Source organism: Salvia hispanica, chromosome 2 (genome assembly GCF_023119035.1).
Source record: "Salvia hispanica cultivar TCC Black 2014 chromosome 2, UniMelb_Shisp_WGS_1.0, whole genome shotgun sequence".
NCBI lineage: Eukaryota > Viridiplantae > Streptophyta > Magnoliopsida > Lamiales > Lamiaceae > Salvia > Salvia hispanica.
In genome coordinates, this window is record NC_062966.1 from 4,363,026 (window position 1) to 4,427,289 (window position 64,264).

The window sequence follows — 64,264 nt, forward strand, 5'->3', positions numbered from 1 at the left end:
GGTTCTTATAAACGGAGCCCCCTCGGGTTTCTTCAAATCAACACGGGGGCTTAGACAAGGCGATCCTATATCCTCGGCCTTGTTTGTGATTGCGGCGGAATACTTGTCAAAAGCACTAGACAAGCTCATCCTGGGCAAGAGGGAGATGACATTCACGGTGGCTCGAAGTGGCTTAAAAATCGGCCACCTTGCTTATGCCGATGATATCATTATCTTCACGTAGGCGGCCACACCCTCTCTTCGCCAACTCAGGGCCTGCCTCAACGAGTATGAGGCGGTCTCCAGGCAGTAGATCAGCCTTGCCAAGAGCAACTTCTACATCGCGGAGGCTCATGTGGGCTGGACTAACTCCATTCAGACCGAGGGAGGCTTCTCTCCGGGTACTTTCCCCTTCCTTTATTTGGGAGTCCCTATCTACCGTGGAGCGAAGCGATCAGAGATGTTCATGTTCCTCCGGGAAAATATTGCCAATAGGATTTCAGGTTGGGCCCACCGCCACCTTTCTTTTGGAGGTAGGCTCACGCTCATTAAGAGCACCCTCGAAGCGGTCACGATCCACATTTTCCAAGCCATCGAGTCGACAGCTAGCGCACTCAACCAACTGGATCAGCTCATGGCTCGGTTCTTTTGGGGTTCGACTAATGAGAGGAAAAGGACACACTGGATCAGTTGGGATCAGGTCTGCCGTCCAACTGCCGAAGGGGGGCTCGGCATTCGAAATTTCAAAGAGGTACTCCGAGCCTTTACTATTAAATTATGGTGGCGTTTCCGGGAGCAAAATTCTCTGTGGGCTAGATGCATGATGGCCAAATATGGTTCTAATTCGTCACCACTCGAGCAAAGAGCTCCGGGTCGTGCTAGCCCAACATGGAGAAGGCTATTGCGAGCTCGACCCTTCACACAACCGAACATTCGGTGGCTAGTTGGGGAGGGAAACATCTATTTTTGGGATGACATTTGGATTGGCAACTCCACCATTAGAGAGCATTGCCTTGATGATAGAGGAAATCCCCGGACCCTCGTCTCGGAATTTATACGGAATGGAGCATGGGACGTGCCCAAACTCCAGTAGCTACATGATCAGGCCGGCCTCCCACAACGCCTCATGGAGAAGATCCGAGACACCCCAATCATCACGGGAGAGCCGGACATTCCTAGATGGACATTATCTAGGCTAGGCGACTTCTTGGTGACCTCGACCTGGGACAACATCCGGACACAAAGGCCAATTATCCCGGCCCTTGAAGACATTTGGAAGGCCGGTCTTACTACATCTATTGCCATATTTGCATGGAGGCTTCTCTCGAACCGAATTCCGGTCGACACTAAGCTCCAGTGGCGCAAGATAGAGTTGGCGTCTAAATGCCTTTGTTGTCCACATAGGCCTGGTACGGAATCCCTCCAACATCTATTCATCCAAGGCATGGGGGCTTCCAGAGTGTGGAGAGAGTTTGATGGTTGGTTCGAAGGCTCTTCCCCACCACTCCGCATCAATGACACAATCCCGGATAGACTTGAAGTTTGGCCCCAAAGATCTCGGCAAACAAGTAAAAAACATCTTAGTCATTCCATGCCCTACCTCATCATGTGGTTTCTGTGGGCTGAACGGAATAGGAGCTGCCACCAAGAGATACAGTTCAAGCCGTTCAATGTCATTTGGCAAGTCCAAATGTATGTCCGAAATAGCATTGCCAATGGGAGTATCAAGCCGAAGCATTGGAAGGACGTTAAGCTTGGCGTGTGCAGCCCAAGCCATGCGGAAGGGAGGCGCCCTATACCGTGTGCCATGGCGGTGAAGTGGAACCCCCCGGACCACCCGGGGCTCAAACTCAATACGGATGGTGCCTTTTCAGAGATAACAGGGAGGGCCGGAGGTGGAGGCATCTTGCGAGATCACTCGGGCAGATTGCTCGTTGCTTTCACCACATCCACCACGGCTTGACTTTGGCTAGGGAGTTTGCCCAGCCACTCTGGGTCGAATCGGATGCTGCCCAAGCAATCAGCTTAGCCAAGGGCTTAAGTTGGGGACCAGCTCACTCACGCCGAGCCATGGCCCACCTGACCTTGCACAGGAGAAATGGGAACTTCCGCATTACCTTCACCCCCGGGAAGGTAACAAAGCTGCGGATTTCCTTGCCAAAATGGGCTTGGAGATAGAGGAACACACCTGCTTCAATGCCCAAACAGCCCCAAGGATGCTTAGAGCCATCGTTCGGATGGAGGAAATAGGAATACCCAACATTCGGGTATGTGATGAAGACCCCGGCTAGGCCGGTCTACCACGGGGAAGACACTCGGCCGGTGTCCCGCTTTGGTCACCTTAGAGTAGGTAGGTGTCGAGTCCTTTGGCGCGTCCTCTCCATACTCTTATGGTGTTATTGCCCTTGTAATCTCTTGCTTGTATAGTTTTGCTTCCCCTAGAGCTGGGCTGATAGGGCCGTTTGTATTGTACCTTCCGGCACGTCACTTTTGGGCGTGGCCAAGTATTGTACCTCCTTTGGTTTATGATATATAGGGATGAGGGACCCACGAAGTCCTAACATCCCCTGTGAGGAATGAGTGACTGAGTGAACCCAGTGTTTGGCCTAGGATTGGGTGATCCTGACAAGCAGATATACTGACTAGGGAAGAAAAGGGGGGCTGCGGAAGTTCAAGGTTGGTTAAGGCCGGATTGCACCTGATCTCTAAGGAAAGGGTGGTTGAAAATATAGCCTATTCTATGTGTTTAAAGTTAACTATATGTTTTATGTGTTTATGTCGTTGGTTGTTTTCTTTTCCTTTGCGTCAGAGTCTTGAGTCTAGTTAGGTAGAGTCGGTCAGGGGGAGTAACCAGTTTGATAAGTCATATTCTGAGTCTTGGTTACTGGTCAAGTATGTCGTCAAATGCATGTATTATCTGCAAAACAGTTGCTCAAGTGTGCAGGATTAAAGGATCCAAGTCAATAGGAGATGATTCAGGTGACGCAAGAGAAAAGGGCGCTAGAAGGGTGCAATACTGACCAGGATGCATGCCAGAGAAAAGGCTCGAGATGGAGAAGAAGGATAGCTGGGATGATCATTAACAAGGGCATAAAGGTCAAAACATGAAAGAAGTCTATCCTAAAAGCAAGGGCAAGCCTCCCTATAAAAAAAGCCACTTGGAAAAAGAGAAAGAGTTCGCTCTTAGAATTTGGCCTTTGGTTCTCGGTTCCTCGCCACAACCATGGTCACTTGACGTCCAAGAATCTGCCGGAGAAATCATCGATCCACCGTTCCAGCCAGTTGCCGTAGTAGTATAAGCAGTATCATCGCCCGGAGTGGCCAAACAATCGTTATTTGCTTTCTAGTTTAATCTTTACTTGTTTTCGTCGTTGTTTTTGTTGCAAACACTCATCGCTGTTGCCTTTTGAAGTACCTTGTGAAGTTCCAACGTTTTAATTATGAAGTTTCTATTTCGTATGTCGCTTTGGTTCGAGTTTGCTTCATTCTGCATAGGAAAGTTAGATCTAGTTGTTGCCTTTAATTTCTAAGTGCTTTCTTACCTGGAGTTGTCGATTTGAAGTTGTAGTTATGTTTAATCAAATTTTCGTGCATGAGTTTCTGTTCTGCGCCGTGATCACACCTTGCATGTCAGTCAGTAGAAGTAAAATTGCAGTTTCATCGTTTATTTTAATTTTGAGCATTTAATCAATGGATCTTGAGTTTGAGGTTATGAATCTGAAGTTCAGTTATGGTGTTTGTGTTTATCTAATTTTTGTTAATGCTTGGTGAAGAAGAAAACGTCAAAATCAACTTTAGTTTGGACCACTTTTACTTTTAAGTTACTTTTGCTTTTGTTCCCTACTTTTCAATTGTACCGTCCAGACCTGTCAGAGAGCCACCCAGCCACCAGATATACCTTGTTGTCTAGATTTCCTTTTTTAGTAACTGTCTACTTTTCATATGCTTCTGAGACACCTTGTCCCCTATTTTCACGAACACCACCACATGCCTGTTATTTTCACGCCCACTAGTCAATAGAGTACCACCTTTATTTCTTGCCTAGGTAAAATCTCAACCCAAGCGTGGTAGCTAACCAAAACACCCAGGAAAGTCACCGCAGTTATCAAAACGTGTCCATCCTCGTGGGATTCGACCCTTAACTCCATTATACTAGCCAGTAGAAGTGGGTTGAGGAAACTTGTTTGAAGCCAGGTCCCGGTTGTCGTACCAACGACTCAGCTGGGTCGGGAATCTCTTCCTGAAGAGTTGGATACACTCCAAATTACATACGAGAACCTTAGGAAAAGAACCAAGACCTTCACATACAAAATATCTAAGTGATGATTACAACAAGTGCGTTGTATACGGTCTCCATCGGTTGGACTGCCAAATTTTGTGAAGCTGATTTTCTAATATATCGCCACCTACAAAGTAGGGACAATAATCCTACGAAAAAAGTAAGTTCATAAGGGCGGACTTCTCACATAATAAATAGAATGGACTAGAAAGTGGTTCCCAATATTATTGCCACCTGCAAAGTGGGGACAATAATCCTAAGGAACTGCGAGTTTCAGGGTTCAATCAGAATTTATGAGATAGCTTGGTTTTGTTATCAGCACATGAACATTGTTATGGGAGAGTGTTGTAGAAAAAAAATACTGTAATGCTAAATCTGATGGTCGTGCTTAGGCAGCATTAGGCGTGTTTACAACAGTAGATCCATTTCCGTACGAATCAGAAAGTGAGGAAATGAAGAGTGGAATTCGTCAGGAGGAGAGGACCCGAAGCAGAGGAGGAGGCAGACGTAGATATGGCACACTTGGTGGACCCTGATCCGGAGATCGGTTCACTCACCGCGCATCTGGATGGTGAGCCCGCCCATGCCATAGTCTCGAATCAGCAACCGAGGTCAATCGATATTAAGACAAACGTGTTGGGCGTTTTACCTACATTTTCGGGAAAGAGAAATGAATGTCCTTATGAATTTCTAAACGAGTTTAGTAAGCTATGCAACATCCAGAAAAGGCCCAATGATGCCACTGAGGAGGACTACCGCTTGCGCGCAGTCCCATTTGCCTTAAAAGGGGAGGCCAACACATGGCTGCTGAGGCTTCCACCCGACTCGATCAACACCTGGAAGGCTTTCAAACTGGAGTTCCTGGACTACTTCTTCCCGTCAAACAAAACTAACGCCCTCAAGCAGGACTACGATGAGTCCTTGAGACAATATTGGTCTCGGTTTAAGGGACTGCTCGACGCTTGTCCTAATCATAGGATGATGTAGGCTGAGACTTTTTACTTGTTCTATGAAGGAGCTAATCCTGAGTCTAAGGACTTAATGAATTCCTTGAGCGGGGGGAATTTTACTAAGAATAAAGCAAGTGAAGCACGTGAGATTTTGGGAAGGCTGATCGATGCAAAGAACATGTACGATAACCCACGTACTATCATGAGGAGAAATTCGGCTAATGCAGTAAAGGAACAAGAACGAGAAGGAGTTGGGGACATGATAGATCGGTTGGAGAAGACACTTCTAAGTGCAATTGAAAAGAAGAATTCCCCTACCTCGCAGGAGAAAGAGAAACCGCCAGGTCCAGAGGAAAATCAACTCCAACTCTATTATGGTCCACCGCCCGATGGAGAATTCCAAGCCCAGGTGAATGCAGTGGGGAATTGGAATCAGAATAATCACAATACAAGCTGGAATCAATGAAAGATTAGGAGGCCCCATGGAGAGACAACCCCTGTTTCAGGTGGGCTGATGGGAACCAACAACTCCAACTACAGTACCCAGGTCCAGCAGAAGCCCAGCAGAAATGGCCTAACCATAGTCAAGAAGGACCACAACACAACTCGAACTGGTCAGGGAAGAATCATGAAGGGCCAAACAACTGGAGTTATCGCAATCAAGGGGGTCAGCCCAATTGGAACAATAGGAACCAGAGTAATCGAGGAAATTCTTATGTGCCACCACACCAGAGGAACGCCACGGGAAACAATCAGAATTTCTAGCATACCCACCAAGGAAATCAAGGATCAGGGAGTCAGTTCAGCAACAATCAGGGAGGTCAAGAGAACTATCGCCCAAATCAGGAGAGTGGACCGGGACATAATCAAGGGTCGAGTTCCAATCAGCCGAACTATAAGCCTTAGAGGAATCTGGATGATATGGTACACGACCTAGTCAGCTCTCAACAACATATGCAGAACAATATGCAGGCAAACAATGATGTGGTACACAAAATTGAAGATGCACAACAAGTGCAGAAGTCTGCCATGGATATGTTGGCCAAGCAAATGTCTCAATTGGCCACTTCGTTGAATAAGATGAGTCGACACGAGGGAAGGATACCAGCTTCGGTGAAACCACCTGACCAGGCAAACATCAGTCAGATTACTCTAAGGTCAGGACGGGGCTATGAGGGTCCAGTGGTGAAGGATGATGAGAGTGTACCTCCTATGACAAGCAAGGAAGATGAAAAACTAACCACTGACCAAGGGGATACCAAGATAAGGAACACCAGGGTAGAAGATGGCCTACAAAAAGATGATTTGGAGAAGCCACTACCTCGTATGGCTGATCCATTTTTCTTAGACCCAGAGCCTGAAGTGGAGATTAAGGAAGTAAGGAAAGAGATCGGAGAATCTTCAGTCGGGGGTTCAGCAGGAACGTTGAGGCGCATGGAGCCATTTCCTCACCGAGGGTAGGCTAAAAGGAAGAAGTATGACACTGAAGACTTCATGGAGATTTTCGGCAAATTGGAAATCAACTTATTGTTCCTGCAGGCTCTGAACCTGCCTACTTTCAGCAAATTCATCAAGGAGTTCATAGCTGGAAAAACCAAACCCGATGGGAAGATAGTCGTTGGAGAAAATGTGTCAGTTGTGATACAGAAGAGGAGAATGCCGTCAAAATGCACAAACCCAGGTATGTTCACTTTGCCCATTTCTTTGGGTGACATAAAAATTGAGCATGCTATGTGTGATCTAGGAGCCTCGATAAATGTGTTACCACTTTCGATATATAAGAAGTTGATAGGGGTAAGTCTGGTTGATACGAAAGTAGTAATTCAGTTAGCCGATAGAACATGCATTTCACTCGAGGGTGTGCTGGAGAATGTGATAGTTAAAGTGCATGATTTCCTGTACCCAGCTGATTTCCATGTGATAAAAATGAGTGAGAATGAATCTGCTGAGTCTAGCGGGGTGCTTTTAGGAAGACCGTTTTTACGCACCACGAAGACTATAATTGATGTGTTTGACGGAACCATATGCCTGGACTATCATGTGGAGAAATACACCTTTAGCATTGATGAAGCTATGAAAAAACCATTGGATGTTGAAAATTTGCATGTTGTTGATGTTATTAACCCCCTGGTCCAGGAATATCTTGAGACTGAATTAATGCAAGAACAATTCGGAGTTGAGTCAGTCTGTTGACAAGGAGGTAGCAGGGTGGTGTGAAACCCTATTGACTCGGGACTTGACAGACAAGCAGATCAATGAAGCGATCATGACATTCTGCCACCAACCACTGTCATTCGAGTCGACGGGGTCTGTTCAAATGAAAAGCCTAGACGAGGCAACTGACTTGGGAGAAATGACAACTAAGAACTTGGAAAAGAACCCCCTGCCCCAGGAAGCCATCACACCCAAGAAGGAGTTGAAGAAATTGCTCGAGAGCCTAAAGTATGCCTACCTTGGGGAAGATGAAACCTTCCCGGTGATAATCAACAGTCATCTAACAGCGGAAAAGGAGGATAAGCTACTGGAAGTAATCAGAAGAAACAAGAAGGCCATAGGATTGACTCTCTCAGACCTGGTAGGAATCAACCCTGACCTTTGTATGCATCACATCAGACTGGAAGAAGGGGCGAAGGCTCATAGAGACCCGCAGCGTAAGCTGAACCCGAACATGAGAGAGGAAGTTCTGAAGGAAGTCCTGAAGTTGCTATCTTTGGGTATTATTTACTCCATTCCAGACAGTGAATGGGTCAGCCCAGTTCACATGGTACCAAAGAAGTCAGGGATACAAGTGATAGAGAACGATAAGAATGAGTTGGTACCTACTCGATTGGCGACTGGATGGAGGATGTGCATTGACTACCGGAAGCTTAATGAAGCCACCAGGAAGGACCATTTTCCTTTACCCTTCATTGACCAGATGTTGGAAAGATTGGCTGGAAAGCAATACTTTTGCTTCCTAGACGGATACAGTGGATACTTCCAGATATATGTGGATCCTAAAGACTAGGAGAAGACAACCTTTACATGTCCGTTCGACACTTATGCATACAGAAGAATGACGTTTGGTCTATGCAATGCACCGGGCACATTCCAACGTTGTATGATGAGTATCTTCTTAAATTTGCTGGAAGTGTGTATTGAGATTTTTATGGATGATTTCACGGTGTATGAAAATTCTTTTGATTCGTGCTTGGCCAATTTAGATCTGGTACTGAGAAGATGTCAGGAGAAGAATCTGGTCCTAAATTTTGAGAAATGACATTTCATGGTGCCAGAAGGAATAATCCTAGGTCATGTGGTCTCTAAGAGAGGTATTCAAGTGGATAAGGCCAAAGTGGATGCGATCTCGAAGCTACCCTACCCTACGAATCAGAAGGAAGTTAGAGGATTCTTGGGGCATGCGGGATTCTATAGAAGATTCATCAGAGACTTCGCAAGAATTGCACAACCGCTCACTCATCTCTTGCACAATGCGTGGAGTTCATCTTTAATGAAGACTGCAAGAAGGCATTTCAAATGCTGAAGGATAAGCTCGTCTCTGCACCAATAATTAGAGCACCAGATTGGAATCACCCTTTTGAGGTAATGTGCGATGCAAGTGATATTGCGATAGGAGCGGTCCTGGGTCAGAAGATCGACGGGAAAAGTTATGTCATTTTCTATGCCTCGAAGACCCTCAACCAGGCTCAGAAGAACTATGATACAACAGAGAAGGATATGTTGGCCGTGGTATACTCAGTTAAGAAATTTCGACCGTACTTACTAGGGTCGAAGGTCATATTCTACACTGATCACGCAGCCATTAAGTATCTCCTGGCCAAGAGAGAGTCCAAACCAAGGTTGATTAGGTGGGTGCTATTACTGCAAGAATTCGACTGGGAGATAAAGGATAAAAAGAGAACGGAAAACAAGGTTGCAGATCATTTGAGTCGAATATTTTCAAGGGGACACGGGCGAAGCTATACCTGATGCCTTCCCCGAGGAAAATCTTTATTATCTATGGAAATCTGCTAGACCTATTAACTGGGAAGTAATGTTGGCGGTAATAGGTCCAGGAACATCAGACAAAGGGAAGCATCTGTTGAATATAGAGCCATGGTTCGCTGATTTGGCTAATTACTTAGTCACAGGAGAAATGCCAGGTTCCAAGAAATTTCCCCGGCCCAGAAGATGAAGCTGAGGAGTGAGGCTAGATATTATTTTTGGGACAATCCTTATCTCTGGAATATGTGCTCGGACCAAGTAATTCGACGATGCATTCCAGAATGGGAACAGAGGGACGTGCTCAACCATTGCCACGCCCTGGCATGTGGAGGTCATTTTGAACCCAGGAAAACTGCCAGAAAGGTCTTTGACAGCGGATTCTATTGGCCAACCCTGAACAAGGATTCTTTCGAATTCTGTCAAGTTTGCGAGAGATGTCAACAGACAGGAGGTATTTCAAGGAGAGATGAGATGCCTCAAGTTCCAATAATAGTTTGCGAAATTTTTGACGTTTAAGGAATGGATTTTATGGGACCGTTCCCATCTTCTCATGGTAACACTTACATCTTGGTTGCGGTGGAGTATGTGTCAAAATGGATAGAGGCGAAGGCTACACCCACCTGTGAGTCGAAGGAAGTAGCTAAGTTTCTGAAGGTGAACATTTCAACCTGTATGGGGTAACCAGAGCTATTATCTCAGACCAGGGAACACATTTCTGCAACCGCACCATAGAGGCGTTGATGAGGAAATACGATGTGCATCATAGGCTGTCTACAACATATCACCCCCAGTCAAATGGTCAAGCTGAAGTCTCGAATAGGGAAATCAAAAGCATTCTGGAAAAAACGGTGAATACTACGAGGAAAGATTGGAGTAAGTGCTCTATGGGCATACAGGACCGCTTACAAAACACCAATCGGGATGTCACCTTATAGGTTGGTGTTTGGAAAAATGTGCCATCTGCCCGTGGAAGTGGAACATAAGGCATATTGGGCCATAAAGGAGATGAATATGAAGGCGCCGGCCTGTGAAGAAGAAAGAAAGCTGCAACTACAAGAAATGGAGGAGCTAAGGCTAGAATCATTTGACTCAACAATATGGTATAAGGAAAGAACGAAGCTTTGGCATGACAAGAACCTTTGGGTCAAGGAACTCCTAGTAGGACAGAAAGTACTTCTTTTTCAATCTCGGCTCAAGCTGATGCCTGGGAAGTTGAAATCCAAATGGATAGGACCATACACCATCGTTGGCCTTCGAGCAAATGGAGCAGTGGAATCCAAGGAGGCGCCCCAAATTCTGTTCTCTTCCTAGTCAATGGACATCGGGTGAAGGTATATAGGGATAATACGGATCTGCATGTAGTGGAAGAAGTGCCACTGCATGTATCCGTTATTATTTCCTAATTGGTCAGGAAAATGACTATTCTCAATGAACTCCTAGGTCAGGTAAAATGGGGAATAAAAGTTTATCTGTACACTGACCTAGGGAATCTTGAGAATACTCGTTTGCAAGTGTAAATAGTTGAATTGCTTTCTAATCTAAAAAATCCAAACAAAGAAAAAAAAATTAATCTTCCAAAAATATTTTCGAAGCACCAAACTCCTCGACCCCAGAATTTGGTGTTTCACATTTGTTTTTTTTATGGAATTGTGAGTTGCTAGGGGGAGGAAGAATTTTCATAGTAAGAAATTTTTAAAACACCTAACGGTGGAGGGTTCGTGGGTCCCTCATCCCTATATATCACAACGTAAAGTGGTACAATACTTGGACACGCCCAAAAGTGACGTACCGAGAGATACAAGACGATTAGCCGAAAGGCTACACATCACAAACCAAAATCTACAAAAATAAAAGACAGGGGCATTACCACCACAAGAGTATACGGGGGACGAGTCAAATGAGGCTCGACACCTACCTACTCTAAGGCGGTCGCAAAAGAACAACAGCCGAGTGTCAATCATCAAGGCCTCGATTCCCCGCCGGGATCCTCGTCGCACACTCGAATATTTGGAACTCCCATCTCTTCCATTCTCACAATAGCTTTGAGAAATCTTGGGGCTGTTTGGTTGTCAAATCGTGTCTGTTCCTCGATTTCCAAGCCCATTTTGGCTAGAAGGTCAGCAGCTTTGTTCCCTTCCCGGTGGATGAAGGAAATGCGGTAATCTCCATGTCTTCTATACAAGGCCAAGTGTGCCATGGCTCGGCGTGAATGGGCTGGCCCCTAGCCTGAACCCTTGGCAAGGCTGATTGCTTGGGCAGCATCCGATTCAACCCAAATTGGTTGGGCGAACTCCCTAGCCAATAACAACACATGATGAATGGCCAAGAGTTCGGCCTCCAAGGCTGATTGAGCGCCGAGCGGGATGGTGAAAGTTGCGATCAATCTCCCCGAGTGGTCTCGAATAATCCCTCCACCCCCGGCTCTCCCCGTGGATTCCGAAAAGGCGCCATCCGTATTAAGTTTGAGCCACGGTTGGTCCGGGGGGTACCATTTCACAGCCATAGCCCGCGGTATGGGCCGCCTTTCCTCAGCGAGGCTTGGCCGACACACCCCAAGCTTGACATGCGACCAGTGCTTCGCTTTAAGGTGTCCATTAGCGATGCTATTTCGGACATACATTTGCACTTGCCAGATCACATTGGACGCCTTAAACTGTGTCTCATGATGCCGGCTCCTATTTCGTTCTGCCCAAATGAACCAAAAAATGAGGTATGGCATGAGACGGCTAAGGTGTTTCTTATTTGCTTCCTGCGTTCTGAGGGGCCACACTTTAAGCCTATTTGGGATAGTGTCATTGACACGGAGCGGTGGGGAGAGGCCCTCAAACCAGCCATCGAACTCTCTCCAAACTCTAGAGGCCCCGAAGCCTTGGATAAAGAGATGTTGAAGGGACTTTGTGCCGGGCCTAAGTGGGCAGCAAAGGCACTTAGATGCCAACTCGATCTTGCGCCATTGGAGCTTGGTATCAACTGGGATACGGTTCGATAGAAGTCTCCAAACAAAAATGGAGATGGAAGAGGTGAGTCCAACCTTCCAAATATCGTCAAGGCTAGGAATGATCGGCCTCTGTGAGCGGATAGTATCCCAGGTGGAGGAAATCGAGAAATCACCGAGCCGAGATAGCGACCATCTTGGGATGTCTGGCTCCCCCGTGATGATTGGGGTATCCCGTATCTTTGCAATGATATGTTGAGGAAGACCAGCCTGTTCATTGAGCTGCTGAAGTTTGGTCACATCCCAACCTCCTTCACTCCTAATAAACTCCGATACAAGAGTCCAAGGGCTACCCCTCTCATCAAGGCATAGTTCTCTCAAGGTAGTGTTGCAAATCCAAATATCATCCCAAAAATAGACATTACCTTTCCCAACAAGCCAACGGATGTGCGGTTGCGCATAGGGTCGGGCTCTAAGTATTCTCCTCCATGTTGGGCTAGCACGGCTCGAGGCTCCGAGCATGACAGGCAACAAATTATGGCAATATTTGGCCAGCATGTATTTAGCCCAAAGGGAGTTTTGTTCTCGAAATCTCTACCACAGTTTGATAGTAAAGGCTCGAAGTACCTCTTTGAACTTTCGTGGACCAAGCCCTCCCTCAGCAGTTGGAAGGCAGATTTGATCCCAGCTAATCCAATGAGTCCTTTTCATGTCATTTGTTGAACCCCAAAAGAAGCGAGCCATGAGCTGGTCGAGTTGATTGAGAGCGCTGACCGTTGGCTCGATAGCTTGAAAGATGTGGATCGGGACCGCTTCGAGGGTGCTCTTGATGAGCGTGAGCCTTCCCCCAAAGGAAAGGTGTCGGTGGGCCCAACCAGAAATCCTATTGGCAATTTTTTCTCAGAGGAACATGAACATCTCTGTGCGCTTAGCCCCGCGGTAGATAGGGACGCCCAAGTAGAGGAAGGGAAAGGAGCCCGGTGAGAATCCGCCTCCAAGCTGAATAGTTAGTCCAGCCCGCGTGCTCCTCCGCGATGAAGAAATTACTCTTGGCAAGGCTAATCTGCTGACCGGAGACCGCCTCATAGTTGGCAAGGCAAGGCAATTTTCATAGTAAGAATTTGGAGGGAAGACGGTTACTATTCGAATTTCAAAATCCGCTTTTCTAGGGGGCGTACGGTTGCTTACATCACCATGCAACAGTTCGCCTGCCTACCCTGAAAAGCCCATTACCTTTATTCTTTCCTTTTAAATCAAAATTCAACCGACTTTTCTCTCTCTACTCTCAAAATTCTCTCTCTCTAATTTCTCCCAATTTTACCCTAGTTTTTGCGAGTTTTGTGCAGGAAGAAACCATGGAGAAGGCACAAGATTCTGCTGCGAGGAAAGAAAACCCCGCCACCGAGCCACCATCCGACGATTTGTCCAAACAGCCGCCGGTTCTGACGACTTTTCCAGTCCTCGATATACGCTCGGAGTGGCACCCGACTTCCGTTCCAGAACCCCCTACTGTCGGAAATCCTGAGGAGGAGGCATTCTTGAAGGAGTTGGAGGAGAAATTTGGCAGTAAAGAGGAGGCCATGAGACTCTTTTCCCGCTTTTCGGCATTCCTCCAACAACCGCAGATTATTCCTGACAAATCGATAGCCCAACTGCCTAATCCACATTCAGAGGGAGCCCAAACCCTAGATCGAGCACATGTAGAGACTGGGCCGAGCCCAAACATCGGAGAACAAGAAAAGGGTGGCGGACTTGAGGAGGAACATGAGGGCGTTAGCGGTTTTGCGGACGAGATTGATAGAATGGCGGTGGACGACTCTGGGAATGAGGCCACGAGGGAAGGTAATACATCTGTAGTACAGTCTGATGAGGGGGAAACCCCTATTTTAAAGTCTGTTGAGGGGGGAACCCCTATATTGAAGTCTGTGGAGGGGGAAACCCCAAGTCTGTATATTGAGGGAGGGACCACATTTGAATCTGAGAGGGCTACCCCGACCATGTTTGCTGAGGGAGAGATCCCTGAAAAATCTGAGGGGGAAACCCCGAAAAACACTAAAGAGGAGACTCCGAAACTATCTAAGGGGAAAACCCCGACCATGTTTGCTGAGGGAGAAATCCCTAAAAGGTCTGGAGGGGATAAAGTCCCCATTATTGATGAAGAACAAGGGCCTACGGACAACGGGCCATTAGAAATTGTGGATCTGGACGATGTGCCAGAGGAATCACCGGTGAAACCAGGGGCGTCGAGAAGAATGGCACGGAGGAGCGCGCTGGATGAGGTGGACGATGAGAACAGTCCAGGGGATCAAAATTCCTTGCCCCGATGACAGGGAGTGTGCAGGAGGGAGAGACACCTGGGTCGGAAAGAGAGATAGACGTTACCGAGGAGCGTCGAGTGGCTATGGAACGCAAGAGCAAGGGCAAGAAGGTAGCCACTCCTCAGACTAGGAAGTCACAGAGAACCTCCTCCGTCAGGGAATCTCCTCGTACACTACCCAAATATTCTGGACCTGGTAATGCTGAGAGCGAGTAAGAGGATGAGTCCGAGGAAGAAGAGGAAGTCCCCATTTTCGAGCGAGAAGAAATCTGGATTACCAAGAAACTCCTAGGATCTATGGCTAAATTTAATGACTCCAGGCGGGCACAGACACACAAGGACCGGAGTGCAGTGGGGAAGCTGGCCAAGTCTGGGAAGCGATATGACCCAGATTCTCTGAAGCAGATAGAGTCGGAGGAGGAGTTCCTCGACCACATCAGGGATATCGGTTTCGAGTGGCTACTAAAACACAACGAGCAGGAGGTGCCAGTAGATGCAGCACGAGAGTTCTTCTCCACTTTTCACTTCAAGTAAACCACCGACCCAGACGCAAACTCAATCTCCTTCCGCCTCTTTAACATTGAGCACACAATGAGTGTCAGAGAATGGTCCCGCAAAATGGGACTGTTTACAAACGCTGAAGACGAAGAGGGCATTTGGGATGACGGAGTGTACGGCACACCAAGGAACACGCCGGGATTCACACCACAAACAACATGGGAGTTGATAACACACGCTAGGAGTGGAACCTTCAAGACCAGTGTGTTGAAAGTAATCCATATCACTGATCACCTCCTCCGGTTTGCACAGGAATTCATTGGCTACAACCTGATGGGCACTGCCAGTTCCAGCCTCACCATCACTGAGCTCTATTTCACATGGTGTATGTCAAAGCGCATCAAAGTCTACCTCGGCTATTGGTTGGCCCAAGCTTGCCACCAGATGACAGCCAATCCCTCCCGCCACATGTATACTTGCCATCTCCTGGGCGCCTACATAGAACGCAACTTTGTGATGAAAATCGGAAAGGCGGAGCCCAGCGTGACGATGTGCGAGCCCCCAGAGCTGTTTAGCGTGGAATATTTTTTCAACAAGGGGCTCCTATACATAGAGGGACAAGAGTTGTGCTTCTACAATGTGGGAGCGAATGTGGATAAGGTAAAGAAAGAGACGGAAGAAGAGGTGGCGAATGCCGATGTGGAGGAGCTAAGGAAAGAGGTCGCTGCGATGAGAGAGGAATTGGGCGGGGCCAGAGGGGAGTTGCGGGCCATTAAGGAAAGCATGGATGTCTTGGCTAACAGATCATCGGCTCAGACCGAGAGAATGACTGATGCGGTCAAATTAATGAAGAAAATGGCAGAATGGCAGAATGCCTCTTAGACCCGGCACTGCGGTCAGGCAGCCCGGTCAGGGAAGCTCATCACACCAGCAACTCCCGCCCAAGTCTAAGCCTTTAGTAGCCCCACTTCCATCACCGTCCCTTGTGTTTGTATCTGCGAAGAAGCCCCTGTCTAAAACCCATGTGATATCTGAGGAGGAAGCGCCGGCGTCACCGGCAAAGAAGAAGTTGAAAGTGAACCGCCCCAACGTACCACCCAGGTCAAGGGGGCCAGACTCAGAATTGAAATTCCCTCATTGACCAAGTAAATTTTATTTTTTAGTCATTTTATTTTATTTTTCTTTTATATGTTTGTGTTTTATCTGTGCTGAGCATGTGTGGTTGTTGTTATGTGTGTTCTCCCACTTAGCCCAATCCTTGGTCTAAGTGTGAGAAGTTTTTTGTTTAAGTAAGCATGTTGTTTATCTGTTATAATTTTCTCCCACTTAGCCCAATTCTTGGTCTAAGTGTGAGAAGTTTATATGTATCATCAGCATGTTATTTTCTTGTTTTTTATCTTTGTCTACTCCCACTTAGGCCGTTGCCCGGTCTAAGTGTGGGAAGTTTTCTGGTGTTTTTGAGTATGTTGTTTTTTCTGTGTTTTATTTTGATTGTGCGCACCAACTCCCTTATTTCCCCTCTTCACTAGGGTAGCTTGGAGACAAGCTGGAGTGAAGTGGGAGGGGGTAGGAGAGTTAGTGCAGTTTGTGCTCAGCATGTGTAAAAGTCAGTAGGTCTAGGAGTTAGTTTTTTTTAGGATTTATGTGTTTAGCATGAACTGGTGATAATAATAAGGCAAGATTCCCTTAGTAAGAGTAATTGAGAATAGGATGCACTACAACTTTGAGACCTCTTTCTTTTAAAAAAACTGAAATCGGTTTGGAAGAAGCAAGAACGATAGAAAGTGCCTTAGTTGACCTAGTTGTGAAGCCCCACTACATAAGTGAGTTATAAGCCTTAACATTGAGTGCTAACATGTTAAAAAGGGGATGCCACCTAATGCTTAGGGAGAAGAATTTAGAAAGGAGATAAATAGGGGAAGGAAAAAGAAAAATAATTATTAAACATCTGGAGGTATAAGCTGGACGAAGTCCAGAGCAAAAAAAAAAAAAGAAGAAGAAAAAAATAGGATAAGAGGATAGAAGGAGAAATTCTCATAACCCGAGGCATCAGTGGCAGGAAATAACTGAGAGTGATCGATCCCAACATCCCTGGTGAGGAATGAATGATCGAGCGAATCCAACAGTTAGTAAGCTATAGGCCATCTGGACGAGCTGAAAAACCGACTAGGTAGATAAAGGGAAGGGGAGGATTTGGAGTGTGTACACTATTTGATTGACCTTAAGCTTGTGGGGGCGACTACTTAAAAGTTTGAACTAGTTCATGCCTATATGTTTTATTTTCCTAAATGTTTTTTTTTTTTAATTTCCTTTTCTTTTGTATGTCAGTAGGGTGTCTAAGGTCTAGGAGTCATTAGGAGTCGGTCATGGAATAACCATGCATTGAAATTCGCCTTATTTCTTTTTCTTGTCTTTATACTTGAGGACAAGTATGGTTTAAGTGTGAGCAGTTTGATAAGGCTAATTTCATGCATTGGTTATGGGATAAACTCTGTGATTTCCTGGGTCTAACAAGGTTTTATAAGCCAGGTGTGTAGAGAAACCAAAAGAGAGGATCACCTGGAGAAAGAAGCTGGTGGAGAAAGTGAGCAGAAAAGGGAAGAGTTTACTAGACGAAAGAGCATCCAAAAGAAGGGTAAAATGGGAAGCACAAGGAAGTTTCTAGAAGCTCCGTCCCTTATAAATAAGAGCACGCATCCAACATGAAATTAGTTCTCTCCTTTTGCATCTTCAGCTCTTAGCTCAGCTTTTCTCATTCTCTACACACACTTTAGGGGAATCATTTTAGGGGTTCACGTTTCAAATCAGTCGTTGTGTAACACCGTCTCCACGGGAGGCGAAGATACAATCCTTTTATTTGTTTTTTGTTTATGTTTTGGATTCCCCGAGTTTTCATTGTTCGAAGCTCGGTCGTGTTTTGTTACGCTCTCGTTGGATATTGTGCTATTTTGCTATGGAATTTGCTACTTTGGTTTCGGTTATGTTATTGTTGCATTTTCTGTTTGCTTTTGGTGGGTATTGTTGATTGATCTGAGGTGGAGTTTAAATTGCATGGAGATTTGAAGTTGATCGGTTGAATCTAGTTGAATCTGTGACGATCGGAGATGGAAATTGTGTTGATTTGTTGTGGATGGCTTGGATCCGGAGTGGATGAAGCATCCAGCGTGTAGATTTATTCATGCTTGCATGGTTGTGATATTTAAATTCTGTTTACTTGTTTACCCCGTCTAGTAATCGTAGATCTGCTTTAGTTTCGGTAGTTAATTGCATTAGTCGGTTTAATTTCGTTTGCCCTGTTTTGATCCTTGCTTTGCTTCATTTTTCTTCTGAAATTTCGTGATAAAAGTTAGAGAAGATGATGTCGTTGTTAGTTAGTCCTTTAGTTGGTTAATCTGCAGTTTTTCCGCCGTACTATACTGTTTAGGGAAATGGTCCCCACATGATGTTCGTTCATGTGTCTTGGTTAGTTTAGGACGTCGTTTACCCGATCTAGCAGTAATTTCAAGCATGTTTGGTCATTATTATGCATGTTCTGTTATCCCTGCCTAGATCTAGTTGTTAGGATAGAGCATTTCATTTCCCGAGTCTAGGAATTAAATCTCAACCCCGAGAAAATTGCGTGGCAGCAGCCAAAAATAGTTTCCAAGTCTTTTAGCATGTTTACTTATGCATCTGTCTCTGTGGATTCGATCCCTGCTTCCCTGTACTAATCTTTTTAGCATAGCGGGTTGAGGGTTTTGAAAAGAGAAGGAAGTGATTGTGTGCCCAACGACAGGTAACCCGAGGATTCGCCGAGTTCCTAGACCTAGTGTCTAGTGGATTCTCTGGATCGGGGAAGTTCCATTTTATACAACAATACACACACTAAGCTCCCCCTTCGCTCTTCAGTAGATGATTTCATTTTCCCTGCTGATTTTATTGTTCTTGACATGAAACTAGATAAGAATGTCCCTCTAATCTTATGCAGAGATTTTCTAGCCACTTGTAAAGCTTTGATTGATGTAGGACGAGGCGAGATCACCATTCGTGACAACTACAGTCGCTTCACTTACAAGATCGAAAGTGAGATGCTTAAGTTTGAGGAGGCAAAACAGGCTAAGATGGAACAGCAATGCAGGGCGGTCATGATGACCGATTTGACTAAACCTCATGATCCATTTGAAGTGGAGGATCCTTCTACCTCCACTATCTTTATTGTCAACATGGTAAGATGTTCTCCTAAGAAGAACGGACCTAATTCCTCTACTCCTAATTTGCAGAAAAAGGAGAAGAACAAGAGGAAAAAGAGGAAGAATCCACCCAAGGAAGACCCCGAGATTTATGTGGACAAAACTGCAAAGGGCAAGTACAAATGGTGGAAAAAGATAGGAACTAAGATTATCCAAATGCTGATTCAGAACTAGGGTCGTTGATCTGCCCAATTAATGGGCCACTTCAAGTCGAGCCAACGACTTAAAACAAAGGCGCTTATTGGGAGGCAACCCTATTTTTGTATTTTTCTTTATTTTCTGTTGTTTTCTTTTTTCTTTAAAAAAAATCTAGAGCATGGTTAATACATGCTTAATCTATTCTTTCATCATTTGAGGCAATTACGACGTCTAGTCCTTGTGCATTCCGTGCGTCTATATTTTGTGTCTTTATTGTTTTGTCCGTAGACAAACAAAAATGAGTTGATAGGCTCGGATTTTGCACTGTTTTTAGGCCATTATTTGGTCTGTTTTTAATGTCAAAATCACATTACATATCTATCTATTATTTGTATATTTTATACATTTTGGTATTTTTGACGTGTTTTGTGAGAAATGTGCATATTTGAGCAGAAAAAGAGAGTCAAAACGTAAAGTCTGGAAATCTGGAGTTCAGACGTCGACCGGCGACTGCCGCAACGTGTACGGTGCCCGGCGGCCAGTAGCTTGTTACGGCCCGCCTCGGAAAATCTGTGCTTGAAAAGGAGTCTCGCCGGAGGACGTGTGGCGGCCCGCCACCAAGGAGGTAGAGATTCTAGACTAAATTGTGGCAACCGCCGAAGGATGTGCGGCGGCCCGCCACGAAAAGCGGCGAATCAGATTTGACCTGATTTCTCTCCAAGATTTACCATATTTTGAAGATCTTTTCCTTCCAGGATGAGGAGTGACTTTCCCCTATAAATAAGCTCTCAAGCTTCATCAAATCAAAGCCTCTTTTTGCAACATAATTTCCAGAGATTAAACGCTAGAGTACTTCATTGTGCAAGGAGTTGAAGAAGGATTCAAGAACATCAAGAACGACAAGTATTCAACCTACGGGTTTTATTTTCTTTAGTTTTATGTTCCAATTGTTTTCCCTTCAATCTATGTGTTTAGATTAATACGCATGTGTAATGGATTCTAGGGATGTGTTAGTAACGACTTTGGTTATACAATTTCTATTTTCTACTCCCTCCTCCACGATTAAGAGTCCCATTTCTAAATTTTGCGGGTTTTAAGAAATGTTAAGAAAAGTGGGTGGAAGAAAGTTAGTGGAATAGGGGTCCCACGTGTATATATTAGTTTTAAATGATATGTGAGTGGAATGAGTTAGTGGAATGTGGGGTCTCTTATTCGTGGACGGACAAAAATAGAAAAACGGGACTCTTATTCGTGGACGGGGGGAGTATTTAATATTCATTTTGTTTTTACTTTGTTTCTTCCCTAAGTTATTCTTGACGCTTCACATTTGAGTGACACATCCTGTGTTTTTTTTTTTTTTTAAATAAACTCCTATACGAAGGAGGAAATTACAAATAAACTCCTAACAAAGGAGGAAACTCCTATCAAGAGGGTTCGAACTCGGTACCTCATACATTGATGTCTAAGCCCCTTGCCACTAGGACAAAGGCTGTGGACAGTGACACATCCTGTGTTGATCCAATATAACTTGCTTTATAACTGTGAGAGAGTTCTAGCGAGTTAGGTCGCACTTAGTAGAAACTACAATTAGCTTCCTTTAAAACGGCACTGTTAATTGAGAGTGGGGACTTTTCAAGGGTCTTAGGAGTTTTTGGAGTTACGTGTTAGGATTGACAACCCTAATGTTAGTAATCAACGTTTGCATCGCATGAGCATAAGCTATGTGACTCGTCCTATCAAAGTAATAATTGTGCTAGGATATTGTAGTTAGGAATTTGTATAACCATTACTGTAAACGCACATCCCTGGAATTCCCGTATCTCTATATGTTATCTCTGTGATTTATCTGAAACTAGTTGTTTATTGCCATCAACGGTTTTCAGTTTTCAATAGTTTTCAAAACTCTTTCGGTTTTCCAAATAGTAATTGAGTTCTTGTAGAAGATAGATAGTCCGTGTTTGTTTTTCCCATGTTCGATATCCCGGTACTGACCTTTAGCTATACTGTTGCTACTCTGTATACTCGCAGGTATTAATAGTCCTAAAAAATAGTGCATCACTAATATATACAAGTGGGACCCTTATTCCACTAACTTTTTTCCAGCCACTTTTCTTAACATTTCTTAAACTCGTGCCGCTTATAAATGAGACTCCCGTGTTAGAGTTTGTATACTAGAAATCACCTTTCGAGAGATTGAATACTGTTAAAACTCTTATTTTATTTTCCAAAGGAATAAACATATTATTTTTGTCATAATGTTGTTATGTTTTACATTTAATGGATGTTAATTACATGTTTAAATGTATGAGTAACTTAACAAAGTCTAAGTCTTTGTTTTAGTAGACCGGTTGTGGGCGTCGTTCACTTTAAGGTAACACGGTCAGTTCTAAACAAAGAAAAAGAAGAATTTCACAACCTAGATAGGCTTAGACTACCTATCGTGAAAGGTTGCAATGTCAGTCCGATTATTTCTAAGCCTTACTGAAATAAGATGACGTTGGTGTGGTATAGCACTGAATGGATCTAACAGCGAGACATGTCTTTATGCTATCTACTGAAAGACGAGGTCTTGTAAATTGTTATTTCTTAATCAATTTACGTTAGCATTGAGCATACGGTATTGATTATGCACTACTTTGACTTACCAAATGGTGCGGGTTTTTCGCAACCCAATAAGCCTGGTATATTGGGTAGTGATGATTAATATCTAGCGGTGCTAGGATTGCTATTATGTTGAATCGTGCGCGAGGTGAGTCTCATTTGATAACATCCTCAAGAGAAGTTTGAAATAAGGTTTTATTATTCGGAACCTAGCTAGTTGGAGTTTAATTACTCTATGAATAATAAATAAGATTTTCTTGCTGAGTCCTCTCTTGGAATAAATAAGATATTAATTAATTAGGTCCATAGCAGGCAATAATTAATTAATGGATGTTTCTATCTTAAGCGCGGGAAATAATTATTAAATAATGGAAACCCGAAGTACTTATAATTTCGGATTTGGATGGGGAGTGCAATATTACTTCTGTAGTGGTTGCTCATAATATATACCAATTATAAGCTTATATTAAATTGGGTTTAATTTAATTAGTAAAAACCTAATTGGAGAAGCCCATATCCAAAGCCTTCCATAGATCCCTGTCTGGGCCCAATATGTGACTTATTATAAATAGGAGAACAAAGGAGACAGAAATATACATACTTATTTTCTCTTCAAAAAATTTTGCCCCTCCCCCCTCTACATAGACAAGGGGCGATTTTCTCTCCTCCGAGGGAAAGGATTTCCGTCTTCTTTATTTAAGTCCTAGTACACTGGTGAGATCAGCCCACCCTGATATCGTTTACAGTCCGGGAACCAGACAGAAGATCTCGTGGTTTTGTAATAAAGATCTTCACGTGGAGAAGGCGCTAGCTATCTTCGATTCTTTGGAGAATCATCAAGGTATAATGGCTAAACCGTAGAAAAGCATGTTTTAGGTTTCAATTAATTTAAAGCATGTTTTATTTGAGTTATGAGCATGATACATGTGATAATTACGCGAATAGATTTTGTCTAAATAATCTGCTAAATAGATCAGAATTATTATGTAATTGATTTATGTGAGCGCTTCCGCTGCCAGTTCCTTCAATTGGTATCAGAGCCAGTCTTTGGCTCTAATTATTTGTATGCATGCGAAATTCATGTATGCATGCGTTTTTGTTTTCGAAATATGTTCTTGTTTTTAGTTGTTATAATTTTATGCATGATGAACTCAAGAACAATCGAAACAAAGAACTCAAATATTTGGATCACGCGACATGCGATCCAATTAGGGTTGTCTAGCGAGTGGGAGTACGGATGGCGATCGACCGGCGACGCGCGAACGAGGGAGGACTCGTGCGCGCCGCCGGTGTGACCACCGGAACCGGTGATCCTCGAGAAATTGCGCCGATTGAGTGGGAGTATGGTTGCGATCACGCGGTGACGTGAATACGAGCATGGGCTCGTCCACGCCGCCGGCAAGACCGTGGCGGCCTTCTCCCCAGATCAGACGGCGGTCAACGGCGGTGGAATGAGGCAGAGCTCGCTGCTCGTCCGAGAGCAGCGGCTGTCTTCTCTGTCGCGTAAAACCCTAACCCTAGCCTAAACCCTAACCCTGGCAGAACCTAACCCTAGCAACGCTAGACCGAGAACAGCAACGCCCTTGACGTTCGCTGTTGGTCGCGCTAAGATCGCCGGGGCGGAAGGAAGCTCGCCGGAGTAGCGCGGCAGTCGTCACGCGACGACGACGCCGGATGGGAATCTCGTCGCGTTTGCAACGGAGTGGGAGAAAGGAAGCAGCCGCGCCGTCGCGCAAGCTGCCGGAGACTGCTGGACGGCGAATCTGTCATTCCGGCGAGAAGTCCCGGTGGAATTTTTGTTGTCGTTGATCGTGCCAACCTCGATCACGAGATAACGATGAAATATTATTTTAATGATTATTTGATTCCATAATTAAAAGATTTCCCTAGATTTTAGGAATATTTAGATTATTGACTATATCTATGGAAATAAATATATTTATTTCATTCCTAGATGATATGGACAAGAATAATTTAATAGTTTCCTAATTATATTATATATCTAGAATCCTAATAAGGATAAGATATGTAGGATCTCATTAAATAATAAAATAAATTTTTCTCTTCTCAATCTTAATAAGGAATTAATTTAAGTTTATTTATTCATGTCAGTCAAAGATATAAATAATTAATTATTTTAGATAAATCTTATAGAAGACATGAATATGGATTAAACTTTAATAATTAATATATTATCCTTTAATAAGATGTTTAAAAGATTATAAAAGATTTAATTATCCAGTCAATTAAATACCAACAGAATTTAATTAAGCCTTTAATCTGCACTAAGGCTAAGGATAATTAATGAAAAACCATAACTTAAATATCTAAGCGATAATTACGAACTATGTTTGTATATGGTCTCCATCGATTGGTCCACAACTTATGAAGCTAATTTCTGAATCTTATCGTCACCCATGCTGTGGGGACAATAATCCTAAGAAATAGCGAGTTCATATAGGTGGACTTCTCATATGTAAATAGTATGGACTAGAAAGTAGTTTCCAATATTATCGCCACCCATGCTGTGGGGACAATAATCCTAAGAAATTACAAGTTTCAGAAGTTCAAACAGAATTTACGAGATAGCTTGGTCTTGTTATCAACGCATGAGCATTGTTATGGGAGTGTGTTGTAGAAACGAGATTCTGTAATGCTAAATCTGATGGTCGTGCTTAGGCAACATTTGGCGGCCATGTCGTGTTGCGGTCTCTGGACTATTCGTCGGTGTTGTGACCAGTAAAAATGTTAAAATTTTAATGCGTATTGACCTCTGCTTGAGGGTACAAAATTTTAATTTTACAGTTGTGAGAATTTGAAAAGTTTTATGGTTAATCTACTCAATTTCATCACATAAGTTTATGACAAATAGTAAATATTATGTTTTGCAGTGCAAACTAAATCGTCAACATGTCACTCAATCCTCTTTCTGCAATTCTTAAAGAAAACAAACTCGAGGGCCAAAATTACATAGAATGGAAACAAAATTTGGACATCGTTCTCACGGCTGATGAGTACAAATTTGTGCTCACTACTCCACGGCCCCCAGTGCCGGCGGCTAACGCCGCGCAGGCAGTGCGAGATGCGCATAGACGGTGGCATAAGGTGAATGAGATGGCTAAGTGTTATATGTTGGCCTCCATGTCAACGGTGCTTAGACATCAGCATGCCGCCATGGCTACTGCCGCCGATATTATGCAAAATCTCACAAATCTCTTTGGTACTCAGAATCGAACGGCTAAGTCTCAAGCCTTTCGGAGTATCATGTGCAAGACTATGAAGGAAGGCTCGTCTGTGCGGGACCATGTCCTCGAGATGATGAGCCACCTCAATCAAATTGAGGTTTTGGGAGGTGTCATTGATGCCGAGTCCCAAGTTACTATCATCCTTCAGAGTCTGCCCCCTAGCTTTCAGCAGTTCAAGCTCAACTTTGAGATGAACAAGAGAAATTACACCTTGGCTGAGTTGTTGACTGAACTTCAGTCGGCAGAGGATCTCATGAACCAAGCTAAGGCTGCGATGGTTAGTTCGTCACATCGTTCCTCTGGCCCTAGGCCTGGCGCAGGAAAGAAGAAAGTGACGAACCAGGTCGCACCTAAGGAAGCTAAGGGAAAGAGAAAGAGGAGGTCGGGAAAGAAGCAAACAGGAAAGTGTTTCAGGTGTGGAGAGAAGGGGCATTGGAAGCCAGACTGCCCTAAAAAGGGCAAGGCTACAGGTATGCACCAAGCTCTAGTTGTCGAGTCATGTTTGGCTTCGACTTCATCTCATACTTGGGTTATAGACACTGGAGCTACTGATCATATTTGTTTTGATCCTGACTTAATGCAGGTGACAAGACGGCTATATGATGGAGAGATCGAAGTCCAGCTGGGCGACGCTACTAAAGTGGCGGCCGTTGCAGTGGGAGACGTTTATTTGCATTTTAGTAGTGATAGATTTTTGGTTATGAAGAATGTTTTGTTGATACCTTCTTTTAGAAGAAATTTAATTTCAGTTTCTAAATTGGTTTTTTATGGATATTCGATTTCTTTTAATGACAGTTGTGTTATTAAGAAAGATGGTTCTTATATCTGTTGTGGTATCATGGAAAACAATCTGTACACAATCATATCTACACAATTTAATAATCGCAAATTAGAACTCAATAATGCATCAAAAATTTCAAAGAAAAGAAAGGAACCTTCAAGTTCAATAAACGAAACGTACTTATGGCACCTTAGACTTGGTCATGCCAACCAAAGGAGGATTCAAACTCTCGTGGATCAAAACCTTCTTAAAGGGCTAGATACTGAATCATTTTCCACGTGTGAAAAGGCAAGATGACTAAGAGACATTTTAGGGTGAAAGGAAATAGAGCCAAGGAAGTACTAGAACTCGTTCATACTGATGTGTGTGGACAAATGTCAACCGAGGCAAGAGGCGGCTTTCGCTATTTCACCACTTTTATTAATGATTACTCGAAAGTTGGATATGTTTATTTGATGCGCTTTAAGTCTGAAGCTTTTGACAAGTTCAAGGAGTTTAAGGCTTATGCTGAGACGCATCATGGAAAACGTATCAAAAGCCTGCGATCTGATCGCGGAGGCGAATACCTCAATGCCGAGTTTTTGGACTACTTATCGGTAGAGGGAATTGAATCCCAACTGACTGCACCGGGCACACCCCAGCAGAATGGCGTAGCTGAAAGAAGGAACATGACCTTGTTAAACATGGTCCGATCGATGATGAGTTATGCACGACTGCCTATTTCGTTTTGGGGACATGCCTTGCTTTCCGCGAGCCATATTTTAGACAATTTACCGTCAAAATCTGTTCCTGCCACTCCATATGAGTTGTGGAATGGGCGCAAGCCCAATCTAGAGCATCTCAAGATATGGGGGTGTCCAGCTCATGTTTTGGAAAAGGATCCAACTAAGCTGGACTCAAGGACAGAGGTATGTTTGTTTATAGGATACCCCAAAGGATCGAAAGCTTATGAATTCTATAGTCTCCGAGACAAGAAAGTCATTGTGAGTACTCACGCGACATTCTTAGAGGAAGACTTTGTTATGAATCATAAACCCAGCAGTGAGGTGGCTCTTGAAGAGCTCACTTCAGTCACAAGTTCCATTAACCAAGAACAAGTACCTATAGTACAACCAATTCCCGAACCTTCAACTTCTACACCTAATGTTGTAGTGCCGCGCCGTAGTGGGAGGGTCTCTCATGAGCCCGAAAGGTACATTGGTTTGGGAGAATCTATGGATCACTCCTCGGACAGCAATGTACTAGATCCCTGGAATTTTGCAGAGGCGCAGGCGGATGTCGATCATTGCCAATGGGTAAGTGCAATGGATTCGGAACTACAATCTATGATAGACAAAGACGTCTACGATTTATCTATCCTACCCGAAGGCTGTACTGCCATTGGGAGTAAATGGATATACAAACGTAAACGTGGACCCGATGGACGAGTTAAAGTCTTTAAGGCAAGACTAGTGGCTAAGGGGTATACCCAAAAGGAAGGTGTCGATTACGACGAGACCTTCTCCCCGGTGGCCATGCTCAAATCGATCTGGATTCTATTGTCTATAGCAGCTTACATGGATTGGGATGTGTGGCAGATGGACGTTAAGACTGCGTTCTTGAACGGTAGTCTTGAGGAGACCATCTACATGGAACAACCCGAGGGTTATGCCGTCAAGGGCAAAGAGCACATGGTTTGGAAGCTTAAGAAGGCCATTTATGGTCTCTAGATCATGGAATCAGTGTTTCGATCAGACTGTTCACAAGTTTGGATTCAAAAAATGCCCTAACGAGAGCTGCGTGTACAAGAAGGTTGAGAAGGGGAATGTGGTGTTCTTAGTTTTATATATAGATGACATTCTTCTAATTGGAAACAATAAAAAGATGTTGTCATCAGTACGAACGTGGTTGTCAAACCAGTTCGAGATGAAGGATATGGGAGACGCGGGACACATTCTAGGTATCAAGGTCCTACGGGACCGTGAGAAAAGGATGTTGTGCTTATTTCAAGAACCCTACATCGACATTGTACTTAGTCGTTTTAGCATGCAAGATGCCAAGAAAGGTTTCTTACCTTTTAGACATGGCATCCATTTATCTCAAGAGATGTGTCCTAAGACAGCATCTGAGATAGCAGAGATGAGAAGGATACCATACGCTTCGGCAGTTGGTAGTCTCATGTATGTTATGCTTTGTACAAGGCCTGATATTTGCTTTGTTGTTGGCATGGTAGCAAGATATCAGTCAAATCCGGGCCAAGGACATTGGACTGCAGTAAAGAACATACTCAAGTACCTTAAACGGACTAAGGACTATGTTCTAGTTTACAAAGCAGGCGAGCTCTGTGTTAGAGTTTGTATACTAGAAATCACCTTTCGAGTGATTGAATACTGTTAAAACTCTCATTTTATTTTCCAAATGAATAAACAGATTATTTTTGTCATAATGTTGTTATATTTTACATTTAATGGATGTTAATTGCATATTTAAATGTATAAGTAATTTAACAAAGTCTAAGTCTTTGTTTTAGTAGACCGGTTGTGGGCGTCGTCCACTTTAAGGTAACACGGTCAGTTCTAAACAAAGAAAAAGAATAATTTCACAACCTAGATAGGCTTAGACTACCTATCGTGAAAGGTTGCAATGTCAGTCCGATTATTTCTAAGCCTTACTGAAATAAGATGACGTTGGTGTGGTATAGCACTGAATGGATCTAACAGCGAGACAGTCTTTATGCTATCTACTGAAAGACGAGGTCTCGTAAATTATTTCTCAATCAATGTACGTTAGCATTGAGCATACGGTATTGATTATGCACTACTTTGACTTACCAAATGGTGCGGGTTTTTCGCAACCCAATAAGCCTGGTATATTGGGTAGTGGTGATTAATATCTAGCGGTGCTAGGATTGCTATTATGTTGAATCGTGCGCGAGGTGAGTCTCGTTTGATAACGTCCTCAAGAGAAGCTTGAAATAAGGTTTTATTATTCGGAACCTAGCTAGTTGGAGTTTAATTACTCTATGAATAATAAATAAGATTTTCTTGCTGAGTCCTCTCTTGGAATAAATAAGATATTAATTAATTAAGTCCATAGCAGACAATAATTAATTAATGGATGTTTCTATCTTAAGCGCGGGAAATAAATATAAAGTATTGGAAACCCGAAGTACTTGTAATTTCGGATTTGGATGGGGAGTGCAATATTACTTCTGTAGTGGTTGCTCGTAATATTCCAATTTTAAGCTTATATTAAATTGGGTTTAATTTAATTAGTAAAAAGCTAATTGGAGGAGCCCATATCCAAAGCCTTCCATAGATCCCTATCTGGGCCCAATATGTGACTTATTATAAATAGGAGAATAAAGGAGACAGAAAATACACTAATTATTTTCTCAAAATTTTCGGCCCCTACTCCTAGTAGTAGTCGAAATTTTCTCTCCTCCGAGGGAAAGGATTTATGTCTTCTCTATTTAAGTCCTAGTGCGCTGGTGAGATCAGCCCACCCTGATATCAGTTCACAGTCCGGGAACCAGTCAGAAGATCCGTGGTTTTGTACTGAAGATCTTCACGTGGAGAAGGCGCTAGCTATCTTCGATTCTTTGGAGAATCATCAAGGTATAATGGCTAAACCTTAGAACAGCATGTTTTAGGTTTCATTTAATTTAAAGCATGTTATTATTTGAGTTATCAGCATGATACGTGAGATAATTACGCGAATAGAATTTGTCTAAATAATCCGCTAAATAGATCTGATTATTATGTAATTGATTTATGCATGCGCTTCCGCTGCCAACCCCTTCACTCTGTCCTTTGGGATATACTGATTCAGACTTTCAAGCTGATCAAGACTCGAGGAAATCTACTTCTGGTTATGTGTTTACCTTAGGAGGTGGAGCCGTAATTTGGAAGAGTGTAAAGTAGAAATGCATTGCAGACTCTACCATGGAAGCCGAATATGTGGCCGCTTCGGAGGCTGCAAAGGAGGCTGTATGGCTCAAGAACTTTCTTATGGACTTAGGTGTGGTTACGAATCTGCCCAAGAGCATCACCATTTATTGTGACAATTCTGGTGCTGTGGCTAATTCGAAGGAACCAAGAGCTCACAAAGCGAGCAAACACATTGAGAGGAAGTATCATATCATTAGAGATATAGTGCAGAGAGGAGAGATACAAGTGGTCAAGATTGCGTCAGAGAACAACCTGGAAGATCCTTTTAGTAAGGCATTGGCGGTCAAACCGTTCGAGCGTCATGTGGAAGGGATGGGAGTTCAACTCGCTCGAGACCCCAACTCGCTTCAGTATAAGTGGGAGAATTAGACTTAATGCACATTTTTTTGTATACTCGAAAGCTGTTTGAGTTTTAAGTGGGAGATTGTTAGAGTTTGTATACTAGAAATCACCTTTCGAGTGATTGAATACTGTTAAAACTCTAATTTTATTTTCCAAAGGAATAAACAGATTATTTTTTTCATAATGTTGTTATGTTTTACATTTAATGGATGTTAATTACATGTTTAAATGTATAACTAACTTAACAAAGTCTAAGTCTTCGTTTTAGTAGACCGGTTGTGGGCGTCGTTCACTTTAAGGTAACACGGTCAGTTCTAAACAAAGAAAAAGAAGAATTTCACAACCTAGATAGGCTTAGACTACCTATCGTGAAAGGTTGCAATGTCGGTCCGATTATTTCTAAGCCTTACTGAAATAAGATGACGTTGGTGTGGTATAGCACTGAATGGATCTAACAGCGAGACAGTCTTTATGCTATCTATTGAAAGACAAGGTCTTGTAAATTGTTATTTCTTAATCAATGTACGTTAGTATTGAGCATACGGTATTGATTATGCACTACTTTGACTTACCAAATGGTGCGGGTTTTTCGCAACCCAATAAGCCTGGTATATTAGGGAGTGGTGATTAATATCTAGCGGTGCTAGGATTGCTATTATGTTGAATCGTGCGCGAGGTGAGTCTCGTTTGATAACATCCTCAAGAGAAGCTTGAAATAAGGTTATAATCCCTAAAACCCTCTCAGCAGCCTCTCTACCTCACCGCCATGGCATCGGAGAAGAAGCTGTCGAACCTAATGAGGGAAATCAAAGTACAGAAACTCGTCCTCAACATCTCCATCGGTGAGAGCGGAGATCGTCTCACCAGAGCCGCTAAGGTCTGGGAACAGCTTAGCGGCTAAACCCCTGTTTTCTCCAAGGCAAGGTACACTGTGCGTTCCTTTGGCATCAGGCGTAATGAAAAAATTGCATGCTACGTGACAGTTCGTGGTGATAAGGCAATGCAGCTCCTTGAAAGTGGTCTGAAGGTCGAGTATGAACTGTTGAGAAGAAACTTTAGTGAAACTGGTTGCTTTGGCTTTGGTATTCAGGAGCATATTGATCTTGGAATCAAGTATGACCCTTCAACCGGTATTTATGGTATGGACTTCTACGTTGTCCTTGAGCGCCCTGGTTACAGTGTTGGTCGCCGCCGTAGGTACAAGTCTCGTGTTGGCATCCAACACAGAGTTACAAAGGAGGATTCAATAAAGTGGTTCCAAGTAAAATACGAAGGTGTTATCCTCAATAAGGCCTCCAACATTGGTGTTATCCTCATTAGGCATAGAACTTGTCATATTTGCCTTTCTTCCAACCACATTTCACTACTTTTGAGTTTTGACTTAAAAATTATTTTCTTTTCTGATAAGGATCTTCATGTTACATTGCACTTCTGCCAGCAAGATCACATTGATTGGTACTTGGGATTTTACCCTAAATTATCTTCTCATTGTTTTTGGAAAAAAAAAAAAAAGCTTGAAATAAGGTTTTATTATTCGGAACCTAGCTAGTTGGAGTTTAGTTACTCTATGAATAATAAATAAGATTTTCCTGCTGAGTCCTCTCTTGGAATAAATAAGATATTAATTAACTAAGTCCATAGCAGACAATAATTAATTAATGGATGTTTCTATCTTAAGCGCGGGAAATAAATATTAAATAATGGAAACCCGAAGTACTTATAATTTCGGATTTGGATGGGGAGTACAATATTACTTATGTAGTGGCTGCTCTTAATATTCCAATTATAAGCTTATATTAAATTGGGTTTAGTTTAATTAGTAAAAAACCAATTGGAGGAGCTCATATCCAAAGCCTTCCATAGATCCCTGTCTGAGCCCAATATGTGACTTATTATAAATAGGAGAATAAAGGAAACAGAAATATACATACTTATTTTCTCTTCAAAAAAATTCCCCCCCCCCTCTCCCCCCCCCCGTCTTTACATAGACAATGGGCGATTTTCTCTCCTATGAGGGAAAGGATTTCCGTCTTCTTTATTCAAGTGGGTACACTGGTGAGATCAGCCCACCACGATATCGTTTACAGTCCGGGAACCAGATAGAAGATCTGTGGTTTTGTAATAAAGATCTTCACGTGGAGAAGGCGTTAGCTATCTTCGATTCTTTGGAGAATCATCAAGGTATAATGGCTAAATCGTAGAAAAGCATGTTTTAGGTTTCAATTAATTTAAAGCATGTTTTATTTGAGTTATGAGCATGATACATGTTAAAATTACGCGAATAGATTTTGTCTAAATAATCTGCTAAATAGATCAGAATTATTATGTAATTGATTTATGTGAGCACTTCCGCTGCCAGTTCCTTCACTCCTAATGGCGGACAGAGGGAGTATTGATTACAAAAAGTAAAGTGCAAAAGTGGCTGAAAAGTAAAAATGGTCCCCAATTCAGATGTTGATGTTGTCTTCTCCAACAAATATGCACAAAATTCAAGTGAACACAGATTCCATGAATAACAATTCAGATCAGTGAATTCTACAACTAAGATTCACGATTAAAAGCGAGAAATTAAGGATTAACTACCGATAAACTTAGACCTAGACATACTGACTAACATGCAAGGTGGCGACAGTCACGTAATTACAGAATTCATGCATTAAACTATAAATCAAACGGTGAAACCTTGGAATTCTAACTAACAAACTCAGATCTAGCTTACTCTAACGAAATCAGACTTCAACACTTAGAAAATAAACATAAACAGCTGAATCTAACTAACCTAGACAGAATGAAACATAACCACGAATAAAAGATGAAATAAAAACAACTTCCATATCAAACGTTTGGATCGCAACAAAAGACTTCAAAAGCAATAGAAATTAAGTTCTAACAAGATCCAACGAGATAAAACGAAGTACGAAATTAAACTAAGAAAGCAAATGAAGATTGTTTTTGCCACTTGGTCGATGAAACAGTTTCTGGCAACTAAAACGGCTTGAAGAGTAGACGGCGGATGAACTCCGGTGGAACTTAGACGGCTTCAAGTGATCATGACTGGTGGCGAGGAACGAGAGTTGTGGAGCTAGCCACCGCCTCGGAGATAAGACTTCCGAGAGCGGTTTCTAAGTATGTTCTTTTTAGAGTGAGCTTCTTGTGTGAGTGAGTCGATACTTCTTTCTTCATGTGACCTTCTATTTATAGGGAGGCTTGCCCTAAAAAGTAGGGTTGTTCTTCCTTGCAAATTTTCACTTTTGCCCCCATTAAATAGTTGGCCGTCTGCTAGCAATCCTCTCCTCTCCATCTCGAGCCTTTGGGCATGCATCCTGGTCAGTATTGCACCCTTCTGGCGTCCTTTTTCACTTGAACTTCCCAATTCTTTTCCTGCTGACTTGTACCCTTTTCCTGCACACTTACGCATTTTTCTTGCAAAATATGCACGTTAAGCTCATAATACTGACCAGTAACCAAGGCCTAGAATACGACTTATCACCCGTCATCACGAGTGTGCCACTCAACATTCGCCAGTGTCCGACTCCTTTCAGTTTCGCTTCTGTCGCAATACCTTCGTCCGGGTATGTCGATTTCTAGTGTTTTGGTGTTCGATCTTTTTGCAGTGAATATGTATTTGGTGTTGATGTTTGAATTTGGGTCCGATTTGAACTAATTAGTTTATGCATCTGTAGCTTACAAATTTGCACGGTCAAATTGCATTTTTTGGAAGGGCGATCTATTGGTTTATGTTTTGAATATGGATTTAATGTTGCATTCATTCTACATTTGTGCCAATTTTGCGAACATGTCTTCGATAAGTCTGGGTTGCAGAGTTCATATCGTCCTGCATCCTCTATTGTTACTCATTTTGGGATAGATTATTGTGCATCTACCAAAAGCTAGTTTGTACTTCTAAGTTGTTGTTCCTTGTTGTCATATTAGTTCGAATTTGAGGTTTTTTGGATTGCGATCTGTTGGTTTAAGATCTGAATTAAGGAATTGGTCTGGTTGTTTTCTTGCAATCATTCTGTTTTTTAGCAAAGTTTGTAAAGATGCATCTTCGATGACTTTGTCTTGCATAATTGATTTGGTCGAGCCACAAAAAATGTCACTCAATTGTGAGGAGATTCTTGTGCATCTACAAGAAGCTAGTTTGTGCTTCTATGTTGTTGTTCCTTAATGGCCTAATAGTTCGAACTTGGAGTTGTGAATTGACTATTTCCATATTGATTAATGTGGTTGTTATTCGGTTATTTAAGAATTCCATCTACACTAGTGTCCCTCGTTCTAGCAACCTAGTCGCTCTATGATATAGCTCTCTTTATTAGCTTTTTGTTGTAGTCGAGTATGATCCTGATTGCATGTTCTTGTCCCTTGAAGATTAACTTTCCGTCTGTCCATTTTCAGAATAGAAGACCCAAGGCAGAGAAAGTGTAAGGAGGCCGAGGCCGCAGTAGTCATGATCGAGGACATTATCTGTGACCATCAACATAACTACTTGACTATTTTAAATATGGTTAGCAGCTTGGTATACAATTCGAACAACACCCGGGATGAGGAAACACATGTTGATTTGAGCCAAAATATGAACACCACCTTTGATTCAGCTGCTAAAGATGCTCGCCGGTTCGGTTATGCTCGACGAGGCGTTATGCTTGCCCATGATACAATGCTGGTCACTATAATCCATCATTAAAGTGACCTATTTATGCTGCCAAATGAAGTTTCAGAGTGATTTGGCGGGAATCAATCTAGGTTTACCGCCTAATTTGGCTAAAAATTTGGGGTGAACGACGCTAATTAGTTGCCCAGACATGAGGGGGTAATTTAGTCAGATGGCATTTTGTTTCCTTCACTCCCTTGTTGAACCAAACGCTTGAATAAGCTCAATCATCCTATATGGACTGAATTAAACAACCTACTATCCCATCCACCAATTAAGGAAAGCCCATTAACCATGGAAACATGTTAAAAATTGTGGTGGCTACCAGACGCACCCTAATTTTATAATAGAATATAAGCGTAATGAGTTAGTGGAAAGTGAGGTCTATCTAACATTTATAAGAGCATCTCTAAGGAAAAGGGTAAATGGAGAGGTAAAGATAAATAACTACCACATTTACTCTTCTTCATAAAATTTTATGCTCCAATGGAAATAGTATTTGAGGAGGTATTAAACCTTCTTTCATTTTGAGAAGGTATCTACCTCTTCTTGATATAAAAGGTACAAAAATTATTCCCTCTGTCCCATTAAAAATGAAACGTTTTCCTTTTTAGGCTGTCCCATTAAAAATGAAACGTTTTCTAAAATAGAAATAACATTATCTCTACTTTTCCATCTCTCTTACTTTACTCTCTCTTCTTTAACTCACAAAATAACACTGCATAAAATCTCGTGCCGAAAAGCAAATTTTCATATTTATTGGGACGGAGGGAGTAGTTATTTTTGTTTGCCTTTTTAATTTACCTTCTTTCCTTGAGTCCATTATTTTTTAAGAATGTATAATAACCTTTTTGAGAAGGTAAATGAGAAATATACCTTCTCAATACACATTTTCCTCTTGGAGATGCTCTAATAAAAGTGAACCAAGACTTTTAATGGCAAACAAACTAAAATGGTAAAGCGGGACTTCTAATAACGGACTGCTGGAGAATATAGAATAGCAACTATAGTTCACTATTAATATTATACTATTAATTATATTGATAGAAAAAAAGATTAGTTTTAATATAAATTAAAATATAAAAGAAATAGGGTAATAAAATGATTAAAGGTATTCTTGATAAAGATAGATCATCTCGTTAGAGACAAAATTTATCAAAAATTAAAGGAGATTAATGTGTATAGATAATTTAAAATGTAAAAAAAAAAAATTTATTAGTCCCTCTACTTGAATCGTGGCAAACTTTCTTTATAAAGATTGACATGACGTATGACCGCTTAAATTGAGGGAGAAAATGGATTGTACGAAAAATTATGTAGATGAGCTAAATTAATTATACGAGTCCCTCTAATTAAATCCTGGCCGAAATAGCTAGACCACACCATGTTTTGCACAAAATTAATATCCATCAATTGGCACAAAATAATCAATTCTCTGATTTATTCAAGCACATGTATTTTTATTTTTATTTTGAGACATAGTGTCACTATATTCTTCAATCACATGGTTGAAACAGAAGACTCGCAATCCGTTGATGTAGTTTAGAGTGGTTGCCATCTCCGTCGAGATACATAAACTGTGCCGCTCTTCCAAAATTAGCTGCTGCCTCAACAAAATCATCCCTAACCGGACAACCACCGGCCGTGTTCATTTCCTTCCACGCTTCCCTTATCAGAAACCTCACGTGTTCCTCCGCCTCTTCCATGCTAACGTTTCGCTCCTTCATGTAGCATTGGATTGATTTCGCCACGTCCCCTCTCTTCATCTCAAACTATTCAAAGAGAAAATTAATATCCAATGCAAGTAACTCGTATCCGTTATTGAGACGTGTCAAACATCTATTCTTTTGGTAAAATTAATCGTCTCTTTTACTTTATAGTACCTTTTTTTCTTTTCATCTGCTATGCACTTAATTATCTCCTTAGATACAATTTTCTTTTTTCTTATAGACAATAGAAATTATTACTGAGTATCACAAAACTTGATACGAAGAAAGTATATAAAGAAGATAAGATGTGTTGAGAGTAATTTTGTACACATACCGCCAATGTTCCTAGATCGTCAGGAAGCCGTACAAGCATCCCCGAAAGACGAATTATATGGTTGTATTTATACAGCTTGTCTTTGGATGTAAGAAAAACTTGAGCTAATACAGTAGGAGCTCCTATCGAAATGATGGAATTATTGAGATATTCTTCCATGCTTGGTGTGTATCCACTATAGTACCACTTTGCCTCTTGTAAATATGCTTCAACCAAATCCACCCACTACCAATAATTCATATTTAGACATGTTACAACCTCTCATTCTATTAGAGGAAATCAATTAAGAAGATATTTATATATATTAATTACCGGTTTCTGTAGATATGGGAGATTGATGACACCCTCTTCTTTAAGAATGTCGTGTGCTAGCTCGAAAACAAAGTTGTGGATTACCAAATAAAACAATTGCAAGTAATAAGGATGTCGATTGATTGCTTCTGTATCCCATCTGAAATTTAATATTTCAATTTAAATTTGTTGATATGAAGATTAGAGTTGTAGATATATAGTATATGAATTATTATAAAAACAAAAACTTGATATTAATGTCAAACTGCATAACTAAAACACATAATGTCATTATTCAAATCGTTTTAGTTCATTTTAAAAAATTTGAATTTGTAAAACATGGGGTTCTTTATTAGATGCTTTCTTTGTTTTTAAAATCAGAATTTTTTAAATATAACTAAAAACGGTCTAAAAATGACATCCTTCTTATCTGAAAATTACTTTTGTATTTGATTAGGGAGTTTGAAATTAAGACTGAACTCAAGACGAACCTCTGTAGGGTGAGTGTGAACAATTCAAGTTCGTCTAGTGTACCGTAGATGTCGTAAACATCATCAAGAGATGTTATTAGAGTTATTATCTTGGCAGCCGTTTTTCTCTCATAGCGAGTTTCAAAGACTCCAATTGCCCAAAAGTAGCTTTCCACCAGCCTGTCCCTCACAAACGGTAGTTTCTCAGACAGACATGAATTATTCCACCATCTGGACAACATATGTGTTCGAAGGTTAAACAAAATAAAGCAAGTCCTTATAACTTTGTAAATAGGAGAAATAACAGTATAAATTACGAAATTTAGTCAAATTTTAATCAGTGTCATAAGTTGAAAACAAAATACTAAATCACGAAATTTCGATTTGTTTATAATGATCTCATCTGTGTAGAAATAGTCTTCCAGTCAATTATGTTAAAAAAATGACATTATTTATAAAAAAAGAAAAAGAAAATATGTATTTAATGAAATGGCCTTGTTTTGAGCATGATCACCGAAAGAATTTAACTAAATTTCATTATTTAAATGGCTATTATTCCTAATAAATAAATAAATAGTCCTAGCTAGTTCACCTTGAGATATCTTTGAGTTCCTCTATTTGTGTTGCTTGAACAATGTTGAAGTTTAGTTTGGCGAGCTCAAGAATCGTTGGATTGAAGTCAGGTCTCCTCGAGTAAGCATCTATCATCCATTTTGCCTCAAGATTTGGTGTCCTCCAATGAAGAGGGATCTCCAAAGAATGTTGAATCCACAATGATAGATTTTTGTCAATTTCATCACCACTTTCATCAAGAGTTTTCTGCAGATTTTCTGTTGCAAATTGTCTTGCTAGCTCAAGTGTATCCTCACCTTCTCTCAAAAGGAAAGATGCTTCGTAGAGTTGTAACATTCCTTTCGTATCTCGACCAACGCTTGCCATGAAATCGCTACCCTTCTCGTTCTTGAAACAATCAAACACCTCTGTTATCAATACATAAAATTGGATTCATCTTTATATATAACTCTAATTAAGTAGAGAAATCAAAAATGTGTAAAGCATAACCTTGGGAAACATTATAACCATGTTGTCTGAGGAGTCTAAATCCAAGAGATGTGAGATACAAATCACTTCCATCCACTACCTTATCATGGAAATATCTATGTATAAGACCCAAAATCTCCTTAATCTCATCATGAAAAAAATAAGAAAGTCCAAGATATTTCAAGTCATCAATCAACTCCAACTGTTGTACAAATTCCAATTTTTCCTTTAGCAAGATTTTCACTTGCACAATCAGCTCTGCTTCTCTATTCAAGTGCCACTCCTCCTATAGAAATTACAATTTACAATACATACATATACTATCAAAGGAAGAAAATTAATTAGGTATAATTAATTAGCAGCAACAAATTAATGAAACCTTATAAGGAGTGTTGAGAGATTGAATGTAATTGAAATCCCAAAGGGAAGGCTGGTAGTTTCCGGAGCGTCGGAGTTGATGAGCTTCTTCTCGTTGTGAGGAGCAAGAAGCGCGAAGGCGAGCAGTGGGCAGAATACAAGAGACCGGCCATGATTTTGAAGATCTCCTCTTCGAGCTGTGGAAAGAATTTAGTGGCTTGCTAAGGATCGATACATGCATGCTAATGGTACACATTTTTTTTCTTAGTTTGGGTTTCTCTTTTAAATATATAGGTAGTTTTTATAACCAAGTTGTTTTGATAGGGAATTATTTCAAATACTAATATTTTTTTATCAACAATCAGACAGTTAGCATGTCCCACCAACCGACTTGTACTACTTTTAAAGAAAATTTCCCCAAAACCCACTTCGCGGATATCAAAGACGTTAAATCATATCCAATGATACACTAAAATATAAAATGAGATAGATAATTAGTTTCAATAGTACTCTAAAATCAATCTCATTTTTTATTTTTAGAGAAAAAATGCCTACTTTTAGGTTACACTAAACTCAAACCCAACTTTTTTCAAATTTTATGAGTAAAAAGTGCATAATATAAAGAATATTTTTTAAAATTTGAGTTTAGTGTAAATGGTTGAAGTAAAATTATATTTGATGTGACATTTACACTAAAATGAGTTTGAGTTTAGTGTAAATGATTAGAGATGCTCTTTTTTTTATGCATTAAACAATAAAAGGCGAGCAAAGGTCCGACGTACATAGGAGAATCAAAAAACAAGCAAAAACAACAGAATAACAACTACTACAAGAAGGCCTACAAACCACAAACGAGAACCAAAGCAAAGCAGCAACACTCCCAAGACACAGCCAAAAAGAAAAGAAGAGATATATAAGACAAACTCCGAGCTTCACTAAGCAACAAATTACAAACCTGCTTAGCAAAAGCCAATTGGGCTACTCATCCTGCACTGGCGCCCCTCAAATCTACAATAGCAAGAGATGAAACCAGGAATTTAAATAATCCGTACATGTTGATTTTTTATAATTATTACTTCTGGAATATTCAACTTTATATATAACGTCTTTACAAAAGTTGAAATGAAACAGTATTTTCTCGTGCAGAACATATCCCAAATATTTTATATAGTTTAATTTTGTGTTGTCAAGTGAAGAGAATAAAGAGAGAGAGACAACAAAGAAGAGATAAAGATCTTTCTATTTTTAATAATGTGGACAAACCAAATAGGTAAGTGTGTCATTTTTGGTGGGACTGCAAGAATATATAAAAGTATGACTCACATTTCACTAATTTTTTCAACTCACTTTTCATTAAATTTCTTAAAATCCATATCCAGTCAAAATTGACAAAATTTAAGGGACAGAGTGAGTATTTTCAAAGATTGCATTCTACATATATAATATTCCCTCCGCCCACTAATAAATTTTCTATTTTTACATTTTTGTCTGTCCACCAATAAATTTCATATGTTTTTTTTACTACTTTTGTAATGGACCCCATATTCCACTAACTTTATCTTATGTTTTTTTATAAAAATAGGATCCACCTTTTACTAAGTTATCCAACCCACTTTTCTACTATATTTCTTAAAAATAGGACCCCATATATACTCTTATATTAGTGGATGGAGGGAGTACTATATACCAGCACTCATTAGCAATTAATTTTAAAAACAAAAAAAAAAAAAAGAAAAATTAGTCTCCCTTTGTCTCACTCTAAGTGGAACATTTTCTATTCTAGAACGAAATTTTATATAGTGTTTTTTCGTATGTTAAGTGAAGAGAATAAAGTAAGAGATGTGGGGTGGAAAAAGTAGAGAGCCCTTCATTTTTTAGAAATGTATTATTTAGAGTGTAACATCTCTAAAAGGAAAATGATTCACTTAGAGTGTGACCGATGAAATATGATAAAGAATAAATAAAACAAAACTAAATAGTTAAGATAAAACATACGATTATACTCCTTCCGTTTGTGAAAAAATGTTTCATTTTGCCATTTTGGATTGTCTACGATTTAAAGTCTCATTTACTTTTTTTCATTCTAAACAAGTGGACCCCATCATTCACCTAAATCATTATGCTCACATTTTATTATAAAATCAATATATAAAAGTGATATTTATATTCCACTAACTCATTTCTCCATTTTTCTTCAGGAAGTCAAACAATCTCTTAAAATCCGTGCGAATTCAAAATGGGACTATAAATGGCAAACAGAGGGAGTATGAATTTTTAAATTTATATTCATAACACATTAATACATACTCGCTCCACCCGCTAATTAAAGATACATTTTGACTGAGTTTTAAGATATTGTTTGACTTTATAAAGGAAATGAATAATAAAAGTTAGTATAGCATGAATTCCATTTTTATATATTACTCCCTCCATCCCGTAAAAATATATGCACTTTCTATTATCATCCGTTCCATAAAAATACGGGCATTTCATTTATGGAAAGTTATCCCAATTGATTACTCTTATAAATCAAGTAATTTACAACTTATACCACCATTAAAACACTAATAATAATGTGGATCACACTATCCAGTAACACTACTTTAACTACCATTTCCCTCTCCTCTCTTACTTTACCAATTTTTTCTTAATTCTCGTGCCATATGATATGCTCATATTTTTATAGGACGGAGGGAGCAATTTTTTGGTAGAATGTGAGTGCAATGACTAAGCGGAGTGTAGAGTCCACTTCATAAAAGTGACAAAAGGTAAATGTGTCTTTAAATGACGAACAACCCAATATGGCAAAATGTACCAGATTTTGGCGGAGGGAGTAATACATAATATACTCCACGTCCATCTGTAGCTGAGTCGTATTCTTTTTTTGATGTCTCATTATAAATTTGTAGTTGAATAATTTCTTCTTTAGCAAAAAAAAGTAATATAGGAGTATATAATTTCTCTTACTTTATTTTATATCGTACTTCGTTCTCTCTATATCTCTATTTTATTATAGTTTTTATTTTATTTTATTTCTATTTAACTCATTTAACATAATTATTTTAAAGTTCCACGCCCAAAATAAATTATCTAAACTATAATAGGAGGGAGTACTATAATGAGAGTAGTAAATACATGTATTGAAATTAGGAAAATATATACATTTGTAGGCAAATTTATGGAAAAATGAGGTGAATACATAGTTTAAAGTTGAGAATTAATAGCCCGGTGATATTATTGGATTTAAAGTTTACATGGCATTTAATAAACGGTAATTCAAAGAGTATTACATATGACAGTGACTTTCTCTTTGACTTTACTGGAGATGTGGCTTTTTCTTATGGATTTCTTAAAAGTTTAGGTACGTGCGAAAGTGAAAGATCAGGTACCATTTATGGAGTTCACTCTAAAAATATTTTGGTTTATAATTTTTTAGAAAAAAAAATAACAGTTTACTGCATTTTGACTTGATAAATGAGTTACATATGAATCAAAACATATTTTTTATAACTAAAAGTTGACCCATTTAAAATGTGTAGGACCAAATAGGTTTTTGGCATAAATATATGAAACTAATTTTAAACTTTTAAAACACTATTAATTGTTATTTTTTTACAAAATTATTAAATATCGATCAAAACATATTGTTTAAAATCAAAAATTTATACACTAATTTTATAGGATTAAAAAGGTTATTCAATCAAATACATGAGATCAATTTTGTACTACATGATTCTATTCCATCAACTGCATTATATATGAATAGTTGTCTTCCACAATCAACCCGGTCCCATATTATTGTGGATTGCCACTAGCCACCTCAAATGGCATTAAAAATGTGGAAATATTGTCCCCCTAAATCAAAACATGTGTTCATCACAAATCTTCTCCGTCACTAAAACTTTGAAAACACACAGTTTGAAGGGTCATTTTCACCTTTTCTTGACAAATCATTTTCTGATTCGAGTTGTACCAACAAGGATGCGACTTTTCGCTCTCATAAAGTCACTACGAAATTTGCACAAGGATCACACTTTTGTTAATTCACTCAATTTGATTTGGTTTTCATTTAGCCACGTCATGTGTAAAGATTTTCTCAAAAAAAAAAGCTGTGTAAAGATTATAGTAGTACTATATGACATGCTCCATCCGTCCCACTTAAAATGAAACAATGGGAATCAACACGAGATTTTATATAGTGTTGTTTTGTGAGTTAATGAAGAGAGAGTAAAGTAAGAAAGATGAAAAAGTAGAGATAGAGTTATTTCCATTTTAGGAAATATTTCATTTTTAATGGGACAACCAAAAAAGAAAAACGATTCATTTTTAATGGGACAGGGGAAGTATTTTTAAGCCGATATGGAATTTTCGGAATTGGTAATTCATATAGTTAATGGGAAAGAAAAAGAGTGGGTGTAAGTATTAAATGGAGAGAGAGAGAAAGAGAGTTGAATATTTAATTAAAAAAAAGAAAAAAGTCGTTGGATATATTAATTGAGGAGAATTAGTTACCAAAAATATAAATGTGTCATCTTTGTTGGAACAAACTAAAAAGGAAATTGTGTCATCTTAGTTGAGACGGAGGGAGTTTGTCATTAAAATATACTCCCTCCTCGGGTTGTTAACATAAATTTACTCCATCCGTTCTCATCTTAGTTGGAACATTTTTTCGGCACGAAGAATAAAAAATAAATGGTTAGAAATTAAATGAAGACAATAAAATAGGAAATAAAATAAAATAAAAATTTCAAAAACAAATATGATAAAATTACCGTGAGACAGAAAAAGTAAGTGTTTAAAAAATTGGTGATTATAAGTCACACGTTCATGTATTACTTAAAACTAGTATTATCAACCGTGCTATGCATACTTAACAAGAAAATGTACTTCTTGCGTCCCACTTTGAGTGAAGCATTTCCAATTCGGCATAAAATATTATACATTTTTTATTTATAAATTGAGTGGAGAATAATAAAAGTAAGACAAAATAAAGTGAAAACAACGTTATATGTTAATTAGAATAAGATATAAAAAAAATGTGCGCTTACACAAGGACGGAGGGAACATATACTATCACTTTATTAGATATATACATATATAATCATGTTTCAAAAATTTATAAAAACAATAATACAAATGCTAATTATAGTATTTTTCAAATTTCAAATGAAAACAAAATATTCATACTTTAACATGTATATTTAATATAAAAAAATATTAATATTTCTATTAAATAGTTAATCAAAACAATTTCAATAAACACATAGTAGTAGTTCATAAATTTTAATCACCAAAAACATACATATTTAGAAATAGAAACATAACTTAAAATGGTAACAACGAATCAGCAGTTCATAGTTTTGAAAAACTTATTTGTAAATGATATTAACAATGGTCACTGTCAACATCATGTTAGAGTTTGGTATACTATAAATCACCTTTCGAGTGATTGGATATTGTCATAATTGTGTTATGTTTACATTGAATGGTTGTTTTACGTGTTTAAATATATAAGAAACATAACAAGTCTAAGTCTTTGTTTTAGTAGACCGATTGTAAGCGTCGTCCACTTTAAGGTAACACAGTCAGTTTTAAACAAAAGAAAAACAAATATTCACAACCCAAATAGGCTTTGAACTACCTATCGTGAAAGGATGCAATGCCAGTCTGTATATTTCTAAGTCTTACTGAAATAAAATGACATTGGTGTGGTATAACACTAAATGAATCTAACAGCAAGAAGTGTCGTCCACAAATGAGACTATTTTTCATGGTTGGATGGAGTATAATTTATGTCATATATCAAATTAAATAAATGAGTTTAAATTTAAATTAATTTTATTTACATATTTTTTATTAAATAAATATAACTAATCTTATTTGTAACACCAACACTTTACAAAAATTATATGTGATCATATCTTCTTGATAACTGAAGTGAGAATCATTTGTTATTTGATACTCCCTCCGTCTCGGAGTATTAGACTCACTTCTTTTGGGCACATGATTTAAGGAATTGATATTTAAATAGTTATAGTGGAGAGAGTAAAGTATGAGAGAGGGAAAAAGTAGGGGAGAGAAGAGAGAAAAAAATAGGTGGAGAATAAAATAAGATAGATGCTTTTTGCTAAAAAAGGAAATGAGTCTAATATGTTGGGACATCCCAAAAAGGAAAGTTGGTCTAATACCTTGGGACGGAGGGAGTATGTCTAATATGCACCCTCATGGGTGGTCTGATTATCTGTCTGCACCTTCAATGAGTAGTATGTGGAGTCCACTCGTGGGCTAAAACTGCGTCTGTGTCTGTTTTTGATCTGGTCTGCGCACCCTAAATTGTCACTAAGCACTTAAAGGGAGCTATATGTATTTGAATATGTGAAATTGTTGGTGATCTTCGTTTGTGTGTTGGTGATTGGATAAGGTTGTTAGAGTTTAGTATACTAAAAGCATCTTTCGAATGCTTGTATATGTAACAACTCTTTTATCCATTTTTACCATTTAATGAGAAAGAATATTTTGTTACAATGAACTTTGCTTATGGGTTGCTTATGTATTTATGAGATGTTGAAATATGTTTTCCATTTAAATACATAGTTTAAGTAAAATGAATCTAAGTCTTCTGCACAGTAGACAAGTTGTGAGCGGCGTTCACAGTATGTAACTTGTCGGTTCTTGCAGAAAGAAAATTGTTTCACAACCTAGATAGGCTTTGACAACCTATCTCGAAAGGTTGTGACGTCAGTACGAAAGTTTCCTTACCTAAGGAAATGAATGACGTCGATGTGGTATAGCACTAAAAGGATCAAACAGTGATATAAGTCTTTCTTGGCTATTTACTGAAAGACGAGGTCTCGGTGATTGTCATTTCTTAATCATTGTTGACATAACATTGAGCATACGATATTAATTGAAAACTACTTTTACTTATCAAATGGTGAGGATATTTCGTTGCCCAAGAATACTGATAGATTGGGTAGTGATCATTAATGTCTAAGTGGTGCTAGTATTGTTATTGCAATGAATCGTGTGCTGGGAGAGTTCAGTCTGATAATATCCTCAAGAGGTGTTTAGAAAAAGGTTTTATTATTCAGAAAACTGGCCAGTTGGAATTCCATGAATAATAAATAATGTTTCTAAACTAGACCACTCTTGGAAAAAGAAATTAATTAATAAAAGTCAGATAGCAGACTTGGTATTAATTAATGGATATTTCTTAAAAACGGGAAATGATTTAATTAAAGAGGAAGTCCCGGAATACTCGTAATTTCGGTTTGGACGGACAGTCAATATTATATCTATAGTGGATGATAATAATATTTAAGTTTGGGCTTGAATTAAATTAGTTTTAATTTAATTAGTGAAAGCCTGAACTGTGGCCCAATCCAATCCTCCACAGATCCCTGGTCTGGCCCAAAATAATTAACTTAATATAAAGGAAAAAGAAGAGAACACAGAAATTAATTCCACCGATATTATTTTCGTTCTCTATAGAGAGAGTGAAGAATTGGTATTTAGAGTTCTTCAACCTACAGTTTTATGTCTTCAATTCTTCTCCGGCTTTTGAGGATTTGACAAGCTTTGCCCACACAAAGGTCAACAAAGGTCAATTCCGAGTTAAAGGGAACAGATCAGAAGATCCGTGGTTGAGATAAATTGAAGAAGGTGATTGAATTCAACTCTTGAATTCCTACGGTATGTTTTATTTAATTGCATATATTCAGTACAATCTGTGATTATATGCTTGTTTGAACATGATTCTAAGTTTGCAATCTGAAAAAACATGTTTAGATGTAAATCTTTCAATCAATCTAAATAGATTTCCGCTGCAAAACCATCAAAGGTCGTCATATATTCTTTGTGTTTCACTTGATAATTGGCAATATGGAATTTATTTTGTATTCTATCATATATATTTCATGATTTAATATGTAATTATGACTCTGATAAATTTGATTATATCAAATATTAATGACATAAATGTAAGATTATATTACGGTTTGCTTCTAGTATTAAATATATGCATGTTGATAGGATCATGTTGGTTCTGGAGTGTTTTCATACTACCTCCGTCCACAAAAAAATAGACTAGTTTTACCATTTTGGACCGTCCACTAAAATTAGATCAATTTTTAAATATGGAAAATTTTAAACATTAGAATACGACTAATAGTGTGGACCCCATCCACTAATACTACTCCTCCTTACTTTTTCCTCCTTTCTCTTACTTTACCAATTGTACATTAAAAATCGTGTCATACACAACTATATCTATTTTTTTTTGGACGGATATAGTAATTAATATAATGAAAATGTATAAGTTTCCTAACGTTTACTTAACTCTGGAAATTAGGCTCTAATGTTGAGTATATTGCTGAGCTTGTCAAAGCTCAGTCCTTTCCTTTCCCCCTGCGATTTAGGTGATTAGACTAGCCCTTTTGCTCTTTTGTATAGTTGCTCAAGTTGGGTCACTAACTAAGCTTTTGTGTTTGGGTAATACTTTTGGATTTTCTAGTTGTAGCATGTACAGGAAGTGTAATATTATTGGTACTTTTTAGTTATTTCATACACTTTTGTTAAACATTCATATCATACAAATAGTTATCCCGGTTGTATAAATATATATAGACGTTACATTTTTTTCTGTTTTCCAAGTAAAGGAAATTAATCATCTTTTTACATGAAAAGATTATAGAATAAATGATTTTATACTAATATGAAATTTATTACAAAATGTGACATCACTTATTCAGTTATTAAATTCATCGAGTAAAGAGTGTTACGCTCAAAATATACATTGAAACATTTTTATATGACTGAACTATATTTTCTTTAAGCTTATTAAATATGATATTTAAACATTAAAAATATTGCTATAGATTTTAATTTAATATCAATGATGGAAGTGTTGCATTTTCGGATTTTTTCTTATCCAAAATACCCTCCAATCTTAAAGGGTCATTTTAGTCTATTTGTCACAATAAACTTTTACCATTTCTTTTCTAAATGTGCAGAGAAATAAAATAAAATTTATATACAATAAATCAATCTACATAGAATAATTTAACTTATTTGAATTTTATTTATAGGTTTCAGAATATTTGCAAATAAAAAATTTATTTATATTTTTATCACCACAATAGACTAAATTGCCCATTAAATTTTATTTAAAGGTTTCAAAATATTTGCAAATAAAAAATTTATTTATATTCCTATCAACACAAAAGACTAAATTTCCCATTAAAGGCTGGAATGTATTTTGGTAGAAAAAAGTTTAAAAACTGCAAAAATCCATTTATCAATATTAAACCAAACTCTATACACATGTATATAAAAATAGGACTCACATTCGACTAACTTTTTCCACCTATCATTTCTTCAATTTCTTAAAACTCACGCTAAGTCAAAAGTAAACAATATTTGGTGGACAGAGTATATTCAAAGAGGGGATTCTCGAGTATCATATATATATATAGAGAGAGAGAGAGTTGTGATATAGGGCAAGTATTCTTAAGTATATAACTAGAGAACAAATTTCAACCACAAGATTAAGAAATCAAGGGCTGAAATTCAGCTTAGGATTTCAAAATTGATCCAGAAAATTACTTCACTATAAACAAGAATTGGTTCACTAAAAGTAGGCGGGGTAAAATAGTCATTTAACAAACAAAGCTGGGTAAAACATGAATTTCTCTCATTTATATAATTTTTCTTCAGCCCGTCATCTCTTCTACTCAAATTCTCCATCGATTCTCCACTGATTCTCCTCTTCCGCTCAAATTCCTCATCGATTCTCTACCGGTCCTCTTCTTCTGCTCGAATTCTCCATCAATTCTCACTCATAAACAGTGATTCTCTACCGTCGTCGTCGCCTTCTTTACCGGGTCTAAAGTTCATTTGATTCACTCCGTCGCCGCTTCCATTGGTTGCTCATTCCGTCGTCGCCTCCATCAGGTTGCTCATTTCGTCGTCGCCTTCGATTCAACATACCTTATGTCTTCAATTCATAAACGTAAATTTGTCGGCTTATTTATTCGAGGAACGATTCATTTAACCGATTTTCATTGCATTTAACTTTAACAATGGAGTCATATTATGCTTATAGTGATGTAGTCAGTTAACAATGGAGTCGCATTATGCCAATTCATTTCAGTTTACAATGAACTAGAATGTAGAAATGTAAGTGTACTGTTTTGACATATGAGTAAAGTATATTAACTCTATATAGAGTCATATTATTAGTGATGTATATAATACTTATAGTGAACTATACGATTGTGCTTACAGTGATTGTACGGTTTTAGTCTCACACTCACTATTTTGGCCTTTGAGTGATGTAAATTATAGTTATAGTGATGTATATGTTGTTTGATGTGATGTATATGCAATTTATCGTGAAGTATACGATGCTTATAGTGAAGTATCCAATGGTTAGAGTGAAGTGTTTGTGATGCGTGCTTATAATGCACTATATTTTCATTTCAGTGAAGTAAAACGTGTTTATAGTGAAGTATTCCATGGTTAGAGTGATGAAGTGTTTGTGATCCATGCTTATAGTGCACTATTTTTTCATCTCAATGAAGTAAAACGTGCTTATAGTGAAGTATTTCATGGTTAAAGTGAAGCGTTTGTGATGCATGCTTATAGTGCACTATTTTTTCATTTCAGTGAAGAAAAATGTGCTTAGAGTGAAGTATTCTACGGTTAGAATGAAGTTTTTGTAATCCATGCTTATAGTGCACTAATTTTTCATCTCAATGAAGTAAAACGTGTTTAGAGTGAAGTATTTCATGCTTAGAGTGAAGTGTTTTACGATCCATGCTTATAAGGCACTCTTTTTTCATCTTAGTGAAGTAAAATGTGCTTAGAGTGAAGTATTCCATGAAGTGTTTGTGATGCATGCTTATAGTGCACTGTTTTTTTCATTTCAGTGAAGTAAAAACGTGCTTAAAGTGAAGTATTTCATGCTTAGAGTGAAGTGTTTGTGATTCATGCTTATAGTACACTACTTTATCATTTCAGTGAAGTAAAATGTGCTTATAGTGAAGTATTCCATGCATAGAGTGAAGTGTTTGTGATCCATTCTTATAGTGCACTGTTTTTTCATTTCAGTGAAGTAAAACGTGCTTAGAGAGAAGTATTCCATGCTTAAAGTGAAGTGTTTGTGATCCATGGTTATAGTGCACTATTTTATCATTTCAGTGAAGTAAAATGTGTTTAGAGTGAAGTATTTCATGCATAGAGTGAAGTGTTTGTGATCCATTCTTATAGTGTATAGAGCTTAAAGTGAACTAATAAATCCTAAGAGTGAAGTGTTTTACCTTTGAAGTGAATATATAATGTATGTCTTATTGTGTTTTGTGATTTCAGGTGTATAGACCTTAGAGTGAAGTATATGACGACTGTTACTATGGTGAGCGAGAACAAGATTGAAAATGTATTGCCTAAAAGAAGAAGCAAGGGAATACTCCAAAGGCTAAGAGCAAAGTATTGCAGTGCTTAATGTTGTCGGAAACAAACCACGAGTCATTGAATAACTTAGTAACAATATCAAAGCATTATCAAGAATGTAGCAACAACATGGAGATAGATGTGGAAAAATGATTGTAAACTTCAAACGTTCATGACCATTTGTATGAAATTGATATAGTTCATAATATGTGTCATTTAGTTCAATATAAAGCTCATCTGTTTCAATTAAATTCAATACTATGTTGACTATTAATTTACTTCACTGCAGAACATATTTGTTTCACTATAGAGCAGTTTTACATCACTATACACAAGTGTTACTACACTATATAGTATTTCAACTTCACTGTAAGTATATGTTCACAACAAATGAACCAAAACATGTAATTGAAATAAAAATCACTCAAAAGTGTACTAAAAATGAGTCATAAGTGCTCTACAAGTGAACTATTTCTGTCCAAATCCTCACTGCCTCTGTTTTGCCTTCACATTCCCCTTTTTGCAATTCCTCGAATCATGGTGTCCAATCTAATGACAATTTCTACATTTTCCACCTGGTTTCATTGATAACTTCATTGCTAACTCCTTCTTCGATTTCTTCTTACTTTTACTTCCCTTTGTACTGACAAGGAGGATGAACTTCAATAAAGGTCAAAACTTGTGAGCCATATTAAAATCACTATAAGGCATACAGAATATACTTCAATTTATGCTCAATATAATTCACTATATGAACAATATGCTTCACTGAAATGAAAAAACAGTACACTATAAAGCATGCTCAATATACATCACTGTAAGCATATACTAAGTTCACTACATGCTCAATATACTTCACTGAAATGAATAAAAATAGTACACTATAAGGCATGCTCAATATACTTCACTGTAAGCATATTGTAGTTCACTGAATGCTTAATATACTTCACCGAAATGGAAAAACAATACACTATAAGCATGCAGAAATATACATCACTGTAAACATATACTAGTTCACTAAATGGTCAATATACATCACTATATGCTATGAAAAAAAAAGTACTTAAGGCATGCTCAATACACTTCACTGTAAGCAAATTTTAGTTCACAATATACTTCACTGTGAGCATATAATAGTTCACTATATGCACAATATACTTCACTAAAATAAAAAACAGTAAACTAAACAATATTGTTCACTGAAATATCAAATATCAGTATAAACATCATATTTACTTCACTACAAACAATATTTACTTCACTATAAAGTATATTTAATACACGATAGAGCATATTTGCTCACTATAAAGCATATTTACTACACTACAACGCATATTGATCATATTACTTCACTGTTCGTAACATATACTTCACTTTAACGTCTTTTCACATCATACACAATCTAATTATGTTGAGCAACAACACTTAATTTGATAATAATTGATAATTACCTTTAGATTCAGTTTCTCCTTCCTCTCAAGATGAATCAAAATCGAAATAATCTTCGGACGAATGTATTGGAATTGAATCCATGTGATAAGGAATCCAGACGTTGCGATTTGACCGGGAAGCGACGTCGCGATTTGCCCGGGAAGCGATGTCGCGGTCACACGTGAACGAATTTGGCTGAATTTGGTTCAGAAATCGCACAACACAATTCACGTTGATTCTATGAACAAATTTGGTTGAGATTGGAAGAAATCAGCGCTTGAATATGGAAGAAATCGGCGCTTGAATTCGAAAGAAATTGGCGCTTGAATTTTGGAAGAAAACGCACTTTGAATTTGGGAGAAATCACGTTGAGTTTGAGATATTAAATTCATGTTGATATACTAATTCCAAAAATGCCCTTGGGCTATTATTTTTAACAAAAATCTGAAAATTTGTTTAACCTACAAGATTAAATTGGAGTAACAAGATGTGTGGCTGAGATTTATTCTCTAGTTATACACTTAAAATTAGTTAGACATTGATCACTCCTTTATATATATATATATATATATATATATATATATATATAGAGAGAGAGAGAGAGTAGTGATATAGGGCAAATACCCCTTACGCATATAACTAGAGAACAAATCCTAGCCACAAGATCAAGAAATCAAGGGCCAAGATTCTTTTTAGAATTCTAGTATTATATTTAGGTTTTGATTCACTATATGAATAATTTAGTTCACTCGGGAGTATAGTGGTCATTTTGCTGAATTAAAATGAGATGGGTCTTCTCTTTCCCTCATTTGAACATTTTACTTCCGTATGTTTCTTCTCCAAATGCCATTCTCTCTCCGTCGAATACATAGGGTTCCGCCATCGTGACCTCTATTCTTCGTCATGTTTCCTCCATTCCAGCCGCCATATCCTCCATTCCTCATCGTCGCATAGTTAGGGCTCATCACCGTGCTTTCCTCCATCAATTTTCGGCGCTGCGTCCTCCATTCCTCGACGTATTTCTTCATTCGTTTCCTCCGACCAAGGCTTCAAACTGGTAATGCAAAGAGCGACAGAGGAGAAAAAGGCGATGATCGCGTCGCTCAGCTGCTCCATCCGACGGCTGAGGGGAAAATGATGCTGGAGATGTGGAATTTGGTTGCCGGAACATGATTTATATTGGAGAAGAAGAAGAAAACGGTGTGCAAATGTTGCAATTCAAGGAATTTGTGTGAGATATCTGTAAACTTATACGGATTTACAGTGAAATTTATTTTTGGTTTAGTATATTGTATTTACATTGAACTTTGAGCAATGTATATTGTGATTATAGTGAAATATATTGTATGTATGGTGAACTAGTATATTGCTATGGGAGTTTACTGGGTTTTTTTTTCATTTGTGATCAATGCTTAAAGTGATTTATTTTTCCATTTCAGTGAAGTAAAACTTGCTTAGGTGAAGTATTTCATGGTTAGAGTGAAGTGTTTGTCATTCATGCTTAAAGTGCTTTATTTTTCCATTTCAGTGAAGTAAAACTTGCTTAGAGTGAAGTATTTCATGGTTAGAGTGAAGTGTCTGTCATCCATTCTTATATTGATTTGTTTTTCCATTTCAGTGAAGTAAAACATGCTTAGAGTGAAGTATTTCATGGTTAGAGTGAAGTGTCTGTCATCCATTCTTATATTGATTTGTTTTTCCATTTCAGTGAAGTAAAACATGCTTTAGAGTGAAGTATTACAGTGTTAGAGTGAAGTGTTTGTATCCATGCTTAAAGTGCTTTGTTTTTTCATTTCAGTGAAGTAAAACTTGCTTAGAGTGAAGTATTTCATGGTTAGAGTGAAGTGTCTGTCATCCATTCTTATATTGATTTGTTTTTCCATTTCAGTGAAGTAAAACATGCTTAGAGTGAAGTGTTTGTCATCCATGCTTAAAGTGTTTTGTTTTTCCATTTCAATGAATTAAAACATGCATAGAGTGAAGTATTCTAGTGTTAGAGTGAAGTGTTTGTCATCCATGCTTAAAGTGCTTTGTTTTTTATATTTCAGTGAATTAAAACATGCTTAGAATGAAGTATTCTTGTGTTAGAGTGAAGTATATTGAGTTTACCATTTTGGCATTTGAGTCAAGTATATTGTGTTTATAGTGAAGTGTTTTATGCTAATAGTGATGTATATATTGCAATGAATTGTTTTGCCTTTATAATGAATGTTGTTATTAACATTTTCGAAAATTGCAGGTATACTTAATGAAAGACGGAGAGAAAGACATAGAACAGCGGAAGCAGATCATGAATGAAACTTTGGCATCTATGATTGAAGATTGTAGAGACATATGGACATAGATGTGGAAAAAATGATTGAGAACTTCAACAAATTTCATGAACAATTGTACAAAGTGATATAATTCATAATATATATCTATTTTGTTCACTGTAAAATGTATTCAGTTCATTTACATTAAATAGTCTGTTCATATTTTACATTAATATTTTGTTTATAGTATAAGGAATGCAGAAAATACTTCACTAAAATGGAAAAACAATACACTATAAGGCATGCGGAACATATTTTACTATATGCACAATATACATCACTATATGCTCAGTATACTTCACTAAAATGAAAAAAACAATACACTAAAACACATGCAGAATATACTTCACTATATGCACAATATACATCACTATATGCTCAATATACTTCACTAAAGTGGAAAATCAGTACACTATAAGGCATGCTGAACATACTTCACTATATGCACAATATATATCACTATATGCTCAATATACTTCGCTGAAATGACTACAATGAAGTATTCAATGGCTAGAGTGAAGTGTTTGTGATCCATGCTTATAGAGCACTATTTTATCATTTTAGTGAAGTAAAATGTGCTTAGAGTGGGGCATTCCATGGTTAGAGTGAAGTGTTTGTGATGCATGTTTATAGTGTAGTATACCGTATTTATAGTGAACTGTTTTCACTTTATAGTGAAGTATATTGTGTGTACAATTTTGTATGGGTTTTATAGTGAAGTATAATGCCTTTAGAGTGAAGTGTATTGTCTTTATAGTATAGTATATTGTGATTACATGTTTAAGCACTCAAAACATTTTTCATTAAATACTAACACCAACATATGCTTCATATGCGTTTATACGAGCGAACTGTAATGAAGGTAAAGTGAACCAATTTTGTCTTACATTGCACCATCTTTGATCGTCTCACAAATTCATGAGATAGAAAAATCAACTCTTGCGATGGAATCCTGAATTAGCATATCATGAAATCGACTATTAGCGATGGAGAAATCAGCTTTGCGATGAAAATTGATATAGCAGATCGTGAATTTAACAATTGACGATGGAGAAATCAGCTCTTGTGAGAAAACTGATATAGTTGTTCGTGAAATCAACAATTAAGATGAGGAAATTAGCTCTTGAGATGAATATTTTGCAAGATGTGATTGTTGAACATGAGCGTGAGCGATGGAGATTGTAGCAAATCTGCATAAGTTTTGTTGCATCATATTGAAGCGATGGACTCCGTCAAGGAAGAAGATGATTCTCTTGCTGTTGCGCAAGACGCTAGTGATGGCGTAGATGGAGATGAAGTTGTAGGAGATGGAAGATAAGAACAAGAAGGTGAGGCGCGAGCATGGAGGTTTATCGGTGGCGGAGCGGAGGACGGCGTCGCCAAAAATCTGGATGATTTTGTTGTAGCAAGATCTGGATTTAGCGTGAATCTCTCATAGAATATGGTTTTCAAATATTCCCTTGTTAATTACTTTTTAATTAAAATATGTAAAAATAGTCAAGCCATAAGATTAATTTGGAGTATTAAGATGTGTGGCTGAGATTTGTTCTCTAGTTATACACTTAAAATTAGTTAAACATTGATCACTCCTCTATATATATATATAGGGGTGCGTTAAAATGACAACACTCTAAAAATGACACTATGACACCACGCTAGACCTGCAATATTATATATGCTAGACGCAATAGTATAAACGCTAGACTGCAATCTATAGATTGGAGTCTAGCGTATTGGATATTGCAGTCGGGAAAAATTGCAGTCTAGTGTATTGGATATTGCAGTCCGTGAAAATTTACCCTTGAGCAATTTTTATGATTGCCACATGGCAGCTTATTATTCGTCCACATGTACAAATGATTGGCTAGGAATGGTGGTATGGTGTTACTTTAAGTGGTGTTGTCATTTTAACACAATCCTATATATATTTATATATATATTTAAGTGGTGTTGTCATTTTTGGGTTGAATTCGTCCTGAATTTGTCGATTTTGCTTTAAGTTTGGGTATAGGTTGTATGTTTGTTGGTTCCGTAGACGAATGAGCTATCGTTCTGTGTAAAATGGTTTCTGTTGTTGTTGTGTTTGTTAGCGTTGGGATGTCGAAAAGAGGTCGCCCATACAAAAGTCAGCCCACGCAGTCCGAAGGTGAGAATGCTGCACCATTTTAACACTCTGCAAGTTTCTTGTCTTCCATTTTGGTGCATTATTCAGTTTTTTTTTGTGCATTTGTATCATTATTATTAGCATTATAAGTTTATTATATCTCTGTTCAATTGTTGCTTGAAGTGTTGTCCTTTGTTGTCACATTATTATGCACATATGCTGCATTATTTGGTTGAAAATGAACATTATTTGTTCATTGTGTTTACGGATAATAATATGTACATTGGTTACATTGAAACAGTTTCAAATATGTACATTATTTGGTTAATAATATGCATTATTTAGTTGAAAATGTACATTATTAAGTAATGGTGTGTACGTTTTTAAGTATAAGCTAAACTGAACTATTTCTAAGTTTGAATCTTTGTATTAGTTACCCAATTTGTAATAGTAAATATTTGCATTATTAAGTTCATATTATGCATTATTATGCTGATATTATGCATTACATAGTAGACATTTTACATTATTGAGAAAAGGTGTCTATCTATGCATCGGATAAATTGATTTTTATGCATTATTTACTCATTTGTTAACATTAATGTGCAAGATTTTGTGCATTACAGAAAACTCATGGAATACATATCTCTTTCTTTTTTTTGGTCAGCAAGTAAGCAGCGTCGCGTTGATTTTGACGAAGTAGTAGATGATGTAATTCTAATTGTATTAGCCCAGAAGCTTCGGCATAGATTATCGGAGGACAAAGCAGAGACCAGTACATACCGTAAAGAGTGGATAGGATGTATGGGGTGGAGAAGTATGGGGAGTGATCGTATGGATACTTTATGGATATGATGTTTTTTTGGGATTGGAACACTATTGTTTTTTTTTTTTTTTGGTTTTGATAGCTTAATGTTGGAAGTGATAATATCAGAATTGTTGGTTAGCTAGTTGTGAACAATTTCAAGTTTTATGAACTTGTGCAAATTAAGTTTCAATTGTGGAGAACATTCTGGTATAACGAACACTACACATAAAAACAAAACAACATGCATATCAGAATTTATAGTCATTATATGCCATAAATCGTACATTACGGAAAAGAATGAATGCATTATACACTGATATTCGTACATTACATAAATCGCGAAATACAATACAACAGGCCCTATTAGAAAATAAAGTCTGAAATCTTTTGATGGAGAAAATCAAGCTACTTACCATAACTAAATTAAATGTGAAAGACAATAAGGCCCTTTTCGATTATTTTAATGAATATAATTTAATTAATCAGGCCCTATTTTGGGCCATTAGATCTTGCAAATGGATGGACAAGATTAAAAAGGAAAAAGAACAAAATATGGGAAAAATATATGAATACATCCCTATATATATATATATATATATATAGGGGTGCACTATGGTGCCACCATAGATAGGATAACACCATACCACCAATATAGTCCGTTAGATCTCGTCTATGGACGCCTAGGATTAAGTTTCGTGAAAAAACACGGGTTTGCAGTCTACTTGTATTAGATATTGCAGTCTACTGCATTAGATATTGCAGTCGTGGTAAACTGCAATTATTGTTGTGGTAAGACTGCAATATTCAATGAACAAGTACTGCAATCTGGTAACGTAAAAATAGAAATTTCATATTTTATCCCTCCGTGTTTTTACACGTGGTAGCATGACAAACACACGATTTTCAGATCCAATGGCCTAAAATGGTGGTATGGTGTTATAATAAAGAGGGTTGTCATCTTAGTACATCCATATATATATATATATAGGGATGGTGATCAATTGCTAACTAATTAGCAATCTAAAATTGAGACCAATTTTTAACCATTAGATTAGAAGATCTTGTGGTTGATATAATGTCAAGTGTAATATATTTTAAATTTAAATAATTATTAATTAAATTAAAAGGGTATTAATTACTTTCTCTCTCCTCAAAATCATCTCAAATCTTTAAATTTACGTAACTCTCTCAATTTAAATTATTTTTTCGCAAAAAATATATCAAATTAAAGATAATTTAATAAGGATTCCAACAAGATCTCAATTGCATATGTTCCGACGATGTTCGGGTGATGAAATTTGATAAATTATATTTCAATTTTCGCACATGTTGATAAGCAGCTTATCAACAAATGCAACAAAAAATCTCAATATATTGTAGGCAAAATCTCAATATTATGCATGTCCAATCTCAATAAAAATGTGTTGATATTTTCTTGTCCTTGTGTTGATATTCTAATGTCATATTGTTGATATTTGTAATACACAATGTTGATATAAAAAAACACTCACGAAAATTAAGATATGATAACATAATGACAATATTACCCTTTTGTTGATATTTTTTCTATTATTTATTGAGATTTGTGAGCTTTAATCTCATCCACTCATTTTAAAATCCAAGAGTAGAGATTTAGTCTTGATTTTGGATTAGGGTGTTATAAGCATTAGAATAGAACCCTATTCTATTATATATAGGGTTTTGATCAAGATAGAACTATTCTTAAATGTAGAACCAAGGCCAAAAGGAGACCGTTGGATCTTTTAATGTAGTGGTGTTGATTTGTCATCAATATTAATTAAATATGTGATTTAAATATGTTATAAATACGTATAAGGGTAAACATGGTAGTTTGTAATTCGGCAGTTTTGATCATGTCCTATATTTGTGGGATAGTTATATTTTTAAATTAAAATATCATATATTAATGAATATAACTAACCTAAGTAACCATAACACGAATTACTGTTCGTGTGTTATTGCAGTATGAGAAATCTGAGTTAATAAAATTTTTTATGTTTCTCTTTTTCATTTCATACTTTGTTGCTCCCTAATAGATAGTATGGATCCTGGATCGTCTTCGTCTGCATTTTGCGATGGTTTTGTCCCCACGAATGAAGATCAGTGTGACTTTGGGTTTTGCAACGGGCTTGCAGATAATATCTCCTACCATGATGCAGGCATTGGTGCCGATGATGATCCTGACGAAGGTGACGACGGTGTCGATATGGATGATGAAGGTAATCTTTTTTAGAATTGCATTTTTTTTTGTCACGATTGTAACAAAAAATTTAAGTGAATTCGTGATTTCTAGTTTATTGGTGTACAATAAATATAGAACTATGATATGAAATGGTAATTATAGACCATGTTTATGTTGCTGTAATAATTTTGAAAGACATCAGCAAAGTAAAAAATATGTATAATAATGGAGACCTTTTCCAATTGTATAATACGTATGAGAGTTACTTATAATGCAAGTATATTTTGTTGTTAGTTTGTTAATTATGTCTATTTATTTTATAGTCATTTACACGCCGGAGTGCACCGAGGACATGAAGCCGTACAAAGGCCAAATCTTCCGTACATTGGATGATGCAAAAGAGTTTTATAATAATTATGCTCGTTTGGTTGGGTTTGACACAAGGAAGAATGGTTCGAAAAAGGTTGGTGATAAAATTATTTGGCTATACGTCGCGTGTTCTAAGCAAGGACAAAAGAAAGAGAATGAAGAGGGCTTTATCCCAAAACGGAAACGTGGATTAAAGAAGTGTTGTTGCAGCGCTAGAGTGGTGTTTAAGTTTTCAGGTTGTGTTGGAGATGTAGTTCATGATTTTGTGGAAGGACACAACCATGAACTGGTTGACCCACTTCATCAGCGTTTTATGAAATTGAATCGTTCTATGGATTTAGTGAAGCAGAAGCTGTTAATTAATTGTGCAAATGCAAATATTGGACCCACTGATAGTTATAGGCTTTTGAATGATTTGCTTGGTGGATATGATTCAGTTGGGTGTACCGTTTCAGAAGTTAGAAATTTTACTCGTGACGTCAGAGGGTATGCAAATGGTTATGATGTACAAATATTGCTTAATGAAATGCGTAAGAAGAAAGAAGTTTGTGACGCATTTACATTTGAGTATGAGCAGGATTCACAAACAGATTAATAAGTTTGTTTTGGTGTGATGCCTATTCGAGGATGAGTTATCACATGTATGGGGATGTGGTTGCCTTTGACACCACATATTCTACAAATAGGTAATTTTATTTATTCTTAAAATTTTTATAAGTGTGCTTGTATATGGTTGTCACAGTATGAGTTGTTGATGGTCCTATCTTATGGTGCATATGATTTATTTTTGTCATAAACGACTGCTCAATATGTAATGAGGATGTATATGGTTTGAAATGAACATTGGGATGATATTTTTATTTTTATAAACCCACGTTTTTATTTGTGCATTTGTATATTTTCTGGTAACATAATTACCTATTCAGTTCATGACATTTACTGTGTAAATGCAGAAGACAGATGTGTATTATGCAATGACAAAGGGTGTTTGTAACTTAATGTCAAAGTTTTTCACAGGTATCGTATGATATTTGCTCCATTTACGGGGAAGGATAATCATGGGAAGCCTATAACATTTGCTGCTGGTTTGTTAGCTAATGAAGGTACTGAGTCATTTTCTTGGTTGTTTAACCAATTCGTGAAATGTATGGGTTCGGCACCGAAGTTGATAGTGACTGATCAAGATTTGGCCATGAAATCTGCTATTCAGAATGTATTGGTTAATACTAGGCATCGGTGGTGCATGTGGCACATTATGAACAAGCTTGCCGACAAAGTCTCGAAGGTTTTGCGTGCTAATGAAGATTTTAAGAAGGAGTTATCTGATTGTGTGTGGTCCGAGCTAATAGAACCCGAGGAATTTGAAGTTACATGGAAAGGTATTATGGAAAAATATGGATTGGAAGGTGATGATTGGTTCGAACCGATGTTTGCATCGAGAAAGTTCTGGGTTCCAGCGTACTTTAGAGACTTTCCAATGAGTTCATTGATGAGAACTACTTCCGTGTCAGAATCACAGAACATTTTTTTTCAAGAGGTACTCCAAATCAAGAGTTAATCTTGCTGTTTTCATAATGAATTTCAATCATGCTTTGGAAGCCCAGCGAAATAATAGCACACATCTTGACTATTTGGACTCCACCATTGTTCCTACATTGAAGACAAAGATGTCTATAGAGAAGCATGCTTCAACGATTTACACTGGTACTGGCTTCAAAGCAGTTCAGGAGGAGATATTGGATGCGTGTTATAGCAGCAGTATAACACAGATTTGTAAAGATACTTTTACGGAGGTTTACAAGGTAATTGCGTTGAATGTTGGATATTATTTTCTCTAATATGTTTATAAAATTGCGTGCATCAGTAAGGATCTAATTGTAGTCATTACATGATTTATTTGTGTAGGTGGAAGACTACCGTGAGAACACATGGACAGTGACTCATTATATTTCTGAGGATTCATATTACTGTGGCTGTAGAATGTTTGAAAGGGTTGGTAGAATTTGCAGCCACATATTTTTGGTATTGAAAAATAAGCACTTGAAGTTGATTCCGGAGAAGCTATTTGGAAGGAGGTGGTTGAAGACACCACTAATGAAGGCTGTACATGGTGTTTCGTGTGAGAATGATCAGAATTTTTCCTTTGTTGACGAGTAAAAGAGGGCACACAGCAAGTTGTATGAATCATTGTTTGAACTAGTGCAAGGTGTCGAGAGTAACATTGATCTAATGCATGCTGCTACTGCTATTATTGATGACGGCAAGAAACAACTACTAGGTGATGGTGTCGTAATGTCAGCAGCTCAGAAGAAGAAGATGATTGAGAGCTTCTATGGATGTGAAGTTCCAAGTGTAATAGAGGTGCATCCACCGCAGTTAGTTAGCACAAAGGGCAGCGGCAGTAGATTGATTTCAAGGAGGGAAAAAGCTATACGAATGATGAGCAAACCTGGTCGCCGTTGCGCAAAATGCGGTGAAGTTGGCCATCATGATTCACGTAATTGCAAAAACGCAGAAGGGAAAAATAAAATTACGGAATGAAGTGAGTGACTTTAGTTTTTTTTTTTTTTTTTTTTGATTGTTAAGTTTGTGGAGTGTTTTAGGACGTTTATTACAATAGTCAGACGTATTGTGATCATGTTTAAAACTCTTTATGAGATGTGTAATGTTTTTTTGTTATTATGAGTTATATGGTAAAATGGTGAATGTAATCTAATTTTGCGTTTTGTAATTCATTGTATTGTGAATCTTGTTGGAATTGATTTTTTCCAATTGATGAACATGTTCAAGTAATTGGGTCGTCACTTGATAGTTGATTCTCACTAATTTAAATAATTTTGAACTTTATATTCATGTATGACAAATATAAGAATAAAGTATTAATACCCATTACATTAATATGATAATAATTTCCATGTACTCCCTCCGTCTCCTAAAAAATATTGGGTTTGATATGAATTTTAATGCAAAATTAGTAAAATAAGATAGAGCTAGAGAGAAAAAAGTAATTAAAGTATTACTAGTGGGGAATGAGTCCCATCCCGTTAGAGATAAAAGAATTTCCAAAATTGAAAAATGTATTTTTTTACGAAGTAAAAAGGAAAGAGTGCATATTTTTATGGGATTGGGGAAATAAATCACAACTTCTTAAATTAACTAATTATCTCAATCTTCTAACATGACCAATTATTTCACAATTTCATTGGTATCTATAACAATTACTACTGCTATATTGCGTAGTTAAATAATTTTCTAATGCAACATTTTAATAGTTTTGAATCTTGATGAAGTATATATTTTATTGTAATGTATTAACACAAACCGTGGGATAAGTCCTTAACTAGTTTAATAATTATATATGTAATTCCACATTTCTACGGAATTCAATAATTCTATGTCCTGATTATACATTTACAGATATATTAAAATAAAAAAACAACACTGAGGATTAAGTTCTATAGAAAAATTATTAACTTAAACTTTAAAAACATGCATTTCTGAAAAATCAATGTACTACTCTGAATTGAAATTGAGGTTCCTACAATCTAGTACCACTACTATGACAAGTGGAAATTTAAAAACAAGTTCCTACAATCTAGTACTACTACTGCGACGACAAGTGGAAATTAAAAAACAGATTCCTACAGTTTAGTACTCCCTCCGTCCCACTTAAAATGCAACATTTGGGAATCGGCACGAGATTTTATGTAGTGTTGTTTTGTGAGTTAATGAAGAGAGAGTAAAGTAAGATAGATGAAAAAGTAGAGATAGAGTTGTTTCCATTTTAGAAAACGTTTCATTTTTAATGGGACAACAAAAAAAGGAAAACGTTGCATTTTTAATGGGATAGAGGGGTACTACTCTACTACGACAAGTGGAAATTAAAAAACATTCTTTGGAAAGTTGGTGATCATCTGCTCCACATCAATCTTCTTGAACTTGGTGGATAGTGCATAATACCTTGATATTTTCAGTTTGTTCTCATCCTTCACTTCATTTTTATCTGCCAACATTAGTGCACTACAGTACTTTGCCCTCATCATTTGAAGCACCCCCCGTGTTCCTACTAGTGAAACCACGGTTCCATTCATGCCCCTTTTGACCCATATAAGTTTCAAGGTGTCTCATCAAATACACACCACAATCTTCTTTGTCAGGTTCTGTCATCCATGGTAATTTGATCCTCTCTATTTGTGCATTGATGATAGATTTCGATTGAAGGTGGCAGCCGATTAGGTTGAGGTATTCACAGAAACATATTTTCTGCAGAAAATAAAAATAAATGACTGACAACTGCATTAGATTCATAATGTTATAAGAACTACAACATTACATAATGCACGAGCAGTGTGATCCGTATTTCAACATACCACAGTCTCACGAATGACACCATATTTAGCTGCTACATTCTTATAATCCCCGTCGTCACAATTATCAAGTATAACAACTGACTTTCTACCGAAAAAGAAGCATATTGCATAATAGTGATTATTTGAAGAAATTGGGAAGAACACCTACAGAGA

General features: G+C 38.0%; 2 protein-coding genes and 1 pseudogene across 4 annotated transcripts; 2 read left to right on the plus strand and 1 right to left on the minus strand.

Moving 5' to 3' along the window:
* The first annotated feature begins 30,940 nt into the window (after positions 1-30,940).
* On the plus strand, positions 30,941-31,659 carry LOC125206152 (annotated as a pseudogene).
* A 4,460-nt stretch (positions 31,660-36,119) lies between these two features.
* LOC125208338 ((+)-bornyl diphosphate synthase, chloroplastic-like) lies at positions 36,120-39,335 on the minus strand. 3 transcript variants are annotated; one of them, XM_048107926.1, is made up of 7 exons: positions 39,086-39,335; positions 38,728-38,806; positions 38,258-38,645; positions 37,687-37,896; positions 37,217-37,355; positions 36,905-37,129; positions 36,120-36,633 (listed from the first exon to the last, which is right to left on the minus strand). In XM_048107926.1, the coding sequence occupies exons 1-7, from the start codon at positions 39,317-39,319 to the stop codon at positions 36,358-36,360; spliced, it is 1,551 nt and encodes a 516-aa protein (XP_047963883.1). In that variant the 5' UTR covers positions 39,320-39,335; the 3' UTR covers positions 36,120-36,357. The 3 variants fall into 3 exon arrangements, with proteins under 3 accessions (XP_047963883.1, XP_047963882.1, XP_047963884.1); XM_048107925.1 differs by having other exon boundaries at positions 38,728-38,992; XM_048107927.1 differs by lacking the exon at positions 38,728-38,806 and having other exon boundaries at positions 38,258-38,625.
* A 19,896-nt stretch (positions 39,336-59,231) lies between these two features.
* Positions 59,232-62,282, plus strand: LOC125206153 (protein FAR1-RELATED SEQUENCE 5-like). Its single transcript, XM_048105445.1, has 6 exons — positions 59,232-59,409; positions 59,696-60,227; positions 60,759-61,278; positions 61,403-61,543; positions 61,647-61,860; positions 61,942-62,282. The coding sequence occupies exons 1-6, from the start codon at positions 59,232-59,234 to the stop codon at positions 62,280-62,282; spliced, it is 1,926 nt and encodes a 641-aa protein (XP_047961402.1).
* Positions 62,283-64,264: the final 1,982 nt, after the last annotated feature.

Excerpts from the sequence above, each read along its gene's own strand:
- LOC125208338 (XM_048107925.1), bottom strand. The coding sequence starts at position 39,319 with ATGTGTACCATTAGCATGCATGTATCGATCCTTAGCAAGCCACTAAAT. Across the intron at positions 38,646-38,727 it reads TGGTTATAATGTTTCCCAAG|AGGTGTTTGATTGTTTCAAG; the intron begins GTTATGCTTTAC and ends TATTGATAACAG. Across the intron at positions 37,130-37,216 it reads TCCCATATCTACAGAAACCG|TGGGTGGATTTGGTTGAAGC; the intron begins GTAATTAATATA and ends AATTATTGGTAG.
- LOC125206153 (XM_048105445.1), top strand. The coding sequence starts at position 59,232 with ATGGATCCTGGATCGTCTTCGTCTGCATTTTGCGATGGTTTTGTCCCC. Across the intron at positions 59,410-59,695 it reads TGTCGATATGGATGATGAAG|TCATTTACACGCCGGAGTGC; the intron begins GTAATCTTTTTT and ends TTTATTTTATAG. Across the intron at positions 61,861-61,941 it reads GGCTGTACATGGTGTTTCGT|TGCAAGGTGTCGAGAGTAAC; the intron begins GTGAGAATGATC and ends TGTTTGAACTAG.